Raw genomic sequence first — 67555 nt, 5'->3', positions numbered from 1 at the left:
CCGCCGTGTCCACCCCCTGGCCCGGCAGGAGCCTGGTGCCAGCCCTTGTCCCCCGGACAGCCGGTGAGCGCAGCGGGCGCTATCTGTACCTGCAGCAGAAAGGGCCCGTCGCACCCAGGGCAGGTGTCGGCGCCTGGGAAGGGGCCAAGCAGAAACCCGAGCCCGCCACCCCCCATCCGCAGCCAGGCTGGCCGTCCCCAGAGACGGCACCCTGATCCTCAGCCCCTCCCGGGGCGATCCGTCCCAGATCCGGGCGGGGGCCAGCCCCGGGGGGGCCTGCAGCCACTTCCGGGGTTGGGTGGAGGGTGGGAGAGGCGGTGGGAATGGAGGGCCTGGTAGGCCTTGTGCCCCGTCTGCGTGAGGGGCCACACACTCGGCATCTGAGCAGAGGGGCAACCTCGGATCCCTGCCCCCTGCCTGCTCAGACGCCGTGAGATCTGGGTCAGGACGGGGGCCGGGGGCAGCGGGGCACCCGGTGTGGGCTTACCGCTCTCACGCTGCCTCCCATGGGCACCCGGGCCAGACCGTCCCCAGGGGGTGACCCCACCCAGCTGCGGTCCCCCCGCCTGGGGCCCTGCACACACTGCCCCTGCACTGGCCACCCGCGTCCTCGCCTCTGAAACCCCCGCCCGGCTGGGGCCTGCCTGGGAAGCCCCTTCTGAGCCCACGGCTTGGGGCCTGCCCCCCAGCCCTCACTGCTCGTGATGAGGGCTCCCAGGCGTGGGGCGTGTGTTCTGAGCCCTCACGACTGAGTGAGGGGGATGGGTGTTGGGCCCCCAGAACAGAGTGAGGCGGGCATGGGGAGCCCCCCAGCCTGCCTGGCCTTCGGCTGGCCCCTCGTTCCCAGGAGCGGGCTCCCCGGTCCAGGCAGCGCACGGGGCCGGGCCCGTCCCTGGGAATGCTCTCGGTTCTCCCTGCGTCCTCAGGCTTGCCGCTGACTGCTGGGTCCTGCTGCCTTCCTGGACGCTTGGGCAGCGTGTAGGGGTCCTCGTCGCCCCCCGAGGCCCCCCAGCTAACAACCGGACGGCCTTGTCCTCCCCCCTAGGGTTCTCTCGTCGTGCCCTCCATCCGCAAACGTCGCCTCCAGCCCCAGCCACACGCCTGCTGGGGGCTCTCGGGACTCTGGCCTCCAGCTTGAACGCAGGTCTCCCCTGGGCTTAGCTGCCCCTCACCGGGGCAGCCCCATGGCCCTGAGTCCCAAGCTGTAGGTCCTGGGGGCTGTGGTCAGTCACTCTGCAGGCCCGGGGGAGACCCAGGTCCCAGAAAGAGCCTGGAAGAGAGACCGTGTGGTTCCGCCTGTGGCCCAGAGCTCCAGCATTCCCGAGAAGCCCGGCTCACTGGGATCCTGGCCTCGGACACCAGCCTGAGCGCATCAAAACCACTGTGCCACGGGCCCAGGGCGAGGGGGTGGGCGGAGCTCTGCAGGCTCCGGAGGGTGGAGGTCACGGCCAGATAGAGCTGCCTGGGACCTGCTGCAGGCCGCCCAGAGGGCAGCCCGTACCTTTCCCCGTGGCGGCCCCTGGGGTGCACCCCGGGGCACACGGCCATCGAGGGCAGATGCCCTCTGAGGGCGTGACCTTGGAGGTCCAGCCTCACCCCTGAGGTCCTTGGACGGGCCGACCGACCCCAGCATGGGGGGTGTCTTCAGAGGGGGCTGACCTCTGGGACCCAACTGGGGGCTCAGGCCTCCCCATGGAGCTTGAGGGTGGTCAGCACCCCCCCAGTGGGAGATGGGCGCCCCCAGGGGCGGGTCCAGCTGGGGCCCTGAGGCCCTTCCCTTGACCGTCCCGGCTCTGGAGGACGTGGTCACAGGGGCTGAGGTCGAGGCTGGAGTCCAGTCAGCCTCAGCCGGGCGGGCACAGGGGCATGGACAAGTGGGCCCTGGGCCGACAGCCCCAGCCAGCACCACCGCCCTCGCGCTCCACCGGGCCGGCCGCTGACCCTGACGCCTCCTGACTCTGGCCGCCCCTGACTGTGGACGGGCGTCTGTGTCTGGGTCGGGCACTGCGGGCGCTGTGCCGGGAGGAGGTGGCCGGTGCTGGCTCAGCGTTGCTGGCCTCCCAGGGCGGGCAGGGCGGCCCTCCCACCCCTCCCCATCCCCCCCGGGCCCAGGGCCCAGGCCCAGCCCGAGAGAACGCAGGCCTCCTGCCCCAGCCTGTCAGCCAGCCTTCTCCATCCGACCACAAACACTGCCACCAGGAAGCCCTCTGCAAAGATGCTCTTGGGGTCCCAGCTTTGTCTGGTGACCTCCAAGGCCCTCACGCACCATCAGTTCTGAGTGTGAGCAGGTGTGCAGTGGGTCCTGACCCAGGGACTCTGCTCCGTTGGGCGGTTCAGGGCGGAGGGGGTGCGGGGTCCGCAGGGAGGACTCAGGCAACCTCAAGCCAACCCCTCACCCACAGCGTGTCCAGTGGGCTCTGCCTTCGAGACATTCCAGAAGCTTTTCAGCCTCGGAGCCACCACCTGACCCAAGCCTCCTCGCCTCCCACTGGGACCCTGTTCCCCTCCTCCCTGGCCTGGAAGCCCCCTCCGCCCGGCACAACCTTCCTGTCTCACCCCAGTGAAAAAGTCCTGAACAGTTAAACCACCCCCGGCCCAGCCTCTGCCCAGCCTCAGGGTCCCCACTGTTTCGCAGGGTCCCGTGTTGGGCGGTCAGGGCCCAGGCAGAGGGCCGTGTGCTCAGGGTCCCCGCTCCCCGCCTGCAGCTCGGCCGCTGAGGAGGTGCAGGCGGGGCGGCCGTGGGCGGCCGAGAGCGGCCGTGGCTGCGAGGACTGCGGTCCTTACTGCCCTCCCTGCTCCGTGTCGTCTCCGCGTGGGCATGTGCAGCTCTCAGAGGGCTTTCGGCCAGGGCTGGGGTGCACACGCCCAGGGTCCCCCCAGCAGCCTCCGCTCTGGCCGCCCGCCCCACCCCCCAGCCTGGACCACTCCCCCCACAACACACTCCAGACTTTCCTCAAACACAACTTCATTTCCATTTGTGCCATTGATTGTCTGAGTGGACAAAGGCCTCTTTCAGCGACGTCAGAGGTTCAGCAAATAAATAAATGAATGAAGTCTCAGCGGAGGAAGAGGTGGTGGGAAGGGGCTGGGGGGCAAGCCGAGCGTCCTCCGCCCTGGGAGGGAGCCGGGGCTGGGGACAGGCCGGATGGCGGGCGAGCCGGGGACACGGCCACCCCGCTGCGTCAGGGGCCTTGGGGGCGTCTCACCCGGAAGGCTCCACAGGGCCAGGGGGCTGGCTCAGGCTGCAGACCGGGGTGTCCGGCGGTGACATGGGGTTCGCAGCCCCAGGCCTGGGTGATGGGGGTGGCAGGCCAGCCTGTGGTCTCCTGAGTGTCCCCCCACAACCCAGGTGCCAGCCTTGACTGTGTACCTTTCCCAGGGTCCCAGTTTGAACCAGGAGACAACCCGGAGGAGTGGCGCTGCTGGCGGATCTGAGATTCATGATCTGGGGGCTCCCACGTGCCATCAGCCCTAACCCTGGATTCCCCACCCTGTAAACCCAGAGCTCAGGGCATGCGTGACTGTAACCAGGATGCCGGCCGGAAGGGGGATTGTGCTCAGAAAGCTGCTCTGACTGAGAGCACGGCCCTGCACACCTCCACCCCCTGCCCAGAGCCTGATGCCCCCAGAATGGGGCCCAGGAGAAGGCTGGGCTCAGGGCCAGTCAGGAGACAGCAGCCCATGGGCAAGGCTCCCCGGGGAGTGTAGACGTCTCCATCAGGGCCCAGCCCTGGAAGGGACCCTGCCCCCCCACCCCCAGCACAGACAGAGCTGGAGCGGGAGGGCAGGTAGAGAGGGCTGGAGGAGTCCAGGAGGGCTGCCTGGAGGAGGGGGCAAGGAACAGCCCTTCAGGAGCACTGGGGCTGGCCTGCTGGGTTGGCTGCTGCCCCAGCGCAGGCCGGGTCCAGGCCCCAGGGCAGCGCTGACTCCTGGCCATTCTGGGGACAACAATGGCCAGCATTTAAATTCCAATTGAGTCAGCCTGAGCGGCCTGGGCGTGAGAACGGGCGCCCCCACCCCCAGCCAGGCCCCGCCCGCTGCATTCCTGCCTCCCCGGAGATGGCCGCGGCCGGGCGTCGCCAGGGGGCCCGAACGCTGTGCTCAATGGCCGGGGACAAGGGGCCATTGAGCGGTGACGGGCAGGATTGAGCCGTCAGCGCCCTCCACTCGGGACCCCTCCTCCGTCCCAGCCCCCTCTCAGCGCCACCGTCAGCTGCTAGCATGGGCCCTGCGCACGCCCTCCCGGGCCGGAGCGGACATGGGCCTCAGGCCCCGCGACTGACCCACTGACCGTAGGGCCACGTCTCCTCACTCGCCCCACCACAGTCAGAGAGCGGCATCTTAATCAGATCGTGTCACGCCCCTGCTCAGAGCCTGGGGGCCGCCCCCGGCCCCAAGATGGGGGTCGAAGGCCAGCTCCTCCTCCGGCCACCGGCCAGCTGACCTCGCCCCGCCAGCCCATCCCTTCCCCGCCCCCTTGCTGCCTGGAGGCGCCCGGTGGGCCTGCCCTGCCACCCGCCCACCAGCTGCCCTGTTCCTGCCCTGCGGTCTCGCCTGGGTGCGCCTCCCCTTGCCCGCCACCCCAGACCATCAGTCCTGCAGGTGCTCCGTGCCCGGTGCCCATCCTGAGCCGGCCCTCGGGGTATCCTCACACAGCTGAGGAATCCAGGTTTCCGTGCAAATGAGCCACTGGCCACGTGCCCAGGACCCCAGAGGGGGCACAGTGCCCTCATGCAGCCCTGCGGAGAGGAGGGCAAAGGAGGCGTGCCTGCCCACCCCCCTCCCGCCGGGGAGGTGTGAGGCCCTGAGACCATCCCCTCCTCGGATGTGGGGCCCCCCCGGCCCCCGCCACCCTGAGGAGCCGCAGAGGCGGGCCAGGGGGTGCCTGTCAATGTCCATGTCCAGCCGGACAGGGTCACCGGGCAGGGTGCTGGTCCTTTGAGGCCAGGCTCAGCCCTTCTTCTCTACAGGCTGTGCCGGGGGCCTCATCTCGGGCCCCTGGGGGGAGGATGTCAGGCAGGGGGCCAGGGAACCTGAGCCCGGGAGGGGTGGTCCCAGGAGGCGGAGGATCCCAGTGGGCACAAAGTGCTGGCAGCCCAGCCCCTGCTGGCGAGAGCTCGCGAGCCGGACAGGCTGGCGTGGGGCCTGTGGGTGGCGCGGGGCAGACACCTCCTTCTGTCCTCCTGGGAAGAGGAGCTACCCTGCTGTGGCCTGGGTTAGGCGGGCTGCCGGGGGTCCAGAGAGAGTGGAGGTGTCCTTGGGCGGAATGGACAGCCTGCCACGTCTGCTGTGTATCCCAGGTGGTCACAGGGGCCTCCCTCCCCAAGACAGACAGGTGTCAGGGCACCCAGGCGAGTAAGGTGGGATGGTGCGGGGCGTGGGGTCCGGGCTTTGTGGGAACCTCCAGGAGGTGTGGAGGGGAAGTCTCAGGCAGGCCTCCCCGCAGGCTCTGGCCACACTGACCACATGGGCCACCACCCTGCCCCAGGGCTCCGCAGAGCGGCCTGAACAAGCCATCCTCACCCTCCAGGCCTGATCCAGGGCCAAAGGGCCGAAGGCAGGAGAAGGAAGCCTGCTGCTAGGGACAGCTGCCCGAGGCACCACTGGCCTCTGCCTGCGCGAGGCATCCAGAATGCAGCCCACTCCCCACCAGAAGCCCCTCCAGGCTCCAGCCTCTACCCTGAGACCTTGGTCGGATCAGCCCCACCCCAGCTCGGGACCCTGATGCAGCTGACACCCTGCTGGAAGGAAGCCCCCCAGCTGCCTGCCCCCCTGGACCCCGGCTGCTGGGCCCCCGTCCGGCCTGGCACATCCCCCTGCCCGGCTCGGTTCTGTCGCCCGTGGACATCCACGGTCAGCACGTGTGGCCACCGTCCTCGCGTGGAAGGCCTCTGACCCCCAGCCTGCACCACCGCAGGACGTGTCCCGTGACCGTCCAGCCCTGGAGGCCGGCCTTGGTCTGTGTCCTCCTGAGACCCCCCAGGGCTGTAAGCAGCGCCGGGCGCACAGAGGCGGTGGGGGGCGGCTACAGAATGGGAGAAGGAGCGCTGACGTTGAGTCCGGCGCTGAGGCTGAGGGCAGGGCAGGACCCAGCACGGGAGGCTCTCGGCGTGGCTGGGGAGCCCAGGCCTGGCCCTTCGCTGCCCCCCATCCCGAGGACGCCCAGGTCAGGAGCCATCCCCTCCCTCTCGCCCAGCTGTCCTCGCCGGCCCCACAGGCCTGCCGGCGGCCCCTTCATGAGGACCCTCGCCAACTTCGCCTTTGACAGGAAGCACGGGGCTGGCTGGGCCAGAGGAGCGGGGGTGCAGCCCCCGGGGCCGCCTGCCCAGGGTGCCTGCTGGCCTCCATCTCTCGCTCCTCATCAGGCGGGCTGCACTGGGGAGGCGGCCAGGCCTCGAGGATGATGAGGACGTGCTGCTGGGGCAGCTCTGGGACTGCCCGCCCTGGGGGCCCGCCTCCCAATGGCCCTGCCCCAGGGGCCGGCCTCCCGATAGGCCCCGCCCTGGGGGCCGGCCTCCTGGTGGGCCTTGTCCTGGGTCCAGCCTGGTGGGCCCTGCCCTGGGGGCCAGTCTCCTGGTGGGCCTTGTCCTGGGGGCCAGCCTGGTGGGCCCTGTCCTGGGGGCCCAGCCTCCTGGTGCGCCCTGCCCTGGGGGGCCAGCCTCCTGATGGGCCTTGTCTTGGGGCCAGCCTGGTGGGCCCTGCCCTGGGGGCCCAGCCTCCTGGTGGGCCCTGTCCTGGGGGGCCAGCCTCCTGATGGGCCTTGTCTTGGGGCCAGCCTGGTGGGCCCTGCCCTGGGGGCCAGGCTGGTGGGCCCTGTCCTGGGGGCCCAGCCTCCTGGTGGGCCCTGTCCTGGGGGCCCACACAGCCCAAGGCCTGTCCCCGCTCTGCGGCCTCTGGGTTGAGCCAGGCTTCTCACTGCCCACCCCTCGCCCCTCCTGCCTCCCAAGCCCTGGGGCGACTCCACACTGCAGGCTGGTGTCTAGGCTGTGGGGCCAGAGAGGGGCTCCCTGGAGCTGAGCTGTCCTCTGGGCGCTTGCCCGGGGCTAAGAGGGCACAGCTGGCCCTGCAGGAGCCCTGAGCAGGTGAGGTGGGTTCCAGGGAGGTGAGGGGACTGGGCTCCGGGGAGAGGAAGGCCCTACCAGGTGGTGGTGGTCTCCAGGTGCATGAGGACCGGCCGACAGGAGGGTGATCAGGGACGGTGCTGGGCAAGCCCCCTGCTGGGTGGGGGTTCAGATGGGAGCCCGTGCTGGGCAGGACTACCTGCCTCCAGAGGAGGAGGGACGGAGGGGTCAGGGTGGGGCGGGGCGGGGTGGAGAGGCCCGTGTGTCCCTGTCAGGCGGCTCTGGGAGGGGACAGGAGCCAGCAGGGCTGGGCCCACCTGGGAGGCCCTGCCCCACTCCTGTCTCCCTGTGCCCAGGCCTGGGCCAGCTCCTTGAGCCCCAGATGACCCCGGGCACCCCTCAGCTCCTCTTCGCCTGGGGTGGGGTCCGGGCCACAGCTGGGGTTGACCAGCATGGCTCAGCCCCTGTTCTGAGGTCATGAGGTGGCTCTCCTGTCCCTTCCGGGGCCCACCTGCAGGGCGGGGCCCTGGTCTCAGCCCTGGGAGGGGAGGAGGCCACAGATGCCCAAGGGCCCAGTCTCACCAGCCACAGCCCACAGGAGCATCTTCTTTCTCTCCTTGCCCTGGCGGCCAGGCAGCTCAGGATCCAAGCAAGGGCAAAAAATCTGTCCCCGAAAGGCTCAGGATATGGAACAATGGACTGGTTCCAAATTGGGACGGGAGTACGTCAAGGTTGTATATTGTCACCATGCTTCTTTAACATCTATGCAGAGCACATCATGAGAAATGCCAGGCTGGATGAATCACAAGCTGGAATCGAGACTGCTGGGAGAGATGTCAATCACCTCAGATAGGCAGGTGACACCACACTTATGAAGAAAGCAAAGAGGAGCTAAAGAGCCTCTTGATGAAAGTGAAAGAGGAGAGTGAAAAAGTTGGCTTAAAACTCAACATTCAAAAAATTAAGATTATGGTATATCCAGTCCCATCACTTCATGGCAAGTAGATGGGGAAAAAATGGAAACAGAGTTTATTTTCTTGGGCTCCAAAACCACTGGGGACGGTGAGTGCGGCCTTGAAATTAAAAGACACTTGCTCCTTGGAAGAAAAGCTATGACCAACCAAGACAGCATATTAAAAAGCAGAGACGTTACTTTGCCAACAACGGTCCGTATGGTCAAAGCTTTGGTTTTTCCAGTGGTCATGTATGGATGTGAAAGTTGGACCATAAAGAAAGCTGAGTGCTGAAAAATTGGTGTTTTTGAACTGGGGTGTTGGGGAAGACTCTTGAGAGTCCCTTGGACTGCAAGGAGATCAAACCAGTCCATCCTAAAGGAAATCAACCCTGAATATCCATTGGAAGGACTGATGTTGACGCTGAAGCTCCAATACTTTGGCCACCTGATGCGAAGAGCTGACTCATTGGAAAAGACCCCAATGCTGGGGAAGATTGAAGGCAGGAGGAGAAGGGGACAACAGAGGATGAGGTGGTTGGATGGGATCACCGACTCAATGGACATGAGTTTGAGCAAGCTCTGGGAGTTGGTGATGGGCAGGGAAGTCTGGTGTGCCGCAGTCCATGGGGTCACAGAGTCAGACACGACTTAGCAACTGAACAACAACAAAGGGGCTTAGGAATGTTTGTTTTTTCTTGGCCTAAATAAATCCACTGTGAAAAAGGTGTGTTTTCTCAGCAGCTTGAAGCTCAAACCTGCACAGCAGACAACCTCGGGCCTGCTTCCGCAGATGCGATCTCCTTCTGTCTCAACCCCAGTGCCTGGATGGGGACCCCAGCCCCCGCCCCTCAGCCCCAGCAGAGCCTCCAGCCCTGGACCTGCAGTTGTAGCCCTCATCAGGGTGGCCCCTGGACCCGGGGTGGGGCAGCTCTGAGCCACTGTGTTCTTCCAGCTGGCCAGCCCAAACCCTGCCCTGCCCCCATACAAGGACCCAAGCCACCTGTCTGCAAGGATGAGGACCTGGGCTCTTGCCTGAGCCTGAGCTGCCTCCTAGGAGGAGGGGGGCTCTTTCTGCTCCTGAGGGCTTCCAGGGGAGGCCAGCCTTGGAGACCTGGGCAGAGCTGCCATGGTGAGTGCTGGGCTTGGTGATGCGTCCTGCTCTGCGCAGGGGACACACCTGGTGTCCCACTGGGCTCGCTGAGGTCCGCCCTGCCTGGGTGCTCCTGGAGGGTGGGGCCCTGGCTGGAGGCGGGTGGCTGGGGGCTTGGTGGGCCCTGGACCCTGGCAGGTGACCCCGGGAAGATGGTTTTGTTTAGGACACCATCAATGGGCCGCTGTGCTCTGCTAATCCTGCCCACCTGGCAAGACAGACGTGGCCTTGCTGGCCGGCCCCAGCCCAACTGGCAGCAGCTGGCAGCTGCACGCGGCCAGGGTCTGCTGCTCAGCCCGGGGGGCTCTGGGAGCCCCACCTGAGCAGAGAGGAAGGCCCGTATGTGGCCAGCTGTCCCCCAGGCTCCGCTCTGAGCAGTGAGGGAGGGCAGGTGGCCGGCTCCAGCCCCGCAGCTGCTCTGGCCCGGGAGCCCTCGCCTTTCTCGGGGCCAGAGGTCTCCCATCCAACCGCCCAATGCCAGGTTGGCAAGGGCTCAGGATACTCAGCCGGACTCTGTCCCCGGTCGCCTTGGGCTCTGCACCTCGAATAAGGGGACTCCCAGGAGACCAAGACAGAGGACGCCACCCCAGGGGGCAGCGCGAAAGACCTGGCGTGGAGGCAGGCTGGCGTTGGGGAGAGGGCCCGGCTGAGGCCTTTCCAGGCCCGGCCTTGGGGGGGGCGGGCTGCAGGCAGACTCGGCAGTGGGCTTCCGGTCCCCGGGTCGGGGGAGCTGTCTGGAGGACAGGGGCTGAGACCGCGCCGTGGCAGCAGAGACGGGGCTGCAGTTGACTAGCAAGGTCTGCCAGGGCACGGGCTGGCACACACTGGCCTGCGTGCCACAACCGTCCCCCGGGACAGCCCCTGACCCCTCAGCGCCAGCCCCGTGGGTCACAAACGTACATCCCAGAAACCTCGCAGCCTCTATCCCCAGGGGCTCGGCCCAGGTCTCTGAGTCAGCTGGCTGCTGGTGGGGGCCCACCTGTTTCTGGGGGAGCCCCCTCTATGGCGGAACTGCAGGGGGCACAGGGAGGGACCGGGGCCAGCCCGCCCCTGGCCTGCCCGGTCTCCTTGGCCCGTGGCTCTTCTCCCCTCGCCGTCCTCACTTCTCGAACAGGCCGCGCACCCTCAGGAGCCTGCGGAGCCAGGACCACCTCCCTCTGAGGAGGGGAAGGCGGGTCTGGGTGGGGGCGGAGGGCACCTCGAAGGCGGAGGACCTTTGGCAGCCTGTGGCAAAGCAGCAGGTGGTCACGGGCCTGGCCCCCTGCTGCTGAGGGTCATCTGGGGGTGGGAGGGCCTGAACCGAGAGGCTCCAGGGGTGGGCCGGCCCCCGTCGAGTCTCCACCTGCCTAACAAGCTGGATTTCTGGCACTACCAGTTCTGTGAGCTCAAAGCAGAGAGCAGCCTGCAATCCCTGGAGCAATTGACGAGAAGTGTCTGGGCTGAGTGGTGTGTGTGAGTGTGCATGTCTGTGTGTGTGTGCAGGTAAGCACATCTTAGGGGAAGGAGGGACACCCTGAGCCCCCAAGTCCGCGAGGCCGGGTGTCCAGGGGCCTCCCAGGAGTGGGCGCTGCTGAGTCACAGGGAGCCGGGGGGAGGGCTCCTGCCGCCCGCCTGTGACCCCTGGGGGGGCTGCCCAGTTCTGGGGGCTGGACTAAGGGTGTCCTGGCAGTGAGGGTGGACGGGCCAGGGCTGGACAGGGTTAGGGCAAGGACGAAGGCGTGGGGACCAGGGGATGTCTGAGGCTTTCCACCAGCTGTCGGTTTTGAAGACTCATTGCTCTCTGCAGCCTCAGTAGCGGCTTCCCAGGTGGCTGAGTGGGTAAAGAATCTGTCTGCAATGCAGGAGACTCAGAAGCCACAGGAGAAGGCAATGGCCCCCCACTCCAGTACTCTTGCCTGGAAAATCCCATGGATGGAGGAGCCTGGTAGGCTGCAGTCCATGGGGTCGCTAAGAGTCAGACACGACTGTGTGTCTTCACTTTCAGTTTTCACTTTCATGCATTGGAGAAGGAAATGACAACCCACTCCAGTGTTCTTGCCTGGAGAATCACAGGGACAGGGGAGCCTGGTGGGCTGCCGTCTATGGGGTCGCACAGAGTTGGACACGACTGAAGCGACTCAACAGCAGCAGCAGCAGCAGCAGCAGCAGCAGACACAGGTTCAATCCCTGGGTCAGGAAGATCCCCTGGAGGAGGAAGTAGCAACCCACTCCAGTGTTCTTGCCTGGAGAATGCCATGGACAGAGGAGCCTGCTGGGCTACAGTCCATAAGGCCGCACAGAGTCAGACACAACTGAAGCGACCAGCACGCACGCATGCATGCACGCACACGTGCAGCGTCAGTGTAGTCCTCCCAGGTGGCTGCAGTGCCGGAGCTGCAGGAGGTGTGGGTTCAACCCCTGGGTCAGGAAGGTCCCCTGGACACGGAAATGGCAACCAGCTCCAGTATTCCTGCCTAGACAATCTCATGGGGCTACAGTCTGCCAGGGCTGCAAAAAGCTGGACAGGACTGGACGACTGCAAGCACATGCCCCACCCTCGGTGGCTTGGACGCAGCTACGGGGCCACCAAGTACCTGGCAGGGGGGCTGCTTCACCCCAGCACGGAGTGTGGACAGCCCCTCTCCTAGCCAGCCCTGGTGAGGCCTGTCCCCCAGCTGCACCTGGCCACGGGCACAGAATGTGGCCCGCGGATGGCAGGGGCGTGAGCTGGGGCTCGGGACTCTTCACGCCCCGGGGCTGGGCGCCTGGCCCTCAGCCAGGATGAGCAGGGCCCCCACCAGGATGATAAACCCTAAGCACCAAGGCCAGCCGAAGGCCTAAGCCCTGGGGGCTTCTCTGAGGGCAAGCATCGCAGGAGGCAACCTGTACAAGTCAGGGCAGGGCGCCTGGGAGCAGCAGGACGTCACGGCCACAGCACGCGGGGAGGCCTCCTTGACGAGCTGTGTGCCCCTCTGCAGCGGGCAGACAGCGTCTCTCCACCTGAGCTTCCTCTTCTCAGCCCCGCAGGTCCATGGGGCCGGGGTTGGCCCACCTTTGGGGGTTAGTCTGGGAACTGGGCTGGCTCAGAGTCTGCAAGGCCAAAGGTGGCCCTGGGCCAGGTGATGGGGGCGCCTGTGGGGATGGGGACACCCAGATCCCTGCGTGGAGGCTGTCGGCTGGAGCGGCAGGGCACACACGTACGAGCACACACACACACGTGCAGACACAGGTGTGCGAGCCTGGGCCAGGGTGTGCTGGGATCTGAAGCCCCTGCCCTCGCGGGGCGTGCACTCAGGCATGGTGGGGACCCCGCCCAGCCTTGTTCTGACCCAGTTTCCCGGGCCCTTCCCGGGCCCGGCCCGGCCCTCGCTGCTCGGCGGGCGGGCGGGCGGCGTCTGCAGCAGGAGCTCACAGGGATAGTCGGCTGGATGGGGGGCTGGGGCCCACAGAAGCTCGATGAGCCTCTGCTGGCTTCCCGTGCTGAGGGCTCGGGCCCAGGTGCCCCCGGGAGCCAGGAGGCCGGTGGACACACGCACGCATGTGCGTGCAGACGTACGAGAGAATCCGCGTGCCTGGCTCCCCTCGGGCCACCGGGCCCACCTGCGTGCTGTCGCAGTCACTCACTGTACTACCCATCCTGGGGGTGGCCCACATGGTCCAGAGACCCAGCCCCACGGCCCTCCACTGCTGACCGGGCAGGGCGCTCCTTGGGCACGCTCGCGGGGAGGCTAGTCAGGGCCTCCTTGGAGACCGGGCCCTGCGGGGCTGTGGGTCAGGGCTGTGCTGGACAGCCTGGGAGGCGTCTGGAGCGGGGTGTGGGAGGGTTGGACTGGGAGGCAGGACTGGAGGCTGGTGGGATGGGCAGCGAGCGCTGGCCAGATAAGGCTCTTTGATCTGAGCTGAGACAACCCAGACCCTCATCCTGAGATAACCTTGGCCTGGGGCACTCCACCCCCACCCAGTCTGGCTTGAGGCTGACCCTGGCCCAGGGAGGGGCGGGGTGACAGGTCCTCAGGGCAGGTGTGGCTGGAAACTGGGGCAGGGTTGGCCCAGGCTGAGCCCTGGGGGTGCTCCCTGGAGCAGTGTGGCAGTAGGAGCGGAGCCTGGGGTGACCGGGCCCCAGAGCTTTGGGGAGTCTCACCAGGCCAGGAGGCCGCCCCCATCCACTTTCACCCTGAGCCTGGGGGTCCCGGGAGGCCACTCCCTGGCGGTGGGCTGTTGGGTGGTCCGGTCTCAGCTGGGCGCAGAGCAGCGTGGGCACAGGTATGGGCGCGGCCCTGCGGTTGGGGGTGGGGGTCGTTTATCTCACTCAGCCGCCCTCTGCCTGGGCGGGTTGGCCGTCAGCATCCCCCAGGTCTATCTGGACCACGCCCTCAGCGCCTGCAGGCCAGCCTGGGCGGACAATAAAGTTGTCAGCGGACTTGGGCTCTGGGGCAGGCAGGCAGGGGCGGGGGGCTTCAGGAGGCCCCTCGAAGATGTCTCTATTAGGGGCCCTCTGAGCGCTGGGAGGGGCCAGCACGGGCAGAGGTGGCCCTCAGACACAACACAGGCGGGAGGCACACCCGCCAGCAGCACCCGCCACCCTGGCCCCTGGATTCGGCCCCGGAGGGCTGGGTCAGGCAGAGGAGCCCCCGGAGGCTGGGGCCTGGGGTGGGGGGCGAGGAGGAGGCCAGGGCATCCTCCCTCCTAGCCCTGAAAGATCCCCCTCTGGGAGGACCGCCTGGCCTGGCTCTGAGCGAGCGCTCAGCAGATGGTGTGGGGCAGACCCAGGGGAGGTGCTCCACGCCGCTGTGCCTCAGCGTACCTTTCTGTAACATGGGGCAGTGCTGGCTGCTCAGGCAGCTCAGCTCTTCAGCTCAAATACGTGCCTCCCAGAGCCCATGTGCGCGACGGCTCCTGGGGCTCCAGGCGTCCAGGGAATGGGGCCCGGGGGTGCTCAAGGCCTTGGGGGACCCAGAGAAGCCCCAGTTCCCTGGGAGGGGGTATGTGAGACTGCAGCAGGCTTCCCACAGGAGCATGTTCCTGGGCAAGACCCCTCACAAACTACCTTCCCTCTCCTTCAAGCCCCAACACCTGGGCTTGGGAAGGGGTCCCGGGGACCACCACTCCCATCCCTCCTTCCCAGTGGCCACGGGGGAGATGGGAGGCCGTGGGGTCTGGGGTTGGCAGAGTCCAGCCAAAGCCTTCTCTCCCAGAACCCCCAGGGCCACACTGCGCAGGGAACACGCGCCTCCCCCAAGGCCAGAAGACCTCCCCGCAGTGGGCAGCTGCACCTGACCGCTGTGTCCCCAGGGAGGCTCTGCCGGCTGCAGCTCCACGCCCCGGGGTCCTTCCCCGGGGCTCCACGTCCTGGGGTGCCCCCGCTGCGGCCCTTCGCCCCCGGGGTACCCCCGTCACACAGGACTGACACTGTAGCTGGTGTGAGCAGTTGGCCCCTGCGGGCTCTTTGCCAGGGGCCACATCACCCCCAAATTCAGTCCATCTGTTCCCAGGTCCACAGGTTGTGGGGTGCCCCAGTCTGCCTCCTGGGGGGGCACATCCTGGCCCCAGCCTGGACCAGACAGTGTCCACAGCCTCCAGCCACAGACGCTGAGGCCACCGCCGCCTATGGGATCCTGTGGCCGCTCTGAACTCCTGGGTTCCGGCTGGCAGCAGGTGGAGGCTGGTCCGTGGGTGACCCGTGCAGGGACCGGCAGGGCCAAGAGCAAGGAATCGAGGTTCCCCCGCCCCAGGAGGGCGTGTGGCTGAGGCTCCCGGAGCAGGTGACAGCCCCTCCCGGGAGGGCCAACAGGACCCAGGGGAAGGGGCATTGCTCGCAGGGCAAAGGCTGCCTGGCCAAGGGAGGAGGGTGTGACGTGCTGTGGGGCTGGCCTGGCGGCCGGGGATGGATTCCTAATTCAGCCGGAGCCTGTGGAGTCAGCCTTGTTTATTCTTGGCAGGAAGGCTGGTCCTGGGGGGTGGGGGCAGGGGGAGTAAAGCCTTTTCAAAAAATAATAATAATAAAAACGCTCATTTAGAAGGCTCCCAAGACGTGCTGAACTCCAAAAGGGTCCTGGAAAAAATGCTGAGAAGGTTTAAGTGTAAATGGACCCAAAACACCATAATTAAATTTCCCTTAAATTTACCAGAGTTTGGGGTCAAAGAAAAAATAAAACTTAGGGAAAATACACTTGAGGTTTCAGGCAAATGCCAAGTGCTTAGGAAAATAGATTTCTGAGCTGCTCAGCGGCTACCGGCCTGGCCCCCGCCAGCCCCGGGAGCTGTGGAGGCCTTAACCCCTCCCTGGCCAGCAGCGGGTCCGTCTCCACTGCCCTCCTTCCCCAGGCCACCCCCCTGGGGGCCACCACCACAGGCGGGCTGGCCCTCTCTGGCCAGACTCTCCCCCAGCCAGCACCTCCTGCCCTTGGGCGCTTTGAGGCAGCCCTCTGTGCCAGGCTCCAGTAGGGGTTGGGGGATACACCTCCCCGGCCCCCTCCCCGTAGCTGGGACGGCACCCAGGAGACCCCACGCCACACCCCTCCCACTGTCACCCTCCTGTCTACAGACAGCACTGCCCTTTTATTGCTCATCTGGGAGCAACCACATTTTCCAAACCTGAAGTCAGGATGTGAGGTCTAGCATTCAGCGTGAACCAAGGGCAGGAATGGCTGCACTGGCGCTGTCAGCGCACATCCGAGAAGACAGCCTCCGACAGCACATGATTCACGGTGTTGCCCTTTTTGCTCAGCCTGCCAGGAAGCTCGGAGCTAAAATTAAGGACCTTGTACAACAGTTAGTGTTGGCCACCGGACCTTGGAATTTCTCCTCTTTTCCATGTTCTTTAAAATCTCTGCTATAACGAGCAAGTCAAGTGTGCTTTTTTATTTTCTGAGGATGAATTTAAAAGGCAGAAATCACCCACGATGTACAACAGGGCTTCCCTGCGGCTCAGCTGGTAAAGAATCTGGCTGCAGTGCAGGAGGCTGCATTTGATCCCTGGGTCGGGAAGATCCCCTGGACACGGGAATGGCTGTCCACTCCAGTGTTCCTGCCTGGAGGAGTCCATGGCCAGAGGAGCCTGGCGAGCTATAGTCCATGGGTCACAAAGAGTCAGACACGACCTCTCTCAGGTCCACTTGTTTTTCCTTGGGGGGAGGGACCTAGTTCAGCCCAGCCCAGCAGGGCGTCCCAGGGGCCCCTGTTCATCCCTAGTTGACCTGCTCTGAGCCCTGGGGCCCAGCTCCTGGGCCCTGACAGCAGGCAGGGGTGGCAGTGACTTCCAAAGACGGTGAATGTGTGCTGGGAGAAGGGGGGAGCTCGGAGACGGAGCTGCCCCTGCAAGGGGTCCCCAGAGCCTCCTGGAAGAGAAGCTGGGCACTGGGCATCTGAAGGCCTCGGTCTCCCCCAGCCCAGCCCCGAGTCCACGGCAGCCCCTCCCTGGGCCCGAGTCCCTGAGGGGGCTAAGTGGAAGGCTCTGGCTGGGACTCCCCTGCCCTGGGCCCCTGGCTTAGCTCTGGCCTTGATGGGTGCCTATTGGGCACTGTGGTGGCCACAGTGGGCAGGAGAGCTGTGGATGTAGGCAGGGCAGGGATTGAAACTCCCCTGAGCTGAGTGCACCTTGGCGCCGTGAACCCAGTGTCAGCCCAGGCCGGGCTGGGGGGTAAGGAGGGGTTGGGGGGGGCTGGGTGCTAACAGCCCGCTGGGATCCGCACCCAGGGCCCACGGCGGCCCGCGCACCCCGCACAAGCCCCAGCATGCAGGGCCGCCCAGCTCTGACTCACCCACCGGGCTGGGCCAGGCCCGGCTGCCCTCTGCCTACACACCCGCCTTCCGTCCCCGTGCTGTGGTCCTTGGGAGGTGGGGTCGGTGTTTGGGGGTGGGGAGAGGGCTCCAGTGGGCCTGAGGAGGAGGAAGCCCGGCCGAGCTGCAGGGGGTCTCGGGGGAGATGCCCTGTCAACAGGCTGTGATGAAACCCCGGCTACCAGGGGCACTTCAGGAGCCACCTCCATTGGCCATCCCGGGGAACTGGCATGGGGGCACGCCCGCCGTCTGAAGAAGGTCCCGTGGGACAGCTTGCTCCAGCTGAATGTGCTGACTTGGAAACAATAATTGTGGACAAATAAAATTATTTTGTCAAGAATAATAAAAATGCCTTTGAGCGGTGCCCTCCCCTGGTGACAAGGGTGGGGCCAAGTGGGCAGCGACTCCTCCGGGGCTGGCAAGAGCAGCATCAGACCCTCTGGAAGCAATTTGGCAGAGTCCTCTGCCAAGAGCTATGAAAATGCTCCTGAACTCTGACCTAGATGCCACCTGATGGTGACGTTGGAGACAGGCTGCAGTGGAGGGACCACTTCAAACCGTGGGCAGCACCAAAGGTACCAGCCACCACGGGGGGAGGGTGTGTGGTGAAGGGCAGGAGGGGGCCTCCAAAAGGGAGATCCGCTCCTGGAGCCTGGGAATGCGACCTTATTTGGAAAAAGAGACTTTTACAGTCATTAAATTAAGCTCATGAGATCAAGAGATCAGCCTGGATTATCTGGGTGGCCCTACATCCAGAGACAAGTGTCCTTATACAATGGAAGAAAAACCATGTGGCTATGGAGCGGAGACTGGGGTGGATGCAGCCGCAAGCCCAGGACAGCCAGAAACCACCAGCAGCAGGAAGAGGCGGGAAGGACCCTCCCCTGGATTCTGAGATGGGGCTGGGGAGTGCGGGGCTGGGGACAGCCCCACTGACACCTTGATTTCAGACTGTTGGCCCCTAGAACTGGGAGAGACTAAATTTCAGCCAACTGGTTTGTGGGAATTTGTGCAGCAGCCCTGGGAAGCGGATCCAGGGTATCGAGCACCCAGAGGCCAACCAGGGCCCTTCGCTGGAGGAAGTGGGCGCTCAGGGTCCACTCTGGCGGGCACAGTGGGAGTGCCCTCTGCCCTCGCCTGCTAGCAGTGCCCACAGGCCAGAACTACATGGAAGCGGACGGCGCCCCTGGCCAGTCTGGGGGACGCGGGCTTGACCAGAGCAGGCAAGCAAGGCAGCACACAGCAGAGGCGCTGACCTGCCGGGTGGGCACAGAGCAGCCGGCCCTTCTGTCAGCAAGTCCACGCTTGCTCTGCTCGCCGCGCGGCAGCCCAGTGAACCAGAGCCGGTGGCTGAGAAGGTGGCACACTAATGTCTCACAACAGCAGCCTCACTGGGGTCTGGATGCCAGCTTCTTCCACAGATCAGGGATGGGGGGAGGTGAGGAAGCAAAGGGAAAAGTCCACGAATGCTGCAAATACCTCCTAGAATGGCAAGCCTTAGGCAGGATGATGTGTTGATTTCTTCCTCCCTGCCATCTGGAGGAAGGTGGACAGGGTTCTCAACCAAGGCACTTTTTAACAGGCAGAGGAGCAGGATTCTCCAAGACAGGCCATTCTGTATGACTGTAATTTAAAAAAATAAAAGGGATGGCAAGCAAGTCAAACAAATAGTTCCCACATAGAGTCAGACTTGACTTTTGCCTGCAACACTTCAGGGTCCCAGGGTCTAGCTGGCCCCAAAGGCTGGGGTGTCTCCAGGCTGCACCTGGAACAGCAGGATGGCCGGAGCAGCAGGTCAGAGGCACTCTCCTCGACCAATCTGCTGATGGGCACATGGAGCCTGAGAAGCCAGAGGTGCTTGGCTGTGGGGCCCAGCTCCTGCAGGTCCCCCTCTCCCCTCTCCAGGCATCTCAGGCTTTGCCACCAGCTCCCCACCGCGGCCTTCCTCAGAGCCCCAGAGTCGGGGTCCTGCACCTGGGCCGCCCAGCCCCGCCCTCCATTCTCACAGAGAGCACCTTGTCTCACAGCCAGCACCCTGTCTCCAAACTCCTCCCTGGGGTGGCGTGTGCTTGGGGAACCGTTCTGGCCGGGAACTCAGGCAGCTGAGCTCTGCGAGCATTCAGCAGGCGCTTCATAAATGCAGCAGCAGGCCCCCAGCTCGCGGGAGTGCAGGCCCCTAGCATCCCAACCCCAGGCGGCAGGCCGAACTGGCCTTGGTTGCAGGCTTTCTGGGCTGCTCACGCCCCGGGGTCTAGCCTGTGCGGCTCCGTCTCGGTGAAGCCTCCCTGACAAGTCTCACCCGCAGAGACCACCCCTCTCTACGCCCCCTCCCCATCCAGCCTTCCCCGGGCCTGAGCCCCTGGTCGGCGGCCCGGTGGCCACCGGGACAGCGCGCTGTGCAGAGAAACCCGCACTCGGCCTCTCTGTGCGGGGGGGGCCCGACGGTGAGACTGGAGGCCTCGCGGAGGAGCCAGGTCCCACGCCCTCCGAGACCGCCGGGCGCCCCCGCCCCGCCCCCTCTAATCCCCTCGGCGGGCAGGGGCTGGGCCGGCCGCGGCCCCGCCCCCGGACCGCCCCCGGGGAGGGGCGCTTCCCCGCGCCCCGCGAGCCGGGGCGGGCGTGGCCGGGGCGGGGCGGGGCGGGAGCGGGCCGGCCCCCACTGGCTGCCGCGCGCCCGGCCGCCCCGGCTCAGTGCGCGGTGGCGGCGGCGGCGCGGGCAGCTGACGCCGGCAGCTGACGCCGCGCGGTCCAGCTCGGCCGGGCCCACCAAGCACTGCCGAGCGGACGGCCGGAGGGACGAGGCGCAGGCGCTGGGCCGGCGCGCGGCGGGCGCGATCGGGAGCCGCGCTCAGCGAGTCGGGCGCCCGGGGCCGCCAGGTCGGTGCGTGGGGAACCCGGCGGGCGCGAGGGGTCCGGAGCGCGCGGCGGGCTCGGATCCCGAGCGGTGTCTGCGGTGGGGCCCGGCCGGGGCGCGGGCTTCCCGCTCTGGAAAGTTTGCCGCCGCCGCCGTCGCCGCCCTGGGAGGGCTCTGCAGCAGCCAGGGAGGGAAGGGGGAGGAGGGACCGCGGTGGGGAGGCGGCGGCCGGCGCCAGGCGGCCCGGGAGCTCTGGGCGGCGGCGGCGGGCGGGCGGGGCAGCCGGGGATCGGAGGGGCCGGGGCGCGGGAGCCCGGCCACCGCCGCCTCCGCCCCTGCGCGCCCCGGCCCGCCCGCGTAACGAGTTGCTTGCTTCCTCCCGCAGACTCCGCAGCGGCGCCCTCCTCCCGCCGGTGCTAGAGCCGGGCCATGGGGGGCAGCATGCTGGCGTGCGCCGCCTGAGGACGCCGCACCCCCCGCCCCCGCGATGGGCGCCCCGGCTCGCGCCCTCGCGTTTTGCGTGGCAGTGGCGGTCATGACCGGCGCCGTCCTCGGGTCCCCGGGCCTGGAGCCCCGCGTTGCACGGAGAGCGGCAGGTACGCGGGGACCCGGCGGGCGGCGGCGGCAGGGCCGGGGAATGGGCGCCGAGGTGGGTGTGGGGCGCTGGATGTCTTGAGTGGGCCCCAGGGCACGCTCTGCGCTGGCATCGCGGGGCCGGCGTCCGGGTTTCTGCCGCCCGCCCTCCCCGGGGATCGGGGCCAGAGCTGGCGCGGCAGTTTGTGGGGCGTCTGGAGCCGCAGGGCTGCCACCCAAGTACGAGGCTGTGGCGGCGAGCTGGGCACCGCGGTGGCATCCGCGCTCCCCGCCCCCCGCCGCTCCCCAGCCGGGCGCAGCCTGCCCCCCGGGCGCCGTCGGGAGAGCTTGGAGGCCGCGTCTCCACGATTCCCATTGTTCTGCGGGGTCCACACTGACGGAAAGCTCCTGCTGTAGGTGCCGCTTCCTCAGCCCCCTCGGGCCCCAGTTCACGGCCAGCTGCAGCCAAAGGCGACTCTGGACTGTGAAGGGAGGGTATGAAAGTGCGTCAGCCCGCGGCTGGGCCCCAGCCCCTCAGCGGCCTTGCACGTCCGGGGGACGCCTTCTAGTGCCTCCGTTCTCTCCATCCCAGCTCTCGCGCCCCGCGAGTTAAGATGACTGCCCCCCTGGGGCGCCAGGCCGGGCTGGGAAGTGGTCAGCGCGAATGCCCGAGCGGCGGGGGGCTGTCGTCGCCCTTTGGCGACCAAGGTTCGGCGGGACGTCGAGGGTCGGCAAGAAGGGCCGGTGGAGTACGGGCAGCGGAGGGTCTGAAGCGCGTCTTGGCCCCGGTCCCCGCCCCGCACACGCGCCGGGCCCCCCGAGGTGCAAGCGCGCACCGCCCCCCCCCCGTCCGAGCGCTCCGGGTGCCCACGCCCGGCACGCGCTCTGCCAGGCTCCCGGTGGCGGCCTGGCAGAGAGGGGAGGCCCGGGGGGCGGCCGTAGGGAGCCCGCCTCCCTGGAGACCGACGACTTTGGGGCGCTGGAGAGGGTCGGGGCGTGCGAGGGGCTGCGCGCACCCCGGTCCCCGGCCGGGCGGCCGCGCGGAGGGAGGCCTTCGCCCGGTGAGCTCACGCCCCACCCGGGCGGGACCCGAACAGCCGCTCCTTTGTACCGCGGCGCGGCCACAGACGCGCATTGATGGCGGCCCGGCCTCGCGGGGAGGTGTGAGCCGGGCGGCTGCGGGCGCGCGGTGCCAGGGAGGCGGCGGCCGCGGGCTGCACGCAGGCAGATGGCGGCCCGCCCCTCCCCGAGACCCCTGCGCCCCTTCCTGCGGCGGCGGCGGCGGCCTCCCGGAACAATGTCATTTTTTTATGAATGAAAGTGGGCCCGGCGCTTGAATGTGCGTGTCATTCAGCGGCGTGACAGAGGCCGTCGGGAGGTCAGCGCGCGCTTTTAGCGCCTGCTAGGGCGGCCCCCGCTTCCAGGGGCGCCGAATAGGCGGCCGCGGGGGGTAGGGGGTCCCGAATTAGCATTCGCATTCAGATAAAGATATTACTCCCTACGGCTGGGGAATGTCAACTAGCCCCGGGGGAGGGGCGGGGGGCGGGGCCCGGGCCTCCTGGACCCCCTGCGGCGCAGGGGGGTTGAGGGGGACGGGCAGAGGGTCCCCCCACCCCCGCCCCGCTTTAAGGGACTGCCGGCGTCCCCCACCAGATTGCGGGCCTGGGGTGGAAAGACCGAGTACCGGGGCCCTGCCTCCGCAGGATAGTTGGTGAAACAGGTAGAGAGTTGAAAGATCAATAAACTTAATCCGGTTCCTGAAGGAGCTGCAGAGGCCTCGTGAAATTTACAAAGGTCCCAGCCTGGCTCTCTCCCAGGACCATAAGTATGGCGCTGGAGCCGACAAAGGTCAAGGACAGCGGAGGAGGTTCCGCAGCAGGACTGCCCGGCCACCCCGGGAGCCCCTCTCCACGTGGAGCCACTTAGGGAGGGGTCCCTGGGGGTGCAGGGCACGTCTCAGGAAGGCCCTGGTGGCAGCCTCCCCTGCCTGCTCCCTGGCAGGGCTGGACTTTGAGCCCCACGGGCCTCTGGGTGATTCATTAACCTGGGCTGAGCCTGAGGCTGGACTTCTGGCCTCTGAGCCTCTGCGTGGAGCTGCAGAGCGTCCCCGCCCTACCCCCCCAGGCCCTCAAGTCCCAGATGGCACACCCCATTTTACAGTTGGGTCCAGAGAGGAGCCGGGGTCTCGTTGAGGAGGTGGGGACATAGTGCCCAGGCAGCGGTTTGGGGGAGGGGGTGGCCTGGCTGGCCCGAGTGATTTACAAGTGAATGAAGGCTTGTGGTGGGGAGCCTCTCTGGGGGGGTGGGTCCTTCACCCCAGGCTCTGTTGGGCCCCGAGGGGCTGCTTGCCTGCCCCAGGTCCGGGTGCTTGCCCACAGCCTCAGTTTCCTTGCCCGTCCAGGAGTCCTGGTGGCCGCTTGTAGGAGGATTAGGCTGGATAATCCTGTAAACCCTCATTAGCCTCCGAATTAGTTAGGCCTCGGAATCCCACCCCTTTCTTTTTCTAACTTTGTTACCAAACCTTTCAGATTCTTTGGTGGGGGGGAGGCCCTGACTTCAGGGTCCCACCCTTTTACTAACTTTGTTACCAAACCTTTCAGATTCTTTCCGGTGGGCGGGGGAAGGCCCTGACTTCAGGGTCCCACCCTTTCTTTTTCTGACTTTGTTACCAAACCTTTCAGATTCTTTTGGGGGGGGGGGCCCTGACTTCAGGGTCCCTGTGGGGTGCCCTCTGGGCTGTTTAAAGCATGTACCTGGTGGTGGAGAGCTTTGCGCGCCCAGGACCTGACGGCTCTTCTCTTCCAGCGGCTCCGGGGGCTCCTCTCAGTCAGGTCTGAATTCAGTCCTTGTTCTCCTGGTCTCCCCCAACCCGGGCACACCCCATGCGTTGAGGGGGCCTCAGCTGTAGTGAATGAGTGAACTGTAGGACGTGAGTTTGAGCAAATTCCAGGAGATGGTGAAGGACAGAGGAGCCTGGCGTGCTGCAATCTTTGGGGTCGTAAAGAGTCGGACAGGACTGAGCGACGGAACAACGGTAGTGACTCCAAACCTGAAGTGACCCCGAACCAGGAGCAGGTTCCCCCAGCAGAGGCTGCAGCCGTCCGCACAGACGGGCTCCAGCTCTGGCCGGGTGGACAGCAATCCTGGGGTGTAGCCCCAGGGCAGAACGGGTCTCAAGTCCCCTACTTGGGTGGCCTCCCTGTTCTGACAGTGGGGGAAACTGAGTCATGGGTGGTGAGTGGCAGGGTCACGGGGATTCTGGGCCTGGGAGATGGGGCCAGAGGAGGGCCTGGCGTGGCTCCTCCAGGGCATGGTACCCCTTGGCGCCCCTCACTGAGCTTAGGCTTTGGGGGTGCCTGCGGGAGCAGGTGCTGTGGACCCTCGGGGACAGACACTGGCACGTAGCACCCGGGCACCCACCAGGCACAAAGGACGTTTGTTGCCTGCCAGATGTGGCCCCTGTGGCTGTGCGGGTGTGGGAAGGCCCCCTGGTGTGGATCAAGGAAGGCTTTTCCTGAGGTCCCTGGGGACAGGGGCTGAGTAGTCCCCAGCACGTGCCCCCCACCGAGGCAGAGCGCCTGCTGCGTCCTGTCCGTCACTCTGTATCTCCCTACCTGACCACCCTCTTGGCCCTTCCTGGTCTCCCCGGGGCCCCCTGTGGCGCAAGGTGGGCCTGGTGGGCTGGACCTGCAGGAAGGAGTGATGCCACCATCGTCCCTGCCCAGGTCCGCAGCCATGTGGTGGGGCAGGATGGTGGGCAGGTCATTGGCCCTCGGCTGGGTCCAGGCCCCGACTCCCCCTGCCCCCCGACCAGCAATGGCTGCAGGCGAGTCCGGCCTGGGGTCCATTCTGAGTCCTCCCAGCCCCTGCTGGACCGGGTTGAAGCGGATACTTGTGCGGGTGGCTTGACCTGCCGTCACCTCCCAGACCAACCCGGAACCAACCGCTGTTGCCCTTGGGCCGAGGCCTGAGGCTGAGGCGGCCACAGCTAGCCTGTTCTTGGCCTTCTGGGGGACCTCAGCCAGCTCCCAGCCCTGGGTGGTCCCCACACGACGCCGTGCCTGGGACTGGGGGTTGCCCTTTAGGCCGGGAGCCCCTGACTGGGGCCCAGGGGATGCAGATGCCACAGGCGATTGAGGGACCCCCCCCTGGTGGGCCCTGAGCCGGTGGGCCTCTGAGGTGGGCAGGCTGAGTGGGGCCTGTCTGAGGAGTTGGCGTGGCCAGAGTGGGCAGCTGGGCCTCGAATCTAGGCCACGCGTCGGCAGAATGACAAGTGAGGGTGCGGCGAACCCAGCTGGGTCTGCGCGGTGGGACCACCCAGCCCTGTCCCGGGCCCGAAGCCCAGGCTGCCAGGCATTGTCCGCCCTGGCAGTGAGACCTGGGCGGGCGGTCAGCCCCTGGGTCTTGGGCCTTGTTGGCCCCATGGGATCTGGGTGGGCTCTGGGCAGGGGGAGGGCCCGGGGGCTGAGCGGACATCCGCAAGGACCCCCCAGCCCAGCTTCTTGGCACCTGCTGGGGAGGTGGGCCGGGGCTGCCTGCCTGGCCTGGGGCCCCTATGTTGGCCCCTCCGCCGGCCGAGCCTGGAGCCCTCCTCCTCCTCCCCTCCGCGTCCCCGTCTGTACCGTGGGGTCCTCAGTCCCTTCACCCCACCAGCCAGACCCGGTTCCACACTTGCGTCATTTCTGACCCCTTTTCTGGTGCTCACTGCTGAGCCTAGTTTAGGTCCCAGGTGCTCCCTTCTGGGTTGGCGTGTAGACTGGCCAGGCCCTCTAGGGCCTCCACCCCAGGCCAGCCTCTCCCGTCTCAGCGCCCAGACGTTCTGGGAAGTTTGGGGTGCTCCCTTCTATGCTGGGCAGTACCTGTTCTCAGGTCCTGGGGTGAGGGGCACCCCCTCCTGGGATCGGTCGCCTTCCCCTGCCCCGTGTCATCCCCACCTGACGTCCCCAGGAGATCGGCCATGCACGCACGCCCACCTCCCGCCATGCTGAGCCCATTTCCAAGTGGTTGGAAAAAAAGCAGGAGGAATACTTCACGACACTCTGGAGTGTCCCGTGTCCGCGCAGCGTTTGACTGGCGTGGCCCCCCACCCGTCTCCTTGCGGGTCGCCAACATAGGAGGGTTGGCCCTGGCACCGCTGACGGTCATCCCCGCCCTGGCCCGCCCTGCAGGACGGCTGGCAGGACTGCTTCCCCGGCCTCTGCCTCCAGGCCCCAGATGGCCTGGTGCGTCTCGTGCTGCATGGGGACACCCGCCTCACACCCCCATCTTGCCTGCAGAGGCCCCAGGCCCCGAGCCCAGCCCACAGGAGCGGGCCTTTGGCAGCGGGGACACCGTGGAGCTGAGCTGCCGCTCGCCGGCGGGGGTGCCCACGGAACCCACCATCTGGGTGAAGGACGGCGTGGGCCTGGCGCCCTCGGACCGCATCCTGGTGGGGCCACAGCGGCTACAGGTGCTCAACGCCTCCCACGAGGACGCCGGGGCCTACAGCTGCCGCCAGCGCCTTTCCCAGCGGCTGCTGTGCCTCTTCAGCGTGCGCGTGACAGGTACTGGCGAGGGCGCGGCGCTCCGGCCGGGGCGGCACGGGGAGCCCCGGCGCCGTGAGGGTCCTGCTTGGCTGCAGGGCGCTCCCTGCATCGCCCTCTTGCCTGCGTTACAGACGCTCCGTCCTCGGGGGATGACGAAGATGGGGACGACGAGGCTGAGGACACAGGTGAGACCAGGCTCCAGGTGCGTGGGGCTGCCCGGCTGGAGACCTGCCTTCCCACTGGGGCCCCGCCCGCCCCATGAGACCGAGGCCTGGGGACCACTTCCATGGGGTTCCTTCTGTGTGGGGCAATGGGTGCCCACCCCTGGGCTCTGGGGGCAGGTGAGGGGTGGGGTGTGCTGCAGGGCCGGGGGCCGGGGCTCCAGGAGCGCCCGGGGGACTGGTGTGGCCAGGGCTGGGGGAGCCAGGCTGTGGTCAGTTCTGCGTGTGCGTGAACTAGGGCAGGGGGCAGCAGATGGGTTCAGGGAAATGGGAGGCACCTGGGATCGCCTAGGCAGAAGGGGTGGCCGTAGGCATCGGGGTGTCGGGGTGTCGGGGTGTCTGGGTGCCAGGGTGGCCGTGGGTGTCAGCGTGGCCGTGGGTGTCGGGGTGTCTGGGTGCCAGCGTGGCCGTGGATGCCAGTGTGGCCGTGGGTGTCTGGGTGCCAGCGTGGCCGTGGGTGTCTGGGTGCCAGCGTGGCCGTGGGTGTTGGGGTGCCAGCATGGCCGTGGATGCCAGTGTGGCCGTGGGTGTTGGGGTGCCAGCGTGGCCGTGGGTGTCGGGGTGCCAGCGTGGACGTGGGTGTCGGGGTGTCTGGGTGCCAGCGTGGCCGTGGGTGTCGGGCGCAGGTGTATGTACTGGGAAGGGGCTGCTGTAGTGGTTCCTGGCGGCAGCTTGTGGGTGACAGTGCCCAGGTACCTGGGCCTAGAACAGCAAGTGGCAGGGGGCTTTGCCCGGTGTGGAGGGGCCGGTCTGGGGAGGCGGGCTGTCTGCTTTTGGAGGAGCTGAGTTTGTAATGCCATGAGATGCGGGCTGGGGGTGTGGGGACCCGGTGGGTGCCCTGTCTGTCTTCTCCCTCCGCCCTGGTGGGTCCCGCCCACTCTAGGGTGGTCTTCCCCTGTGGCTGCGGCACAGGGAGCCGGGCAGCTGGTGGGGCTGCCAGCATCCCCAGCCCAGCCCCAAAGGAGAAAACCAGCTGGGCTGTGAGGGTGGGGGTAGACCGTCTCGGAAGGCAGGGTGGGGAGCAGGGCTTTCCGACGTCCTATCACCCATGGGGCAGAGCGTGGCCTGGGGTCCCGCAGAAGCCCACGGGCTCCTGGCCGGCCTCAAGGCTCCGGGTTCTCTGGGTGGCTAGGGGCGGTGCCCATCCATCGAGCTGGGCATCCTCACCTGGTGTGCCCTGGTCCCTGTGCCAGTTGGTGGGCCCACCCCTGATGGGCCCGCCTGGGTGGGTGGTGATCCTGAGACGCCTCTGCGTCCTGGGTCACAGTGCGGCGCCCTGGACCCCCTGACTGGAGCTGGTGTTTGAGGAAGGTGAGGGGACCTGGCTTTGGGCGTGCCCGGAGGTGGCATTCAGGCTATTGGAAGCTCGTCCAGCCCTGGGAGGGGGTCTTCGAAAGGCTGACATCCCCTCCGCAGGCGGGAAGCAGGCTGGAGAGGGACAGGCAAGCCTCTACCCACCCCACCCTGTCACAGCCTTCCCTCCCTCCCCGGACAGCAGGGGCCCCTTACTGGACGCGGCCCGAGCGGATGGACAAGAAGCTGCTAGCGGTGCCGGCCGCCAACACGGTTCGCTTCCGCTGCCCGGCTGCCGGCAACCCCACGCCATCCATCACCTGGCTGAAGAACGGCAAGGAGTTCCGGGGCGAGCACCGCATCGGAGGAATCAAGGTGGGCCCGCGGCGGGTGGGGGTCGGGGCGGGGCCAGGCGGCGCTCAGACCAGCTAACCCACCGTCCGCTCACCCGAGTCCACCCGCAGCTGCGGCACCAGCAGTGGAGCCTGGTCATGGAGAGCGTGGTGCCCTCGGACCGCGGCAACTACACGTGCGTCGTGGAGAACAAGTTTGGCAGAATCCAGCAGACCTACACCCTGGACGTGCTGGGTGAGGCCCGGGGCGTGGGGGCGGGGGCCGGGGCGGGGGCCGGGCGGCGCTCAGACCAGCAGCCTCTGAAGCCCTCCCCGCCCCGCAGAGCGCTCTCCGCACCGGCCCATCCTCCAGGCGGGGCTGCCCGCCAACCAGACCGCCGTGCTGGGCAGCGACGTGGAGTTCCACTGCAAGGTGTACAGCGATGCCCAGCCCCACATACAATGGCTCAAGCACGTGGAGGTGAACGGCAGCAAGGTGGGGCCCGACGGCACGCCCTACGTCACCGTGCTCAAGGTGGGCGCCACCGCCGGCCGGCCGGGCGGGGAGGGCATACCAGGCGGGAGGCCTGTCGGGCTGGGCCTTGGGGGAGACGCAGCGGGGTCGGCCTGGGGGCGGGGTCTGTCCGCGTTGGCCTGCAGACCCAGAGCGGGGCTCTGCCAGCCCCGGCGCCTCCCTGGGCCCTCAGGGCAGGGCTGTGTTCCCACAGCTCCGGGGTTGGGGGCCACCCGAGCTGGGGCGATTGCGACATTTGCTGCCCAAAGAGAAACATCTGTTAAGACACACGATGGGGCTGAGGGGCGGGATCGGGGGTACAGACTCGGGGCGGGGCAGTACCCGGAGCTCTGAGGCCTGGCAGCGTTGGGGCGGGGACCCCAGAGGTGGGTGGCCTGAGCACCCCGAGGAGGACCTCTCTGAGGGTTAGCGGGCGGCGGGGGTGCGTGACGGGCAGCTGTGTCCAGTGTGAGCACAGCGCCCGCCGTGAGGTGTCTCCATGCCTCCTCCAGGCAGCCCTCCTGGCTGGTGCCGCCTGGTCTGCCCACCCGTTCCTCGGGGTTGGGCGAGGGCCAGCTCCTTGGCAGTCACGCCTGTGTGTCCGGCGGGGCCCCCGCGCCTGAGCCGGGTCTCTTGTCCCCGCAGTCGTGGATCAGTGAGAGTGCGGAGGCCGACGCGCGCCTCCGCCTGGCCAATGTGTCCGAGCAAGACGGGGGCGAGTACCTCTGTCGAGCCTCCAATTTCATAGGCGTGGCTGAGAAGGCCTTTTGGCTGCGTGTTCACGGGCCCCCAGCAGGTAACAGCTCTGTCCCACGCCTGCCTGGCACGCCGAGCTCCAGCTCTGATGCCCTGGCCCTGTGCCCACCCGCACGCCCCGCCACTCCCGCCCCACGACCCTGGCTCACACTCTGCTCCTGGCGTGGCCGCCTCTGCACCTTGACCCCCCCGGCCTCCGTTGTGACCGCCTGCTCGGATCCCCCACGGCCTGCGCTGACCCGCCTGCAGCTTGTGTGTGCCCCCGGATGCCCTTGCCCTGGGGCCGAGCCTGAGCGCCCGCCTTCAGCTGCTCTAGCATGCGCGCCGTCTCTGTCTGTCCATCTCTCCGTCCCCTGCTCTCTCTGGCCCCGGCTCCCACGGCTGCTCACTTCTGCCTGGCCTTGTTGCCTCCCTCCCTGCCCCCCTGGCTCCCCCGCCTGCCCTTTTCCCCCGGTGCACGCTCACCCTGCCTGCTGCGCTGACAGCCAACGTGTCTGGCTCACCTGGGACAGAGGACTCGCCGGTGGAGGGACTGGCTTCGGGCTCGGTGTGGACGCGCGGGGCAGAGGCCACTGGGCCGCGGTGGCGGCGGTCGCGGTGGTGGCGGCGGCGTTTTCCTTGCAGCCTGGCCGGAGCGGTGCCGAGTGGACTCTGGCTGCGGTGCCCGTGGGCTGCTCTTGGTGCTCTCCTATCGCGCTGTGTTCTCTCTTTGTAGACGGCGGGCGCTAACACCACCGACAAGGAGCTAGAGGTTCTCTCCTTGCGCAATGTCACCTTTGAGGACGCGGGGGAGTACACGTGTCTGGCGGGCAATTCTATCGGGTTTTCCCATCACTCTGCGTGGCTGGTGGTGCTGCCAGGTATCGGCTTCTGCCGCTCTCGCTCTGTCCTCTTGGGGCTTGGGACGCGCCAGTGCCGCCGGGGAGGCCAGGGGACTGCAGAGCCCTCCAGCCAGGTTCCGCACCCGGCCTGCGGGCAAAGTTCGCTCGGCCCTGTCTCGGGCCGGACGGGCCTCCCCCCGATAGTGCCCCAGCCCAGCGGGGTCCCTGGCAGCTGATGCGGTGGTGCTGGCGTCTCCCGGGTGGCGGGTGAGGGTGCTGCTGGCTCTGCTGGGCTCTCTTCTTTCCTGGGTCTGTCTGTGCTCCCTGTGGCCTGCGCACTTCTGGCTGCTGAAGACTCAACGAGGCCTTGGCACTCCCCCCAACCCCCCCGGGGGCGGGGTCTGTACCCGGTCCTGGGCCCTCCCGCCATGCCCGCGGCTCCGGCTTGGGGCAGCGCGCGGGCTCCCGCGACGCTGGGCTAGGCCGCCGACACCTGTGTCTTTACAGCCGAGGAGGAGCTGGTGGAAGCCGGTGAGGCTGGCGGTGTGTTCGCGGGCGTCCTCAGCTACGGGCTGGGCTTCCTCCTCTTCATCCTGGCTGTGGCCGCCGTTACGCTCTACCGCCTTCGGAGTCCCCCCAAGAAGGGCCTGGGCTCGCCCGCGGTGCACAAGGTCTCCCGCTTCCCGCTCAAGCGACAGGTAACAGAAAGTAGATACCAGGTTCCGAGCCCGCCCGTGCCCTTGCCCGGCCCGCTGCCCCGGCCCCTGAGTGTGTCCCGTCTGTAAAGTCTGAGGACATCAGGGTGTGAGCTGAGCCCTCCCCGGTTTGCACAGTCACCCCATAGAGCCGGGTTACTCCGGGGCAAAATATGTTAAAAACCTCCATTTAGCACCACAGGGGCAGAAGTCAGGTCCCTCTCGGGCATGTGGTCCGCGGGAGCCGCACTCCGGGCCCTAGCTGCCCGGCCTCGTGGCACCAACCTGCCTCTGCCGACCCAGCAGGTGTCCTTGGAGTCCAGCTCATCCATGAGCTCCAACACACCACTGGTGCGCATCGCCCGGCTGTCCTCGGGCGAGGGCCCCACCCTGGCCAACGTCTCTGAGCTCGAGCTGCCCGCCGACCCCAAGTGGGAGCTGTCCCGGGCTCGGTCAGTCGTGTGCGCAGGCCTGGGGCCCTGACCCAGTGGCGGGTGCGGGGGCACAGAGGGTGGGGGTCCCATAGTGGGGAGGGGTTCCCACTCGGGCCTGACTGAATTCATATGGGAGTCAGGCAGGCCTCTGATGAATATGGGGCTGGACGCCCCCTCTGAGACGGGTGAGGGGGACCCACTCTTGGAAAAGTGCCCTCACAGTCAAGAGGTCAGCGGGTAGTGTCCTTTACCCATTAGCAGGGCTGCCCGGGCGAGTGTGGAGGGCTTCCTGGAGGTGGCAGCACCGACCTCATGCTGCCTGGAAGAGGGCCTCAAGCAGGCAGGTGTGCTCACGGCCTCTCTGCTTCTGCCACCAGGCTGACCCTGGGCAAGCCTCTCGGGGAGGGCTGCTTCGGCCAGGTGGTCATGGCAGAGGCCATTGGCATCGACAAGGACCGAGCTGCCAAGCCCGTCACGGTGGCCGTGAAGATGCTGAAAGGTGATGGTTGGGTGGGGATGTGGCGAGGGGGCCTGTGCCAGGCTGGACGGCCCTCCCTGACTCAGCTGCCCATCCCCGCACAGATGACGCCACGGATAAGGACTTGTCGGACCTGGTGTCCGAGATGGAGATGATGAAGATGATCGGAAAACATAAGAACATTATCAACTTGCTAGGCGCCTGCACGCAGGGCGGTGAGAGGCGGGATGGGGGCGGGGCCTGCGGTGGGCGGGGCCTGCACAGGGCGGTGTGGGCCGTGGGCGGGGCCGCGCGCAGATGCGGTGGGGGTGGGGCGGTGGGAGGCCCGCAGGGCGCCCCTCTGAGCCGCCCGTGCCCCCAGGGCCCCTGTACGTGCTGGTGGAGTACGCGGCCAAGGGCAACCTACGGGAATACCTGCGGGCGCGGCGGCCCCCAGGCACTGACTACTCCTTCGACACCTGCCGGCTGCCCGAGGAGCAGCTCACCTTCAAAGACCTGGTGTCCTGCGCCTACCAGGTGGCGCGGGGCATGGAGTACCTGGCCTCGCAGAAGGTGAGCGGGGCCGGGGGCTGGGGAGACAGGCGCGGTGGTTGGAGAGGCCGTAGGACTGGCTCAAACCCGTGCCCCCGACCCCCAGTGCATCCACAGGGACCTGGCGGCCCGCAACGTGCTGGTGACCGAGGACAACGTGATGAAAATCGCCGACTTCGGCCTGGCCCGCGACGTGCACAACCTCGACTACTACAAGAAGACAACGAACGTGAGCTCAGCCCGGGGAGGCGGGGGCCCTGGGGCCAGGAGGGCGCCCGGCAGCCAACACGCCCCTTCCTGCCCCCAGGGCCGCCTGCCCGTGAAGTGGATGGCACCCGAGGCCTTGTTTGACCGCGTCTACACCCACCAAAGTGATGTGTATGTGGCCCCAGACTTGGCAGGGGCGTGGGCGAGGGGTGGAGCACAGGCCTCTGGGGGCAGGTGCCGGGAAGGTCTTGGGGGCGGCCCCCTGGCGCGAGCCCTGCGCCCCAGTGGGGTCTGTTCCAGGGCTGACACGGCTGTGCCCCCCACTACCCACAGGTGGTCCTTCGGGGTCCTGCTCTGGGAAATCTTCACGCTGGGGGGCTCGCCGTACCCTGGCATCCCCGTGGAGGAGCTCTTCAAGCTGCTGAAGGAAGGCCACCGCATGGACAAGCCGGCCAACTGCACGCATGACCTGTGAGTGCGCGCCCGCCGCTGCGGAGGGGGAGGCCAGTCCCGAGGGCAGGGCGCTGGGAACGCAGGGCGGGGCCGACTTGCATGTCCCCCAGGTACATGATCATGCGTGAGTGCTGGCACGCGGCGCCCTCGCAGAGGCCCACCTTCAAGCAGCTGGTGGAGGACCTGGACCGCGCGCTCACTGTGACTTCCACCGACGTGAGTGTGGGCCCGCCCCGCCCTGCTCCGCGAGGGCTCCCGTGTGGAGCCAGAGCCCACTGACCACAGCCTGCCTGCCGCCCGCAGGAGTACCTGGACCTGTCTGTGCCCTTCGAGCAGTACTCGCCGGGCGGCCAGGACACCCCCAGCTCCGGCTCCTCGGGGGACGACTCCGTGTTCGCTCACGACCTGCTGCCCCCGGCCCCACCCGGTAGCGGAGGCTCGCGGACGTGAAGGGCCGCGCGGCCAGCCAGCCGAGCCCCCATCAATGTGAGAACAGACCCCAGCCCACCGTGCTGCCGCTGGCGTGCCATGATCCCTTGGTCCCGCCGGCCCGGGCCCACGACCTGGAACGGGTGGATGGATGGACAGACAGCGTCACCTGTGTGTGTGTGTGTGTGTGGGTGTGTGTGTGTGTGTGTGTGTGTGGGTGTGGGTGTGGGTGTGGGTGTGGGTGTGGGTGTGCGTGCACCCACGCATGTGTGCTCTGGGGTCCCTGGGGTGCTCGCCCTGCTGTGCGGTGACCTCTTGGCCACCTGGACTGGCAGCACCAGGGACCAAACGTAGAATGTAAGGGGCTTCTCCCATGGGGCCCTCCCTGGGCCCCCTGCCCCGCCCGCGGCCCCCCACAGGGAGCACCAGGGGCTGGCCAGGCTCCGTGTCCAGAGTGGGCTGAGGCCCCTACAAGCGCCCAAGCTGAGCCTACAGGGAAGCCCCCGCGTGGCGCACCTCCCCCCCCGCAAGTGGCACCTTCTGCCTGGGGTGTTAGCAGCCCCCACCTCTAGGCCTCCCCACTCCCCACCCTGTCCCCCAGAGACTGAAATTACGGGTACCTGAAGGCGGGAGCCTTTAACTTCTATCTGAAAGGTTTATTCCAGAAATGAGTGTACATTTATATAAATAGATGCTGGGTATATGATACACACATACATATATATAAAATATCTATATGGGAGAAGGCAGGCCGGTACAGCTGAGGCTCGGGACCCTGAGGGGGCGGGGGCAGGGGCGGGGGCAGGAGCAGGGGGGCGGGCCCCCTCCGCTGGGGGAGGCCCCGGGGACTCACTGTTGAGACAAATGCGGAGACCACGGAGCCGGGAGGGGCTTTCCTGTCCTTGGGCCTGTATGTTTGTGAAGTTATTTATCGACCCCCAGAGCCGTGTCCTGTCGCTCCCCAGGGCCCTAGGGTTTAGCCGCATGGCAGAGGTTTAAGTTTTAACTTATTAACAGTGAAAAGGTTTATGCTTCGTTTAGGGGATTGCTGAGGGTGCCTCCAAGCCTGCACCCCAAGGCTGGAGCCAACCCCCAGGCACCCTAAAGGGTCATTAATAGTTTGAGATGATTCCATGAGGATATTTTATTTCCTTTGGCCTTCTTTTGCAGGAGAAGTAGATTTCTATAGGATTTTTCTCTAGGAGATTTATTTTTTTAGACTTCAAAGCAAGCTGGTATTTTCATACAATTTCTTCTAATTGCAATGTGTTCCAGGCAGGGAGGCAATTTCAGGGGGGCCACCCCTGCATGCAGGTTCAGATGTTATTAGATGTTACAAGTTTATATATATCTATATATATAATTTATTGAGTTTTTACAAGATGTATTTGCTGTAGATTTAACACTTCTTACGCAATGCTTTTAGACTTTAATAGCTCGGACTGCTACCTTTCAAAGCTTGGGAGAGAAAGCCACAGATTCAGTTTCGTTACTTTTTGTACTGTTAACTGCCCTGAGTTTGGGCGGCTGTTCTCTGCTTGTCAGCAGGCTCAGAGTGGTCTCTGTTCTCAGGGACCCCAGCCTTGTGGGGGCCAAACCGGCAGACGTGCTTTACAAAAAATAAACAGACACCTGGTTCAGATCTGTGCTTTCTTGTCTTGTCTTTCTTGTCGTGGGGTCCCAGGCAACTCCCAGGTCCTCCCTGCCCTCCTGGGACAGGTCCCATCATCTGTCCCCTGAGGAGGGTGGGCTCCCTGGTTGCAGCAGGGTTGGGGGCCTCCAGACTGGACTGGCTGCCTGGGTCTCACTCTCCCGGCTTTCCAGCCCAGATCTCTGGCACAGAGGCCTGCTACTGGCAGAATCTCGAGATCACTGGTGGTTTTCACTGCCTTGGTCTGGGCTCTCCAGGGGTAAGGGGTGCAGACGATGTGTTAGTGGGAAGGGGCCGTGAGAAGAGGCTGGGCCTGGCCATCCTGTCTGTCCCCAGCTCATGGAGTTCAGGGACTCGCTGTTCCAAGGCCTCCGCCCCCACCCTGTCCCCTGTGTCTGCTGACCCAGTCAGCTGGGGAAAAGGAGGCTTCTAGGTGGCTGCCCCTGCCACACCGTGCCCCCCCACCCCGCCCCGGGGCATGGAACCCCATGTAAACAAAGCCCTGGGCTCTGACAATCTGCAGTCCAGGCCACACTCCTGCTCCTGGCTGGCTTCCCTCCCCATCCCAGGCCTGGCACCCCTTTGGGCCCCACCATCGCCCCCTGCACAACTTCTGGCAGGCACTGTATGCCAATACTCTGGCTGGTCAGTCAGGGAGCTGAGGCCCAGTAACAGGACCGGGGCCCGCCTACTGCAGAGTTCAGAGCCTGAGGGAGGCAAGACAGCAGAGCACGCAGCAAGGGTGGGGATGAGTCTGGGAAAGCTTCCTGGAGGAGGCAACGGTGGTGCCCGGCAGGGAGGCTAGGGTGGGTTCAGGGACAGGTGGCCGTGCAGACTCCCGTCCTGCCTGGAACTGAGCACCGGCCAGGGCTGGCTGGTACTACCCAACGTGCCCCTGCTGTGAGACCTGGTGGCCCTCTGTCCCTTATGTCCCACCATTTTGAAGGACAAGCCGGCCCCTGGGCACTGAACTTTTATTCTGGTTTCAAAGAAACTTGCTTCCTTTATCGGTGTGCTCAGCTTACCTTTCAAGTGAGGGGTTTCTGGGCCCTCTCTGGAGACCAGTAGAGGCTGCTAGGGGCTTGCCTCTGGATAACCGTGCCGCCCAGAGCCTGACTACTCGGGAAAGCGCCTCCGGCCCCTCCCAAGCCTCTCCAGCCTGCCAGAGACCCCGTGTTTGTGTCCAGTGTGCGGGGGACACGCGGCGATAGCGGCGGAGAGGGCAAGGAGGCCAGGGAGAGCCAGAGCGCAGAGGGCGCGGGCGAGGCCACAGCCGGGAGGCGGTCCCGGCCGGGACGGGCGCAGCGCGGGCGAGGCACGCCCTCTAGCGCCGGCCGGGCAGCGTCCCCGCCGCGCCCCGGGCTCCTCTTTGGCCTGGCCCGGGGCTGGGGGCTCGGTGCGCTGTCTGAACAGCCAGGGGCCCGGCGACCGGAGGGCCCGGGGCCCGGCTCGGGGGCGGCCTCCTGGGACACAGGATGGAAACCCAGGGCTGGCCTCTGACCAGAGAAACGGGCCCCGGCGGGTAGGCTGGGGCGCCAGGCAGCGGGGCCAGACAGTGGCCAGCCCACCCCTCCGCGCGCCCGCACCTGCACGCCCTTCACGCCCCGGGCCCCGCCCCGCCCCGCCCCGCCGCCGCCACGCCCCTCCCCGCCGCCACCACGGCCCCTCCCCTCCCACCGCTGCCCCGCCCCCGCGCACCTGGCCCCGCCCTCCCATCGCTGCCCCGCCCCTCACCAGCCTGGCCCCACCTCCACCCACGGCCCGCCCCCTCGCCCACCTGGCCCCGCCTCCACCCGCGGCAGGCAGGTGGGGGTCCCGCCCAGGCCCGGGGCGGGCCGCAGTGGGCCTAAGGTGCAAGCCATAAACACCCTGCCCGCCCTCGGAGGCTCTAGAGCCCCGTCTCCAATCCTGGACTCTTGGCCTGGCCTCGCCCTCTGCCTTCCCCTCACGACCTGGGATGCATCACCGGGCTGGTGTGTCTGCACCTCCGTCCTGGCTCCCTTGCCTTCGGAATCCTGTTCCCACCCTGTGGAGCCCGCCTGCCCACCTCGCCAGGCTGGACACCAACCTCGCAGTGTCCTCTTCCCCAGGCAGGTGAGTGAGCGCGCTTGGCTGCAGCTGTCTACTCGGCCACTGTCTTGGAGGAGCTGCGGCATCATACATGTAAAAACATGTGCCCCCACCGGGGACGAAGGTCCCCAGCTACCAAGAGCAGGCTGTAAATCAGGACCCCATCTGGCTGTCCCTCCCCAGGTCTTGTCTGAAACAGCCCTGCCCTCCTCCGCTGCATGTGGCTTGTGGAGGGGGACAGCCATGGGCACGCTGGTGGCTCCTGCGGGCCAGACTTCCCTGGCTGGGCATGAGGCACTGCCTGGGGCACATGGCTGGTGGCCCTCACATCCCGCTCCCCACCAGCCACTCCAGCTCGCTGTCCCCATGACAGCCATCCCAGGAGGCTGCACCCAGCACAGGTGGCTCCCAGCATTTCTCCCAGCCAGTCCATGGGCTGGAATTCTCCCTGAAGAGCTTCCTGGGATGGGCGCCACTTCCTCCTGAGAAGGCCAGGTGCCCTCCCGTCCATCACCTGTTCTCACTGTGACTCTTGTCACCAGGGCCGGAGCTTCCTCAGCATCACCTGGATGTGTGGACTTTGTTTACAATCGATTAAGTCTTCGCTGTTATGGACACTCACTCTGACCTCAGTTTGGCCAGAAGCGCCCCTCCAGGTTGCTGCAGAGTCCCGACTGCAGCCTGGCCCGTAAGCCACCCCTGCCCCGCCCTCGGCCAGCTGTGCCCCCTGGGGCCCCTTCATGTGGCCTTCTGAACTGCACGTGAGAAGCCTCTCGTCCTGGGGCACCAGCTCGTGCCTGCAGTTCATGCAGCCCTTGCCCCTGGGCACCTCCCAGCAGAGTGGACACATTCAGTGCAAGGCGTAACGGGTCTGGGTGCCTGCTGGGGGCGAGATCCTCCCCCCCGGTCACGGGCCGCACGTGAGCGCAGAACCCATGGGGCGGAAACAGGTGCCGAGGCCCAGCTCAGGGGCAAAGGGTGTCGGGGCTCAGCAAGGGCGGAAGGAACCCCCCATGGGGCTGCAGCCAGTGCAGGGGGGAGGCCGCCTGCGGCAGGCTGGACTTCCCCGCTGGGAAGGAGGGCGACAGGACAGGGCCTGTCCTGCTCCTTGAACTGTCTGCCCGGCAGCCCTCCCGGCTGGGCGTCAGTTGTCTGCCCAGGCAGGGCACACCCCTGGAGCCGAGATGTGGGCCTGGGGGGCGGCAGGCCTGGCTGGTTCTCTTGGCTCTGCCCAGGTGTCGGGGGGGCCGCAGGGCCTTGGGACCCCTCAGACAGGGGCAGGCCCTGGCAGGTGCTTCCCCCGACCCAGGGGCCCTCAGTCTCTCAGGATTTCCCTCTCCTAGTGATCCCTTGGCCAGGGTCCCAGCCCTGCCCACTGGGGACCACCCCCCAGGCCTGCTGTGGAGAGGAGAGGGTGCCACAGCAACCTGGTCAGACAGAGCATCCCGTGACAGTCCAGTCATACAAGACGGCACTTTATTCAGCCTTCTCCTCACACGAAATCGCGGGTCTAGTCTCCAGCAGTCTCGAGGACAGGCGACTCCAGAGGCCGGGCTGGAGCGCAGCGGGAGCCAGACACTCAGACAGCCCTGCCACTTCCCACCCCAACTGTGGACGGGCCACATGATTCAGAAATTGTGCTCTGAGCTGTTACCCAAACATGAGTTTGGTATTTTAATAAAAAACGCTATTTCTAAAAAAGGTGTTGACACGCAGCCCGAGGAGGAGGCCCTCAGGGGAGCTGGTCCTGCTGCTGTGACAGCCACTGTCTGGAGGTGACGCTGCACAAATTACGCAGTGCCTTCGCTTTCAAATCTGGAATTGGATACTCCAAAGCGACTCTGGAAGCTACGTCAGTCTCCTGAATCCTTAATAACGGGGGGTGTTCAGGTGACACAAAGCAGGGAGAACGCCGCTGCGCTTCCAGCGGGCACAGCGTCACAGCCCCGGGGACTTGAGCACGCTCCTGAGAAAGCTCAGGAAGGCGGGGGCAGGCCCCGGACGCCCAGCCGACAGACAGCCACCCCGCTGCTGCGTCACACCCCGTGCTCACTCCCAGCACCGTTCACCGGTTACAGCCGCACCCAGGCACTCTGCTCAGCTGCAATAAATAAAGTTTAGGACAGTAAAAACAAGCGACTCGAAAGGGAAGCCTGCAGCAGACAGGCCCGGGTACAGATGCCGGAGAGGGGTCCCGCCGTGCCGGGGTGGGGGCAGTGGGGAGGAGGTGCTGCCGCGGGGTCGGGGGCTTGAGAACATGAGGGGGCTGTGCTGGGTGCCTGGTGAAGGCGGCAAGGTGAGGACGGGGCCGGGAAAGACTAGCCTCTCCTCAAGCACGCCGGCCACCGTGAGCGCCACAAGCAAGCACACTACTGCAGCGGAAACCCAGGCCACTCCAAACGTGAGACAACTCGTAAACACCGAGGGAGCACCTACAACACGCCCCTGAAATAACCGAAATAAAACCCTTTAGCACCCACCGCCCCCACAAGGGTGTCACTGGAGGACTCAGAGGTACTCCGCTTGTCCAAAGCCCGTCAGCGGCTGAGCACAAGGTCTCAGGTCACCTGGAAGCTGCGCCCCTTCGCTCGTCCTGCCGGCCCCACCAGCCTCAGGTCTCCCAGGGCCCACGTCGGTTCACCACGGAGCGCTCTGGCTGGCCCTGCCCAAGCCAGACGGTGCTGGGCCACGGCCACCCAGCTCCCGGACCTGCCACATGCCCGTGGCCAGGGGCCTCAGGCAGACACAAGCCCCTCGAGCGCCCCCACAGCCTCTGGGGTGAGACACGCGGTGAAATCCATCTGAACACCCGGGGTGCGGCGTGAGGTGATGACATCCCAGCTTAGAAGCATGACCGATTCCTGCACAGGGGAGGCTTTATCTCCAAGGGCTTCACCAGCACCTCTCCTGGCGTAACTGATGCTCACTGTGCTCAGCTGGGCAGACTGTTGCGTGAGGAAGCTCAGCGCTAGCTAGCTGAAGGATCAGGTGAGAATCCAAGGTCACTCAGGAAAGGACGTGGATGCCCACGTGAGAGTGTCAGACGAGGTTCCCAGGAACTGTGGAGACGGTGGGCGTGGTCTGCTCACTGGTTCACACTGACGCTCAGGAGTCCAAGTCCGAGACACGTGAAGCTGCTTCTCCAGGCCGAGGCGGCTGTGTCTGCTGGGGGCATCCCTGCACGGGTCCTCTCCTCCGCGGCAGACGCTACCAGGGGGCAAGCAGGGAGGCCCGAGCCACCTCAGGAGCCGGGGGGCTGTGCAGGGCCACAATTCCTGCTGGCCGGCCACCCTTGCCCGCCACGGCTGAGACCCCATGGCGCTGGGCCCCTGCTGACCCAGAGAAGCCTCCCTGGACGGGCGCGGGGGCTCCGGGCTGACTCAATCTTCATGGAATGATGAATGTTAAAAATTACTTGATTATGAAGTTTCTGATTTATTCCAGATAAAATATTAGGTCCGTCACTAAGAATCACTTCAAAGCAATCAGCATCACGTCGGGACCACTGCGGCAGGAAGGGGCGCGTGGAGGCCCGTGTGCCGGGGGGCTGGGCCGGCTCTAGTTCTGCGCCTCGGCCGCTTCCTTCTCCGCTTTCTCCTTGGCCTTCTCCTTCTCCTCCACCTTCTCCTCCTTCTCCAGCGTGGCCACGATCTCGGCCACCTGGCTGGTGGAGATGTGGACGTCTTCTTTGTCCACCAGCTCGATGACCTGTGCACATGGGAGGGGGCGCGGGGCTCAGGCCGCTCTGGCCCTCACAGCAGAGGCTCCCCTCAGAGCACAGCCGGCGGGACGTGGCGACTGGCCAGGCAGGCCCTCGGCACTGTCCCCCTGGGGGCTGGGGTCCTCCACCCGCGCTGGCCTTCTGAGGACCTGACCCCTGACCCCAAGGAGCCGACAGACTCCAGAGCCCAGGCCACACACGGCCGAGAGAGGGGCTCTGGGGGCAGGAGGCCCGAGGTCGCAGCCCTGGGCAGGGCACCAGCTGGGCCTCCTGGGACCCAGGGCCGCAGGCAGGTGGGCTGCACAGCTCAGAGGCTGCAGGCCAGGCTCCGTGGGGCAGAGCGCCCGGAGTACCCAGGAGGGCTGCGGGCAGGCCCTGCACCACCATGGCCAGGACGCTGGGCAGCTGATGTTCCGGGTGAGAGTCCCCACTGGGCTGGAGACACAGGGGCCCCAGAGACGCCGGAGCCCACAGGCTCCTGACGAAGGTGGAGCCCAGCACTGGGGGCCGGGTGCCTCTCAGGACTCAGGGGCCCGCGACCCACCTTGACGAGGTCGTCGATGTCGACCTTCCCGTCCTTGTTGTCGTCCAGGGCCGAGGCCAGGCTCAGCAGCTTGCTCTCAGGAATGTGCTTAATCTGCTTCATGGCGCTGATGAGCTCGGAGACGCTGATCACTGTCTCTCTGGGAACACAGCCTGCACATGGCACCTCACCCCCGCGGGCCCGCAGCCCAGACCTGACTCAGCAGCCCTCCACCCGGGGCCCCCTGCCCCATCAGCTGGGTACCCCAGGCCAGTGAGGACAGAGGGGCAGAGGCCACCACTCCAGAGCAGATAGAGGGGCAGAGGCCACCACTCCAGAGCAGATAGAGGGGCAGAGGCCACCACTCCAGCGCGGACACGGGCAGAGGCCACCACTCTGAGTGGTTGCCGGTTGCACACAGCCGCCTGGCATGTCCAGCCTTTCTGGGGCGATGAGGACAGGGGGCTCCTCAGGCCCGTCTGTGCCCGGGGCAGGGTGGGAGGGGCCACACTGCCCTCTGACACATGAGGCAGGTGAGCCACAGGGCACAGCAGGTTGACCTGAGGGGACACTGGCCCCTGCAAGGGGGTCATGACTGCAGGAGCTCAGGAAGAGGAAGGAGGCAGGAGCGCGCGCGATGGTCTGAGGACACAGGCGCCCAGCGGGGCTGAAGCTGCAGGCAGGAAGGCAGGGAGAGGCTGGGGGCACTGTGACCCACGGAGGCTCTGGAAGGACCCGCGATGGCAGCCTGAGAGAAGGGTGGGAGGGGCGGATGCAGAGAGAGCAGGCAAGCTGCCAGAGGCCTTCCCCACGTGGCAACAGCACCAGCCTGTGTGCGTGCAGTGTCTGCGCGTGTGCAGGGTGTGCATGTGCACGCACGGAGTGTGCTAGGAAGGCCTGACTCAGAGCCGCTTCAGTGACAGTGTCGTGGAGAAGCTGCACCTGCTAGATCAGAGGGAAGGGGTGGCTGGCAGGTACGCAGGTTGAGAATGGCGCCGAGTCAGAGGCCCTGGGACGGAGTCCAAGGGCCCACTCACCCAGCAGGCGCGCCCTCGGCGGCGGGGCCCAGCTTGCCCGCCTTCTGGTCGGCCTCCAGCTGCGCCAGCAGGCTGTCCATCTGCCCGATCATTTGCTGCACACGCTTGGTCAGCCTTTTGCTGGCTTTAGACTCTTCCACATACATTTCTTCACCAGTCTTTGAAAGTTCCTTCTTGATCTCCTGTAAATCCTAATAAAATTATTTAGTTGTAAACAGACCATCTTAGGGCAAAACCTTAAGTTTACTTTTTGTAAAGTAAGTGGGTCAGTCCAGACTGCATCATGGAAGTGGGAAGGTCTGGGCTGTGGTGGCACAGGCCCATAGCTTCAGCCACAAAGCTGCTCACTTATGCCTGTCCACCATGCAGGTCTGTTCTCATCTTTGAAAACTCAAACATGGTTTTCGTATCAAAGGAAATTCGGACTCTCTTCTGAACCCTGACTGTTTTCCTAATGGATCAAAGAATCAAGGAATGGGACTGTCTGCTTTCCCTAAAAGCAAGTGTTACCGGGAACAATGGGAGGTGACATGGGAATTAGAGGACCTGCACAATGAGAGGGCTGCCACGAGGAGGAGGAGGAAATGGCAAATTATTTTTACCAATCTCAAAAAGGAAAAAAGAGCTAGTATGTAAGAAAGCCTATTTTGGGAAGTCAGGAACAAGCGTAAGGTTTCATACATCAAGTGACCAGGCTGCTCATCTGATGCCTTCACGTGCTCAGAAACCGAGAAGACGCCTGCTCGTCGCCTACAAGGGCGAGTGGCCAGCATTCCAGGGGACGTGGCCCACGGGAATGCTGGAGGAGCTGCCGAGTAGGATTTCCTGAAACTCAGCTTTCCCTCCGAAGACCTGTGGGCCAGCGGGCCTGGCCTGCTGGAAGCGTGGCCGGGTGCTGAGCGCGCCCCACCTGGCTGTAGTCCTGGACGTCCCCCTTTAGGAGCTCCAGCTCCTCCTTCTCCTTTGTCAGGGACTTCTTCTGCTCCTTCAGTTTTGAGCACGCGTTACTGAGCACGTCAATTTCCTCTTGAGTTATTTCTTCTTCCTGGAAACAAAACCAACCAGCAAGCCAAAAAAACCTATGTGAAACAGAGTAACTGGCTTCCCCGGAAGGGCTGGCCACCTTCCTGTCCGAGCCGTGTGTCCTCGCAGGTGGTGGCAGCACGCCCCGGTGCGCCCCCCCATGCCTGAGGGCGCCTGTGCAGGCTTGCCTGGCAGACACCCACAGAGCCACCACTAGCCGACCGGGAAGCAGCATGGCCCCAAAGGCTTCCTCGTGTCAGGAGCCCCCCGCCCCGGGACTTCTGTCACGACAGACTCATTGCTGGGATTCTGACAAACGGTGTCACACGGCTCAAGCTCCGTCACTCTGAGATGCACCGTGATGGCATGTTCCTTCAACCGCCACGTACAGTTCCATCCGCCAGTACAAGGAGCCTGCTCACCCACCATCACGGCTATTCTTCGCTGTTGTTCGGTCGCTCAGGCGTGTCCGACTCTCTGCGACCCCACAGACTGCAGCACGCCAGGCCTCCCTGTCCATCACCAACGCCCAGAGCTTACTCAAACTCATATCCATTGAGTAGGTGATGCCATCCAACCATCTCATCCTCTGTCGTCCCCTTCTCCTCCTGCCTTCAATCTTTCCCAGCATCAGGGTCTTTTGTAATGAGTCTAGAAAACATGGCTGGTCCCTTGAATTTCCACATACGTTAGAATAAGCTTGTCAATGTCAACAACAAAGGATGCTGGGATTGTGGTGGTCCTGAATCCACAGATCAGATCAGTGAAGTCGCTCAGTCGTGTTCGACTCGTTGTGATCCCATGAATCGCAGCACGCCAGGCCTCCCTGTCCATCATCAACGCCCGGAGTTCACTCAAACTCACATCCATCGAGTTGGTAATGCCATCTAGCCATCTCATCCTCAGTCGTCCCCTTCTCCTCCTGCCCCCAATCCCTCCCAGCATCAGAGTCTTTTCCAATGAGTCAACTGTTCACATGAGGTGGCCAAAGTACTGGAGTTTCAGCTTTAGTATCATTCCTTCCAAAGAACACCCAGGAATGATCTTTAGAACGGACTGGTTGGATCTCCTTGCAGCCCAAGGAACTCTCAAGAGTCTTCTTCAACACCACAGTTCAAAAGCATCAATTCTTCGGCGCTCAGCTTTTCTCACAGTCCAACTCACATTCATACATGACCACTGGAAAAACCATAGCCTCAACTAGACGGACCTTTGTTGGCAAAGTAATGTCTCTGCTTTTGAATATGCTATCTAGGTTGGTCATAACTTTTCTTCCAAGGAGTAAGCGTCTTTTAATTTCACGGCTGCAATCACCATCTACAGTGATTTTGGAGCCCCCCCAAAATAAAGTCAGCCACTGTTTCTGCTGTTTCCCCATCTATTTCCCATGAAGTGATGGGACCGGATGCCACGATCTTCGTTTTCTGAATGTTGAGCTTTAAACCAACTTTTTCACTCTCCTCTTTCACTTTCATCAAGAGGCTTTTTAGTTCCTCTTCACTTTCTGCCATAGGGTGGTGTCATCTGCATATCTGAGGTTATTGATATTTCTCCCGGCAATCTTGATTCCAGCTTGTGTTTCTTCCAGTCCAGCGTTTCGCATGATGTACTCTGCATAGAAGTTAAATAAGCAGGGTGACAATATACAGCCTTGACGGACTCCTTTTCCTATTTGGAACCAGTCTGTTGTTCCATGTCCAGTTCTAACTGTTGCTTCCTGACCTGCATATAGGTTTCTCAGGAGGCAGGTCAGGTGGTCTGGTATTTCCATCTCTTTCAGAATTTTCCACAGTTTATTGTGATCCACACAGTCAAAGGCTTTGGCATAGTCAATAAAGCAGAAATAGATGTTTTTCTGGAACTCTCTTGCTTTTTCGATGATCCAGCGGATGTTGGCAATTTGATATCTGGTTCCTCTGCCTTTTCTAAAACCAGCTTGAACATCTGGAAGTTCATGGTTCACGTATTGCTGAAGCCTGGCTTGGAGAATGTTGAGCATTAGCTGGGGAGAATTAACGTCTTACCAACACCAAGTCTTCATGTCCAGGAGTGCAGTGAAGCTTGCCCCTTACTGCTTTAATTTGCCTCAACAACAGTTCATAGCATCCTGTACAGGTCTTTGTGCTTATTTCCAAATTTATCCCAAATAGTTCACTTTTGGGGTATGATCTACCTGTGACATGTTTCTGAAAATTTCAACTTGGTTGTTCATCTCCAGCACTAAGTACTATGCACTCTCAGGTGGTCACGTCATCTGTGAACAGTCCACTTCCATGTGACTCCATCTTCTCGTCTAACCATCCTGGCCAGACCCTGCGGCCGATGCGGAGCAGGTGGGGTGCAGACACCCCCAGCCGTCGGGTGTCCTCTGATCAGGGGCGCCCCTCGCGGCCCTGCAGTCAGAAGGTTCACCCCACGTCAGCTGAGAACAGGGCTCAGTTCAGCCCAGTGCTTTCCGCACCTTTCCTGAGATGACCGTTCACAGTCTCGCTCTTGTCTGTTAACGTGCTCGTGACACTAATGTTTCTGTATTCCTCAGACAGACCCCACCGGGTCAGGGTGCATTTTCTGACTATTTGGTCAAATCCATCCTTATCCACGAGCACCCAGCACTCATCCTGACCGCACTGGCCCCTCGCTGCCGCGCGCAGGCCTTCTTCACTGGCGCGGGATTCTCTCTGCGCAGAGCTCAGGCCCCAGAGCGTGTGGGCTTCAGCAGCGGCGGCTTGCGGGCTGAGCCTGTGGGGCCCTCCCGGACCCGCGATGGAACCGCGCCCCCCGCATGGGCAGGCGGGCTCTTGACCACTGACCGCCAGGGCTGCCGGTCATGATGCACCGTCCTTCTCACAGCAAGCACCCCTCACGTCCTGGAGTCTGCGGAGCAGTCTGCTCAGCACAGACCCCTTCTGCGGCTGCCTCTGATGCCCCTGGTGTGGCCTCAGGAGGTGCTCATCTCAGGGTCCTCCTTCTCTTCAGCTTCCTGCCAAGAGTGTGTGCGGCACAGGAAGGACTTCTTCCCTCCGTGTGCGCAGCAGCACCATGTGCTACGTTGCCCCGAAGCCTCTCCCTGTGGTGAGGTTTTCGGCGACAGTTCCCTGAAGCTACTTGGGTTCCCTATCCCTGCAGACGGCCGACACCCCAAGACCCCTGCACCGCAGACAGGAAGCGGCACTGCCCTGCTCTCTGAGGCATCTTTCTCAGGAATTGAGGTTCTTTGTTTGAAGTTTTGTGTGCTTCCTGCTAAGTCATCCTTGGCAACCCTTAGTTCACAAGCTCTCCTGAGAGTTGAAACATCCTTCTCTGTCTCAGTCCTTAATCCAGTGGCAACAGGATGCCTCTCTCTCCACAAAGACAGCCAGTCATCCTGGCCTGAGTGCGGACTGAGGAGCCCTTCCTCCAGGCTGCGCTCTGTGGCCCCGACCAGACCCCACCTCTGTTTCGCTTCCCGCCTCAACCCCAAACTGTCTTCAAAAAGACCCTGGTTCCTCTGGCCCTGACCGTTCCCAGGTCTCCTTTCAAGCTGAGGCCCGCCCAGGCTCCCGGGAGCCTCTTTCCTTGAGCCTCACGCCGGCGGCGTGGAGTGCTGATCTTCGCCTGTCTTCCAGGCCGTGGCCCGGTGAAGCAGAGCCCACTGGGTCTATCCCGGGCTACGCCAGCCCCCGTGCATCACTGCTCCCCGAAAGCTGCGCCTGCAGACACAGCTCACTGCAGCAGGACCCCCCAAACTGACACTTCATGCTTTCTCTTCTCACAGGAACAGCTTTTCTCCATCCCGTGCCCCATCACAGGCCCTTCCTACCCACCAGCCTGGAGGGCTAGCGTCCCCCAGCTCCTCCAAGGCCCTGCAGTGGGGCTTTCCCCTCCACTTCCGATGACCCCATGCTCCCCCTCAGGGCTCCATCCTCACACCGTACCCCCTGGGCCCTCGGCACAGCTCACCAAGCCCAGCCCCACCCAGGTGTCGACAGGCGTGACCTCACAGGGTCCCCCACCCCACAACTCGCTGGGAACGCCCGACGCAACCTGCGCCCTGCTTCCTCTCCTACTCCAGCTACTGATGACGCTGCTCCCGCCCATGAGCACACCCCCCACCCAGCTTCTTCAGACGCTGCCCCGCCCGCCACGGCCCTGTACCAAGGCCTGCCCGGCGGCAGGGGCGTCCCCGAGTGTGGGTCATGCCAGGATGGCGAGGCTGCCAGAAGTGAGCACCCCAGAATGCAGCGTGTCGGCAGGTGACAGCAGGTGGGCCTCCGCAAGGACCTCACCAGCCTCCCTGCTGGGCGTTCTGCCCGAGGAGCACGGGCTGAGCCAAGGCCGGGCCGCCTCCCCTCTGGGCTCGCTCTCCATGCCCCGCGACCGTCCACCGTCACCCTCCGCAGCCAGGCTGCAGCCATCCAGGCCCGCATCCTCGGGAGCCCCTGGAGCCGCTGGCATACGGCAGCTGCACACTGCTCCCTCTGGCGAGCGCTGTTACCTTCAAGCCTTCCAGGACGGGCGCGCTGTCCTTCAGGACCTCGGAAGGCAGGGTCACAGCAGGCTCTTCCAGCTGCAGCTCAGCCACCGGCCTCCCCGGGGCGCCTTCGGCCACTACCTCAGGCTCCGCTTCCTTCTGAAACGCAAGGCCGCTGCCGGCTCAGCACCCCCAACAGGACCGCAGTCTTCTGGGGCGTCCACACTGGCAGACACACCGCAGGCCAGAGAGCTGTCTCCGTGAGGGTGGTCTGCGGAGCCTGACCGGCCGGCAGCAGACCCACCCCCATGAGGCTCCCCTGCAGGATGCTCCAAGCCAGCGCCGAGGGGGGTGAGGCACACTCACGCCGCTCCTCCTCCAGGCCCCAGTGTCCACAGGGCCTCGGGCCCAGACGGCAGCGCCCGCTTTGCCCCCGCCCGCCCCGCTCACCGCTGCCTGGGCCGCGGCCGCCTGGCCCTTCCGCTGCAGCTCCTTCTCGCGGAGCTCCTGCTGGATGGCCGCCTCCTCCTGCAGCGTGGCCTCCAGCTTCGCCTTGTTGTCCACCTGCTCACCCTCCAGCTCGGCTGCCTTCACCTGGGCTTCCTTCGCCTTCAGGGAGGGGAGCCCGTGAGCATGCCGACGCGGGGCAGGCGTCCCCGCCAGCGCAGCCCCGGCGCCCAGCCAGTGCCTCTGGGCGCCATCCCTTCCAGGCCTGATTCCCAAGGAGGAGGACGCCAAGGGTCACCTTCCCACATCCCGCAGGGCCCTCAGGGGAGGAAGGACAGACGAGAGTGAGCTGGGGGCGTCTCCCTGAGCAGTAAGGGGCCTGACAGCGAGCGGCAGAGGGCCCGGCCACACGCACCACGATCTCTGGGAGGGTCTGCAGGGTCGACTTGAGCTGGTCGGCGGGCGACAGGGTCTCGGGAAGGTACATGGCCCGGGACAGGATGAGCAGCGATGTCGGGATCTCCTGGTGCAGGTGCAGCTCCAGCCACTGTGAGCGGGAGGCGAGGCCCAGGCTCACCTCCAGCCCGGCCGCCCGCAGGGCCTGGCCGAACCCTCCCCTGCTCTGGTTTGCGTCGGGGAGGGGAGGGGGGCGCAGGCTGGCAGCAACCACCGCAGCAGCACCTGAGTGAACCCCGTCGCCCGAGCAAGCCCTTCCAGAAACACCTCAAGCCCTACAAGGGGTCTGTTGGCCACCATGCTCACACCCGCTGCCCACCTCAGGCCCATGAGTGGCAGACGCCCTGCAGCGAAGCCATGGAAACTGGGAAACACTGAGCAGGACAAGGCGCTGGGGCTGCTGAGAGCAGGGCCTGCACAGGTCGGGCTGGCCTGGGTCTCACTTGCCCACACCCCCGGCCTCAGCAGAGGGACGTGTGGGAATCTCCCAGGAAGCTGGCCTGTCCCTCAGGCATCCTCACAAGACCAGGCGGAGCGGCAGGAAAGACTCCAGTGGTGACCCAGAGCCCGCGAGGGTGGCCCAGGGCCCTGCCCAACGCACCTGCTTCAGCTGGCCCCGCAGACGGTCTTCTGTGACGCCCAGGGCCCGCATGCCTCGCGCCCGACATGCCGCCTGCAGCTCCTTGACGTTCAGGCTGTCCACGCCCTCCTCAGCGATCAGCTGTCAAAGGAAGAAGCTGGTGACCTCTGGAGGGCTCACCCTCCTCAGGGAGGGTCTATGCTGTCCCCATGCACACACTGGTCTAAGCGTGTGATTAGAACCTCCCTAACACACTCTGCCAAACATGAGACAAACATCCCCGCCCCCACCCAAGGTGCTAGTTCTGAGTTTGCAGGGACCAGACAGTCTGACAGAGGGCGGGACCTCAGGGTCAAGGGCCAGGACCCACTGCGGGACACAAAGATGCCCACCAGGCCCAGGGCCCACTCTGCCTGAACCCCGCAGTCCTCCCATTCCCCCACACGGCCAGCGTCCTGTGTTCCCAGGACGGGAGAGGAAGGACTGGACTGGGGTGACTGCACTCAAGACGGCTCCTGACTCTCCCTGTGCAGCCTGAGGCCACAGCGAAGCACACAGGAGTGCCCGAGCAGGAAGCACACAGGACTGCCCGAGGCAGATGGCACAGCCCTGGGGTCTCGAGGAGCCTGTGCAGGGATGAGGGATGGGAGAGAAGGATGATGGGCAACAGTGCCCCCGTCAACCTGAGGACAGCTGCAGCACCACGTGCAGCCGTGTGGGTCCCCGTCACACCTGACGGGTGGTTTCAGCGCACGGCCGGGAGGTGATGCTGAGCCGCGCCCACGAGGACCTCACGTGGCCCCTTTAGACACAGCCGCCCCCAGGCACAAGTGTGCTCTACCCTCTGTCGTCCGCACGCTGCGGAAGCTTCCAGGAGACCCTGAAGACCCACGCAGCCCGTGTCGGTGAGCATGACGCACCCACAACGGTCCTGCTCCCACCGCTCGCCCAGGGAGGGACGTCTGGCCTGTCCCCAGCGCTGAGTGATGATGAAACGCGGCGTGAGGACTTGCCCTGCCCGTCCTCCAGCAGTGCCCGCGGCCCCTCTGCGCGCACCCCTTGCGCACAGCTGCGTCCTTTTCCAGGGGCTGCTCTGACGGCAGGATGCATCCAGGTCACCACGAGGTGACCTGCAGGGGCCTCACCCCATCCTCCCCCGCAGGCTGAGCTTGTCCCAGCGCCACCGCTGGGCACGGAGTCCATCCCTGCTTCCACGGCCGCACCTCGCCTCACAAGGGTGACTCGCCAGCGGGAGCGAAGCTTGCTGCTTGCCAGACACGGTCGCTTCCTGATGCTCCACCACAGCCTGGCTTTCCTTCATCTGAGAACATCCTGATTTCCCCCTCATCCCAGTTTTTTCTGAATTTTTAATTTAATTTTTATTTTTGCTGAGTACAGGACTGAGTTGACAGTTCTTTCTTTTTTCCCAGCACACAAAGAAACACTTTCCAGTTCCTCCTGGCTTCCAGGCTTCTGATGAGAAATGCACTTCCACTCAACTGTCCTGCAGTCTCTCTCAGCACTTTCAGAATTACTTGTCTTTTCAGTGTTTGTCCGATCCTGTCTTCGCGTGGGTTTCTGTGGGTGCGTCCTGCCTGGGATTCACTTGGTTTCTTAAGTCTGTAGATCCAAGTCTTTTACCGTATCTGGGAAACGGCCAATGGTCAGCATGCCCCGCTGTATCTGCCCACTCAGTGCTGGCGCCCACCAACTGCCTTTTTTCACTGAGGTCCTTCCTCCTGGTTCTTAGCACGAGGAGCGATTTTCAAAGGAGACTGGACACTCCAGGTTGGGGGCTACGAGGTCCTGGCACTCTCGCCTTCTGTCCTAGCAGGCTCTCTCTACAGCACTCTGGCGGTGGTGTGACACCCTGCGTTCACGGGCGTGTAACAGACAGTCTGGCATCTACCAATCCAAACTAACAGCCACAGTTGTCTACATTGCCCCTGTGGACTTTCCTGGGTGTACAAAAGTCATATTTCAAACTCTCCAACCACAGACCCCGACCTCTGTTTCCTTCCTGCCCAATCAGAGACGCCTCCAGCTGACCACTCCTGCCGCACCAGGGGTACAGGCCAAGCCGCAGCTCCGCCTCCGCTCATCTCCTGGCCCCCGTTTCTGCGAACTGTGAGCACGTGCTCCTCCAACAGCCCTGAGCGCTCTGTGACGTCAGTCATACCTGTGAATTGCATTCTGGGCATGTTCTGGAACAGGTGGGGTGTGGCCTCCACTGAGGCCGGGGCAGAGGCTCTTCCGACTGCTGGACCGGGTGGGTGGACTCTGGGCCCGTTTGCATGCTCGCTGGCTGGGAGGGGCAGGAGAGCCTCCTGCCTGGCCCCTCTTGACGCCACTCTAGCAGGGAGGACGGGGTAAGGGAACGAGCCAGCCCTCACGGACCTCACTGACAGAGCTCCGCTGGCACGGCCCCCACCACCCAGCGTGTGGGGGACGAGTTTCCCGTGGCGTCTGGCTGCAGCAGAGCAGGCGCTCTGTCTTACCAGGTGACCCCTTTCCCTTGGTCAGAGGGTGGGCTTTCAAGGTATGTCCTCACCAGTGATTTCTGGCTTCTTCAGCCCCAAGGCTGGATCTCTGAGGCACAAGACCTCCCAAGTCATTCCTGGGGTCTCAGGGGCTTCTCCCTGCTTTCCAGACTTCTTATGCATGTTTTCACCTCATGTCAGGAGGAAAGTATGCCCCGTCCACTCCTCAACAGCAAAGATCTGGCCGCCCCACACCTCCCAGGAATCCCAGCACTGAGGTCAGGCCGCCTGTTCAACGTCACGCAACAGCGAGTGGCAGGGCCCAACCAAGGCTGCCTGCCTTCAGGCCACCTGTCCCCAGGTGGGGCAGCCACATGGCAGGCTTTCCACAGAGCGGAAACACCACGTCTCTTCATGCATACAAAATGCGGTACTGATCTGCTTCTGGAGAACAAGACGGAAATTCCCGTTTTACCTGAAAACGGGAATCTCAGAGGATGGATTTAAGAATAATCAGCTCAAGAGGAAGAGAGGATAGGTAACCAGATGTACTGCGGGAAGCACCAGAACCAGGAAACAGGAGCACAAAAACACTGCCTCGGACGTTACTGCAAGACTGCTAAATGCAAACAATATCTGAGGCACTGCAGAGAAAGACGGCCGTCTTCAGAGGACAGCAACAGGCCTGGCGGCTGACACGCACTAAACAGCATCTTTAAACGTGAAAAAGACCTGTGAGCCCTGGGTCCCCTGCCCAGCGACACCCTGCAGGAGGGAGGCTAATACAGAGGGGACTCGTCCAGTGGAGGAAACAGGCAAGAAGGCCCGGGGTCAGGAGGAGAAACACGCGGTGGAGCACAGACATTAGCTCAGGCGCAGAAACGCAGGCAATGCTCGCAAGGGAGAGGGCAAGTGCGGCGGGGACTCTGCGGGGCCCCAGCACGCGTGTGGCCCGAAAAGCATCTACTCTGCCAGAGTCCTGTACTCAGGAGAACCGGCTGTAAACTCTAGAGAAACAGCTCAAGTAACAAGTAAATAACAAGCTAACAGAGAGAGGACACAAGAATAAATACCTAATTAACGCAAAAGAAGGCAAGGAAAGAGATTAAGTGGAACATAAGAAACAGGCAGAAGAAACAGGAAGAGGAAGGACTAAGCACAGCAGCTATGAGACAGGAGGCCGTCCACGCAGGTCAGAGCAGCAGCAAGCACACACGGCAGCTGCAAGGACAGGGAGCCGCAAAGGAAACCAGCAGCAAGCTGGCCCCGCTCTCAGACACCAGGTGCCACAGACTGAAGGCCGAAGGAGCACCTGAGAGGATGCGGGGCTCCTCGAGACCTCTCCCCGTGAAACACATACTCGAGGTGCGCTGCAGGCCAGGGGGCAACCAGGTGGTGGTCAGGACCTGCTTTTGACTTCCTGCCCTTTCGTCGGGAGGCCCCAGTTCTAGGTCACTATTTCTATAGGATCTATCAAAGACCTGGGGCAAAATCTACGTTAAAAAGTAATGATTAGAGTGCTCTTTAGGGAAGCACAACATTAGTTAAAGTAATGGTTAATAAATCACGACATACCTGAATAATGAAACATTAGGCTGCCGTGAAACCCACCTTCTCAGTGCCTACCTCCTGTCACGGAGATGGACTGTCACGGCGGCTAAGCCCCGTGCGGCCCCAGCACTCGCCCCGGAGCCCGGCCGCACGCTCACCTTGTCATCCGCCTTGATAGAGCGCAGCCGCATGGTGAGCTGGAAGCGCAGGAAGTTGTTGGTGCCGATGGACTGCAGCTCCAGCAGCTTGCACAGCGCCACCAGCTGTGGGCGCGTGAGGTTGTCCAGGGTCAGCTCGTCCTCAAACAACTTGGAAAAACGCATGATTTCCTCGTTGCTGGGCCTCTCGCCCGTCTCTCGGATCTGCGGGAGCCATCGTAAGGGTCACTACCAGCAGGCTGTGTGCCCCCCCCACCCCCGGCAGCCCCACAACTCTCGGGCACACGCCTCAAGTCAGGACAAAGCAGAAAGGCAGCTCAACGCTCAGGGACCCCCACAGGGAGCGGCCCCTGGGACCGCCGTTATGTGGCACACGGGTCCGGTCCCTGGACCTCGCATGCTGTGCCAGCAGGGCAGAGATGGCCGGCAGGAAGAAGCCGGGGTCTCTCCATGTGGGGCAGGAGGCCCGCCTCCCCCCTGACTGTGGACATGGCCATGGGGCAGTCTGTCCCCTCCTCCCGTCACAACTGTGGGTCCTCGGTTCCTCCCCCAGGGCCGAGGCAGTCAGGAGACCCAGATGAGGCTGGTGGACGGCAGTGCACATCCTTAGGACAGCGGTGTGGCCTCCACGGGCACGGGGCGGGACCAGTTACATCCCTCCAGCCCCGGCCCTGAAGCCTCACCATGCACAGTGAAAGAGGGGGAAGGGCGGCAAGGAGCGCCTCCGGAGAAGGCAGGGGCCCCAGCCTCTAACCAGCTCCGGGGGCCACAGGCCCAGCCACGGGGACGCAGCACCACAGCACCTTCTGGAAGAACACGGAGAAGTCTTTGGTGGCACTCCCCTTGGCAGCCTTGTTCTTCAGGGCCATCTCCTCGATGGTGTCCTGCAGGAACTTGGCCAGCTCCAGCTTGACCCGCAGCTCCTTTTTCAGCCTCTCCTCCTGTGAGGTCAGAGAGGGCACTGCACCCCAGCCTCCAGCCGCTGCCTCCTGGACGGTGCAGCCCCAGCAGCAAGTGCACGTGCCCCAGCCCAGCCTCCCACACGCCCCCTGACAGCACTTCCTCCACTGATGAGCTGTGTTCCAAAACCTTCTAGCTCATGACTTAGCCAATTCTGTGTGACACACTCGCCCCCTGCAACCCCCAACCACAGATGGGACCACAAATTCCATAAAGAGCCAGCCAGTAAAGCTTTTCAGACCCTGTGGGCTGAGCCACGGGAAGCATGAAGGCCATCAGACAGTACACACACAGCGGGGCACGCGTGTCCCCAACAGGCCTCACTGCCCGGGCGGGCAGGGCCGGCGTGGGCCTTGGCTGGCCAACCTCACCCTAGAGCCGCGTCATGCCCCATGAACGGGTCTCCTCTGTGGCTTGGGGAACACTGCTCTAGGGAAGCTGTGACCTATGACACTCTTGAACAATGCAGCTTCATAACTACTTCAAGCTGGGGCTGGAACAGGCCGGTCACCTTGCTGGACTGGGTCTCGAACGTGGACGGCAGCATGTTGGGGAAGAGCTTCACAGCGACGGGCAGCAGGAACTCCATGAAGGGCACCACCACAAAGACCAGGAAGGGCACCAGGCGGAAGAGGTCAGCGCAGATGCGGAGGAACTGGACGGGCAGAGGGCCGAGGGTGACCGGGGAGCACGCCTTTCCACAACGGCCAGGGCAGCGGTGGCGGGCCCTCCCAGGGAGCGGACAGGGCTCCGCAGGCACCCCAGGGGCCAAACCGTGGGGTTTCAGAAAACCTGGGTGTGGGGCTCCCCGGCAGGCCAGTGGTTAGGACCCCTCACCCCCACTGCAGAGGGCACGGGTCAGAGCCCTGGCTGGGGCTCTATCACCCACGCTGTGTAGGGTACGGCCGAAAGAGTTTAAAAAAGGACAAGAAAAGCTGGGTGGGAGCTAACCCTGTGTGAGAAGTGGGGCCCGTTACCAGCAGCTGCTGCAAGTGGGCCAGCCCAGGGCTTCCGCAGTTGCCCCCTGGCCCGGCAGAGAGCTGGACAAAACCATGCCCTGAGGACTGGCCATCAGCGAGGCCCCAAGGGGGCCTGCAGCCACACCTCCGGATTCCACACGCTGATAAAAATCAACTGTTTCTCTACATGCTCAATAAACAAATGGAAAATGAAGTTTTTTAAATTCCATTTACCTACAATAAACAAAACATGGAAGCAATCCAGAAGTCCACGGATGGGTGAACGAGTTGTGGTCTATGCACAGGATGGAAGGTTATTCAGCCTTAACAAGGAAGGAGAGTCTGACCCCTGTCACAAGGGTGAGCCTTGAGGACAGTGTGCTCAGTGGAACCAGCCGGTCACAAAGGACAGACCCTCTGCAAGCCCACTGATATGAGGTCTCCCTCCTCTGACTTCCAGAGGAGTCAGATCGAGACACGGGAAGTAGAATGGTGGGGCCAGAAGCAGGGGCCAAGAGACGGGAAATGTTATTTAAAGGAGGCTGTTTCAGCTGAGGAAGAGATTAAAACCGTTCTCGTGGTACCGACTTCACCACAATGTGAATGGACTTAATGTCACAGACTGCTTCTTAAAAATGGTTGAAAATAAATTTTAGGGTGCATATTTTCCTACACAGGCAAATTCCATTTAAATATCATGAAAAAACATGGAACCACACACAGCTGCGGAGGAGAGAGGGAAGGGCCCCGTCTGACTCCCCACACGCCCCGGAGGGGCCCCACCGTCTATTCTCCGACACAGGGGGTCCTCACGCCCTGCTGCCCCAGCCCCGGGCAGCTATGCCTCCAGAGCCGGGTCCCTCTTTGGGGGCGGTGCGGACGCGCCCATTACCTGCCTGCGCTCGCGGCGGGTCAGGCTGCGGCCGTGGAGGATGCGCCAGAGCGTGCGCGCCGCGATCTTGGTGTCGATCCAGAGCAGGCGGAAGCCGTGGTAGTAGTGCTTCAGCTCGTCCAGGACGCGCTGCCCCAGGGGCTTCCGCACCGCCGCCTGTGCGGGCGGGCTGTACACGGGGCCGCCTTCCTCCAGCTTCTTGTTCTTGTCCTTGAGGGACCGGAGGGACTTCTCCACCACGGAGTCATCGCCCAGCGGGCGCGAGCAGTGCCAGCAGCGCACAGGGAGGAGCCTCGGCGCCGCCAGCACCGCGCACGCGCGCTCGGGCCTCAGCGTCCAGCAGCCCAGCGGGTCGCCGCGGAAGGAAAGGTACACGGGGTGGACGGGGGCGCAGCCGCCCAACGGAAGAGGCCTTGAGGAAGAAGAACAGAAGTCCCGGTGAGGCGCCAGCCGCCTGCCGAGGCGGCCCAGCGGGCCAGTCACACCTCCCAGCCAACTGTCCCAGCTGGACAGACAGACTCCCGGCCCCTTCCAGGCAGGGAGCCACGCCCACCGTCAGAGGTGAAGGGGCCGCTCACAGAGGTCTTGTGGGAGGCCAGGGGGGCTGGCCGGTGCCCACAGCCTCAACGGAGCAGGTCAGACACAACCAACCAGCAAAGGCTCAACCCCCAGGGCAGACAGACCCAGCCTCTGGGTGGGGCCCCCGGGCCAGTGCTTTCCCCTAAGAGGCGAGTACTACCAAGACCTTCCGGCTCCTGAGCAAGTTCTGAAATTTAGGGAGAATGTTCCAGTCAAGAGTGAGCCGGACCCGGGCATCAGCGGACCAAAGGCCTTTGTGCAGGACAAAGGCGCAGAGTAGAGCCTGCAGCCCAGGCCCGCCCCTCCTCCCGCACCGCCCCCTCCGCCAGGCCCAGGCCTGTGCCCGCTGGACACCCCACAGGGCAGGCTCTGCCCCGCGCTTCCTCGGGTTCCTGACGCTGCAGGGCCACCCTGTGCTTGCCCTCTCAAATCCTCACATGCGGACCACCTCCCACTGGACCGCTGGCTCCAGGAGGCCCAGCGAGGAACGAGTGAGCTGCCTGCACACCTCGGCACCGTCTCCACTGGCACCACATCAGGTCCGCAGGGCACCTGAGCCTGCAGCAGCAAGAGAAAACCAGCGTGCTCCCCAACGCGACGCAGCTGTGCTCGCGGGGTCTGCCTGCAGAGGGCCACTCGAGGAGGGCTGCTGGCTGCAGCCTGAGTTTCTGGAGCCTGCACCGGGCACTCTCCAGCTCTCAGTGCCCATCCAGACCTAGCACGGCCCTAGGTCTCGGCACAACCAAGAGGCCCTCCTCCAGTGGCAGAAGGCCTCTCGGAATCCATCGCCGAGACAAAATTTACGTGCAGTTCTCCTTCTGAGTTTCATGCCTTCGTATCTCACCTGTCCCTTAGAGACCTCTCCCTCTCACGCACAAGTCCACCCTGGGGTGGCCAGAGGCCCAGCGACAGGGCCGTTTATTGCCGGCACACCCTCACTTCTTCCCACCTGTCCAGCCATCTCTGCACACCTGGTGTGCTGCCAGCAGCGGGGACTCGAGGTCTATGCAGCCCGGCCCAGGTCAAACTCCAGTTTCGCTGCTGACTGCCACGTGACCTGAGACAGGCAGCCTCCCCGCTTCGCGAGCATCCCTTGGGGATGAACCCTGGACAGCTCCTCGGGCCCGCTTGGGGCGGAGACACCGCCAGTCGGGGTGGAGGAAGCTCTGCCCTCGCACGCAGGGGCACTGCACGGGCGTGCTGGCTCTGGCCAGCTGGGCAGGGGCGGCCGTGGCCTCTCTTCTGTTCCAGGCCCTTGCTTCTGCCTTAAAGGGCCAGGCCAGCCCTGCCCTGTCCCAAGTCCCAGCGGCTGGAGAACGGCCTCGCCCAGAGCCCAGCGGGGCCCCACCCGCAAACTCTGCCCTCCCAGCGGGCGGTGACAACGCCCACCCAGGAAGGTGCCTCTCCTCCTGTCTTCACCAGGCTTAACTACCCACTTTTCCAACCCCTCTACCTAGGAGGCAAGTGGCTTCCACGAGGTGTGACGTCAGTGACAAGGCGCAGCCAGGAGGCGAGGACAGAGACCCCGGAAGGCAGGCGCAGCAGAGCAGCCCGGGGTGCGTTGGGCGAGGGCTGTGAGGGCCCAGGAACCCGGCTGCCTTCAGGCACAGTCGAGAGGTTCTCAACCGTCTAATCAGGGAGATCTAGCTGTCTTCAAAAAGTACAAATTATATAATAAGTCTCCAACAAAACGAAACTAACCTGGGCACCGCTGCCTCTTGGTGGGCAGAGGGCGGCCCCGCTCTCCCCAGCTGCCAGGGCCCAGGCGTCCATGTCCTGGAAGCGCCGGCCCCTCAGCTGTGCGGAGTCAGGACCCCACCACCCACCCCAGGCCCTGCAGCCTTTCTTTTCCTTCTCTCTTTTGGGATAAACCACCTTCAGAGAGAGAGTGACTGTGTGTGTACACACCATGCCAAGTGAGAGCAACGTCTCAACAGGAAGCACATGTTGCTGGAGGAGGCCCGGCCTGTCTGCCCTGAGGACGCGGACGCGCATCCACCTCAGCCCAGCACCCTGCCAACACCTTCCGGGAGAGAAGGGAAGCAGGGCCAGCAGAGCGTCCAAGGCGCCCGCTGCAGGGACCCGAGCAGCTCTCCACATAGCCACGGCTCGACCTCGTGCACACCTGCCAACCCAGGGGTCAGCGTGCCTAAACAGCGGCCCGAGGTCGGGCCAGGGGGGTGCCGACCTCTGTGGCCCCTCAGCTCCTCAGGGCAAACAGGAAAGGGAAGGCAGGATGCAGAGTGCATCAGGCAACAGGCACCGTGGCCCAGGAGCTGCCCCCAAAGCGCAGGCGCCCAGGGACCCAAGGGGACCCCACCATCGCCCGCAGGACAACGTGCTCGTCGGCTGGGACCCGGGCACCGCTGCCCACAACACCCGCTGGAGGCTTGGAGGCCCCAGGACAGCCTTGTGAGGGCACTTTAACTTTCTAAACGCTGTGAATTTATACAACGCTAGAGTCACTATAACGCATGTCACGGTAACGCGTGAGTGACTACGGTTCTCTAGTCACAGACCTGGCTACCGAGACTGGAAAATCTACACCAGAAGCAAGCGCATCGGGAAGGAGAAGCCAAGAGACACGACGGTGCACTTGGCGGTTAACCACCAGGTGAGCCGGAAACAAACTCACAGAGCTGAGCAAGGGGCCGCACACATGCCGCCAACAATCACGGGGAAAGCGGACACGGGGAGCTCCTGCACCTCCAGACGGGGCGCTCTGCCTGCGCAAGGAACACCCCCCGCCCCGAGAGACGTCGTCTAAATGAGGAAAACAGCTTACCGCGAGAAGACTACAAAGTCAACATCCCAAGTGACGTTGCAAGCTTAATGCCATTCCAGGTACAATCCCCAAAAGACCATTTCAGAGCTGAACTCATTCAGAAGGTCGTCTGGAAGGCAGCGGGGGAACAGAGGCACCACCTGGGGCGGACCCTCCCTGCCCAAAGGCGGTGGGCGCACCAGCCCCACGAGCACTGGGGTCGCCGACCCGGGACACCGCCCCACCACCAGGCTGGTCCAGACCGGCGAGGCCAGTCCACACGCAGCGATAGCCTGTTTGGCAGTCACAACCTTAAACCCAACGACTTCACACCAAAACCCGACAGCTGACCCCGCGGGACCAGAGCCTGTACAGCAATCCCCCAGCCACCTCCCTGGGCCCCCAGCCCCAGGAACGCCAGCCGCAGACTACAGAGGCCACTGGGGACGCTGACAGCTGGCAGGGCGCACTGTAGCGAGAGCAGAGAGGGTCTAGGCTCGTATGCTAATGCCTCCACATCATAAAGAGATTTCATGGCAACAAAGTCTGGGGACTGTCAGGAGAGAAGCCTAATCAAATCAAAGCCCGAAGCTGGCTGGGAGCACCCCGGCAGAAGAAGGGGCTGGCAGGGGCTGCTGTGGGGAGGGGCTTTTGAAAACACTTCGTCGCGTCCCCGTCACACACTGCACACGCACCCCTGCCCCTCCACGAAGGAGCTGCTCTCAGGCAGAGAGGCTGGGCCAGCTCTTCATTCTAGCACTTGATGTTAGAACCAAACACTGAAAATACGCGTACACACACACTTTTGCTTTAACAGCCAAGCGTGAACAACTTGTGCGGTCTTTGTTTTAGGGAATTAAATCCGTCACAGGAAGCACCCTCCCGGAGTTTCAGAGCCAAGAGGAGGCAACAAACCAACGAAAGAGCCCAAAGCAGCCAGCTCCAGGGACAAGGGGTCACCAGGGGCTGGACACTGTCTCACAAGAGGGATCGTGGGCGTCCACTCCAGGCACCAGGGCAGGTGCACGTGGCAGGTGCACACAGGCGAGGGTCAGGAGAGCAAGCCTGGGGTGCGGGCAGGGGTGGCAGCAGACGGGGAGTGCAGCAGCCCCACAGGAAGAAATGGGGAAGCCCTCCCGCCTCTCAGCAGTACCACAGACCTCCCGCCTCACTCCAGATCCGTCCCCAGCACCGGCAGGGAGAGCCCCGGGATCAGTCCACAGGGTCCTCTGGGAAGGACCGAGCGTGGCGCAGGGGAGGGTCTGTGTGCGTTCACAGAGAAGCCCCTGGAAACAGCAGCTGCGTGAGGATGGAGGAGACTCAGCGCTCTGCAGACAGCAGACACCACTGCAGGTTTAGAGCACAGATACAAGGGCCTTTCTGTGGCCCAGGGCTAAGGCTCCATGCTCCCAACGCAGGGGCCCAGGTTCAATCCTCGTCAGTGAACTAAATCCCACATGCCGCAACTAAGACTCAGCACAGCCTAATAAATTACTTAAAAAAGACCAGAATAACACACCAAAAAGGCTAGTAATACCTGTAACAGGTACTGGGATCATGAGTGTTTATTTCCCAAATATTCACTAAAGAATGTGGCTACATATGCCAAGATGCAAAGATACAAATTTAAGGGAACAGCGTAGGATATGCCACCTACACAAGCCGGGAGCCACAACACCTGAGCACTTTCCAGCCCCCGCGTTTAAACAGGCAGAAAGTGACGTTCATTTACTCACACGTAGCTCATCAGCCCCACGGCGCCGGCACCACTGAGGCGGGCCGGATCCCCAGCAGGACCTGTGACAGAACAAAACACAAAGTCAGTCTCAAACAGTGGCTTTATGCAGGTGTCTCTCCCATCTGTGGAGCCAGCTTCTGGAAGCCCACTCTGCGTGCTGCGAGGTGAGGGCTCTGCCCCGGGCGGAGTGCAGTGTCTTGGGAGCGTCCCTGGCTGAACGCACCTTAACTGGGGGACCAGACTCTAGTGGCCGTGGGCCCAGGGAGCCTGGGCCTTCAGGTCTCCCCAGGTGGGACCACCCCGACTCACTCCAGCTGCCTCTGGTGGAAGAGGCAGGGCACACGTGACCCCCAACAGGCAGACAGCTGCACAGAGCAAGCAAGGTCACGTCAGGTCAGCTAAGTTCAGCTGCTCGTCGTGTCCGACTCTTTGCAACCCCATGGACCGCAGCACGCCAGGCCTCGCTGTCCATCACCAACTCCCGGAGTTTACTCAAACTCATGTCCATCAATCCAGTGATACGATCCAACCATCTCATCCTCTGTCGTCCCCTTCTCCTCCTGCCCTCAATCTTTCCCAGCATCAGGGTCTTTTCCAACGTGTTAGCTCTTCACATCAAAGTATTGGAGTTTCAGCTTCAGCATCAGTCCTTCCAGTGAATATTCAGGACTGATTTCCTTCAGGATTGACTGGTTTGATCTCCTTGCAGTCCAAGGGACTCTCAAGAGTCTTCTCCAACACTACAGTTCAAAAGCATCCATTCTTCAGCACTCAGCTTTCTTTATAGTCCAACTCTCACATCCATACATGACTACTGGAAAAACCATAGCTTTGACTAGATGGCACGGGCCCCATCCAAATGACCCAACACTCTCCATGCCCATGTGAAGGGTGGGGGTTATGAGAATGACCAGGAAAACCAAAACCAAGAGACGACCGTTTCTTGGATAAACCATGTTGATGAGCACACAGCACATTTTTAGGGTTCTGATATACTTCTGATGCTTTCTCTAACTCTAGCTCCCAAGCCCTCACTCCAGCCGAGGTGGACCCGTCTACCTTGTCTCCCAAACAGAAGCCTCCCCACAACCTTGCAACAACCAGACCAGCTGCCACAGCACCCAGAGTGCCCTGGCAGCCCCTTCCCCTGCTCTCCCCACTCAGAAGCCTTCACAGTAATCTCAGAGTGGGCTCCAGGCTCTGCAGGAGGTGGCCAGGCCCCTCGGTCCTCCCGAGGGCCCTTCTGTGCTCCCTTTCCCAACACCCACCCCCCACCTCTGGCCCTAGCTGCGTCTCCTACGACTCAGCTCTAACTCTCCAGAGGGAGTGCAGACCCACGGGGAAGGGCTCCGTCCCACGAGACTGTCACCACTTCGAATGCCAGTTGCAAGTGGGGTCTGCAGGCTGCCCACACTTCTGCCAACTACAAATCTGGGAGTTCCCATGACCCCTTCAGTTTCGATAATTTGCTAGAATGTCCCCCAGAACCCAGGCAAGTACTCAAGCCAATAGTGCGGTTTATTATCAAGGATACAGATGAACAACCAGATGGAAAGGGACACAGTGCGAGATCTGGGAGAGTCCTTGGGTACAGGAGCTCTTGTCCTCACTGCCTGGTAGGCACCCCCAGTCCAAAAGCTCTCCAAGCCTCCCGTTCCCGAGTCCCTGTCTTCAAGGCCTAGGGATTATCAATTACACCCTCGGTCACTGGCAACTGAACTCCATCTCCAGAGCCCTCCCCTCCCTGTAGGTCTGGAAGGTCCCACCCTCTAATCACAGGTTCGTAGCTAGCACAAACTCTGGTGTGTGGGAAATGCTCATGATGAATAGCGAAAGATCTGCTTATCATCCAAGAAATTCCGAGGGTTTTAGGGGCTCCGCCAGGAACCCAGGATGGGGAAAAGAAACCAAACTCCTCTCTTCCTATCCCACACCTTTAGTCACCTGGCTTCCAGGAACCACGTTCTCTGGGTTCTCCCTGCTAAACTCCAGCAGGATCCTCCCCAGGCACTCCATACCTGAACACACGTGGGTACACGAGGCCCTCTGGTCCAACGGGCACCTCACATGCAACAGCGCTAAGAACTCCTGGCTCCCCAGCCTGCTCCCTTGTTTCAATAATGGCGGGAGGCCAGGGCTTCTGTCTCATATCCAGTCCTTGGCAAATCAGGTCAGCCCACCTCTGCAAGTCCCGGCCGACTCCCAAGTCCATGCCATACACAGTAGCTTCCTCCCAAAGAGCACAGTGTGCAAAAGGGCAGGCAGTAACTCTACAGGAGACACCACCTCAGCGTGCTGATCAGGTCAGCGGGCCATGTAAGTCCTGCTGCAGGAGGCAGCTTGGATGGAAGGGATGAGGACACACTTCACCTCCGGGGTCTTCCTCCCAAACCCCAAACCTCAGTCCAGCCATGAGAAAAGCACCAGACAGCGGGGTCGCACAATGTGCCTGACCAGACCTCCTCAAAACTGTCAAGGAAAGTCTGGGGAACCATTACAACCAAGAGACCAAAAAGAAATTGTGACTGAATGTAATAGGGTGTCCTGGATGGGGTCCTGGGACAAAAATAAAGGACATCGGAAGAAACTATGTGCAGAATAAGGGAACCCTGAATACCTTATGCATTGTGTAATACTGTGCGTTTACTAATCACGGCAAGACTCAAACTGATGTAAGGTGTTAATAATCGGGGAAATGTGCTCCAGAAACAGGCTGCCCCGAGCTCAGCTGGGAGCATCATTTCAAGGGTTCTGGGACTGGCTCCCTACAAGCCCAGGCCTGGGTCCTAACCACCTCTCAGCCCCTTCATGTCTTAGTTACTACGGGAAACACCTGTGTTCCCGGAATGATTCAAGCACTAAGCAAATTCAGCTAATTTTTAAACTGTAAATCATGCTACAGAAATGTGTGCGGCCAAAGTATCTTTACCACCATCCTTAAGCAGAAAGAAAAGAGAGCGAGCGAGCCCTGACAGAGAGGTGAGGATTACAAGCTGGACTAGGCAGCCAGACAGACTCTGGGTTCACAGAGGAGTGCTCGCGGCGGCTCCACGCCCTTCTCCTGACTCCAAAGGTCTAAGCAGCTAATCAGCCATCAGTGTCAAAAATGACAAGAACCATGTTTTCTAGGGTGCCTTTACGAAGGGCAAATACCTTGAAACAGGTAATTTTACTCGAGAATCTCAATCTCGTTGGACAAAATAATAAGCAACCAACTGAGAAAGCGTAATATAAACAGGGACACGGAGAGCGGGTCAGTGCAGGCGCCCTCCATGTGGGCTCCCGAGAGCCCTGCCTCAGGTGCGGTCTCCGGGTCCCAGCTAGCGTCTCTGAAGCTCCAGGAACGAGACCTGCCTGAGGCCACAGGGAAAGGGCCTGGGGCCCTGCACGACGCCCGTATGGAACGCCATCAGGGTATCAGTCCCGTGGACGTCCCGCAGGACGGGTACCAGTGCCCGCCGTGCGCCCCCCGCCATCTCTGCAGCCCCGAACGCGGCCCGAGGGCAAGACTGTCTTCGCGAGTGGGCGCCAGGTCCGCCCGGCTCGACCACGAGGGGGGAGCGCCGACACCGCCCCAGGCTGTCAGCGCGCTCTCTCCAAAACTTTCCCGACGCAGCGGCCGGTGGCCGGGCGACTAAGGTCACGGCGCGACTGAGTCACGGGCCCGCTCCCGCCCGCACCCACGGCCCGGGCGCTGCCCACACCCTGGCCGGGCAGGGCGGCCGGGCGAGGCCGCGCGAGGCAACCCCCTCGGTGGGACCCCGGCTCTGGGCTGGGTCCGAGCGCCGCGACCCGCCCCGTCTGAGGGGGCGGCCGACCCCGCGGCCTTCCGCGACCCGCCCATCCCGGCCCCCGGCCCCAGCCCCGCGCCGTCGGCCGAGCGCTGGCCGCTTACCCCTCGGCGCGGCGGCGCGCGGCGGCGGGAGGCGAGCGGGCCCGCGGCCGCGACAACTCCTCAGTAAGATGGACGCCATGTGCCCAGCGCGCCGGCCGCCCGGCCTCCTGCTGCTGCGGCGGCGGCTCGTCGCCGGCCCGCGGCGCCTCGGCCCGCCTGCGGACGGTTGACGGCGGCGGTTGGTGGCAGGCGGCGGGCGCTCAGCTCAAGGACCCGGCGCCGGCAGCAGCCATGTCCCGGCCCCGACGTGCGGCGGCGCGGGGCGGGGCGGCCGGGTCGCCGCTCCCATTGGGCCCCGCGGGCGCGCGGCGCCGGCCGGCTCAGGGGCGGGCCCACGCGGCCGCGGACTGCTGGTCCCGGCGTGCCCCGCGGCCGGACGCCGACTGCCCGTCCCGGCGTGCCCCGCGGCCGGACGCCGACTGCCCGTCCCGGCATGCCCCGCGGCCGGCTGCCCCTGCGGCGCGCTGCATTCTGGGCTGGCCGCCCGGCCTCGCGGGCTGGCTGACCGCGGCGCACGCGCGCTGCGTCGTTCCGCGTCTGCGCCCCAGCGGCGGCGGCGCAGGGTGGGGAGGTGGCCGTGCGGCTGGAGAGGACTCGGCAGGGTCGCCTGGCCCCTCCCTCCCGGGCTTCTGGGGCCGGGCCCCGCCGGGGGACGAGGGGCGTCGGCGGGCGGGCCTGTCCGGCTGAGCCCCCTGCTCGGGCTCGGCCCAGCCGGGGCTACCGCACGCCACACCGAGAGCCCCGACGTCGGGGCGGCGTCCCTGGTACGCGGGTCCTCCCCGCTGGCCGCTCACGCGTCTGCACCCGGGCGGCAGAGGCTGCGCACCCCCGACCTTTGTGCCCCGCCTCCCCCTCCCCACAGATGCGGTCAGCTGGTTGTCGGGGGGTCGATGAGGTGATGCAAGAAAAGCAGGCTGGGGGCCGTGGGGGTCGGGGGCTCCCGGGGCCCAGGGGTGGCCTCCCCAGCAGGTCACTGCCACCGGCCCGCACCTCAGCCCTTCTCGGGGGGCCCCACCCTGCTCCCCGCCCCGCCCCCAGCCTTTGCCCCTCTCAGGCCCTCCTCCGCCTGGAAGATCTTTTCAGTCCTCGCCCGCTCTGCCTGCCTATCTTGTTCGCAGAGGTAACCCCGGGGCACCACTTGGAGAGGTCCAGCACCTTGCAAGAGTGCGCGCCTATTCTCCGCCGTGCGGGAGTGTGGGACTCCTGACCGAAGCCGGCGCCCCAGTCTTCAGCAGCCGCTGGCATGCCCGTCTCCCCAGGAGGCTCCCCCAACACAGCCCTCACTGTCAGAAGGAAATAGCTTGCCAGAGCTGCCAGGTGCTGGGCCAGGTTGGCCGCAGTCCCCACCTCAGGCGGGAGGAGGGTGACGCTTGTCAGTGCAGGGCACCTTGAAGATGTCAGGAAGTGCCTGTATTGGCCCTGGGCGGTGAGTGCTATGGCCTTAAAATACAGGGTTAATCTCAGCTCACAGATCCTTGAAACCCAGGCCCCACCCCCACCCCTCACCCCCTTGCCAACAATCCATAAAGCCGGGTTCCTACCCACGCCTCGGGATGGGGAGAGGAAAAGAGGACCACAAGGGAGGACAGTCCTGCCCCTTCCCCGCCAACCGAGGGCTAGGTCTGAGCCAGGGCCAGCAGACCCTCAGAGCTGGACAGGACTGGCCTTTTAACGCCCAAAGGGTCGGAGAGCTGGCATTGGCCCTGAGCTTCTGAGGGCTCTGCCCCAAAGCTGTCTCCCGTCTGTTGAGAGGCAGAGGGGGGAAGAGTCAAAGCTGCTCCTTGGTGATGCTTCAGGGCCCCACCTGGCCTGAGACGGGGCGGAGCAGGAGGCAGCGGCCAGCCAACGGGCACAAGGGTAGTTTGCAGGACTTCCAACAGCAATGCTGCTTCCCTGCACGTGGGATGACACCCTTGGCCCAGCCAGGTGGAGTGGAAAGGAGGAAACCAAAACGAGGGTCGTCATAGAGGGGTGGGGACGCCGGGTCTGGGGCCTCTGGGCACCATCTCTGATGCTGTCTGCAAACTGGGCAGGGTACAGTGTTAGAGAAACTCGTTTTCTAACCATCAATAGCTTTATTGGGTTTTCTGATTACTATAGGAAAAGTGTATGCTCCCTGTAGCCATTTCAAGTCTATAAAAACAAGTACAAACTAATAAATCTGGCATCCTAGTGGCTGCTGGAAACACCCTTAATGCCAGATGAAGTCTGCCTTCCTGCCCCGCCTCTCTTCACGCTACAGTCTCAAGAATGCAGAAGCGTGGGGCAGTGAATTTTAAAATGAGCTCTTTCTGCCTTTCTGTTTTTTCTCTTTGGGGGGCTCCCTCTTCCCTGTTCTCTGTGCGCCCGACACACTCTACGTAAACTTGCATAGTCGCTGCACATTTATACAAGTGTCATTTGCGTAAATTTACACCTTTTTACACGAGTGACAGTTGAGAGAAACAAGGTGGGACGTCCGGGAAGCACACCTGCTCCACTCAGGGAGGTTAGAGGATCAGGTTAGGAATCGGGTTAAGGAGTCAGGTTAGAGATCACGGGAGGTTAGGGATCAAAAAAGGGATCGGATCAGAGGTTCAGA

At 63.9% G+C, this 67555-nt stretch overlaps 2 protein-coding genes across 7 annotated transcripts; one reads left to right on the top strand and one right to left on the bottom strand.

Moving 5' to 3' along the window:
• Window positions 1–20265: 20265 nt before the first annotated feature.
• On the top strand, window positions 20266–34651 carry FGFR3 (fibroblast growth factor receptor 3). 6 transcript variants are annotated; one of them, XM_068975100.1, is made up of 18 exons: window positions 20266–20374; window positions 25628–25894; window positions 26008–26061; window positions 26223–26231; window positions 27593–27765; window positions 27855–27978; window positions 28067–28257; window positions 29708–29852; window positions 30321–30511; window positions 30815–30960; window positions 31320–31441; window positions 31525–31635; window positions 31782–31972; window positions 32058–32180; window positions 32259–32329; window positions 32492–32629; window positions 32722–32827; window positions 32915–34651. In XM_068975100.1, exons 1-18 carry the CDS (start codon window positions 20266–20268, stop codon window positions 33059–33061), a joined length of 2418 nt encoding a protein of 805 aa, XP_068831201.1. In that variant the 3' UTR covers window positions 33062–34651. The 6 variants fall into 6 exon arrangements, with proteins under 6 accessions (XP_068831201.1, XP_068831202.1, XP_068831200.1 ...); XM_068975101.1 differs by having other exon boundaries at window positions 30812–30960; XM_068975099.1 differs by lacking the exon at window positions 29708–29852 and adding an exon at window positions 28882–29032.
• Window positions 34652–38247: 3596 nt separating this feature from the next.
• On the bottom strand, window positions 38248–65053 carry LETM1 (leucine zipper and EF-hand containing transmembrane protein 1). The gene is made up of 14 exons (XM_068975014.1): window positions 64975–65053; window positions 61078–61138; window positions 55999–56410; window positions 54659–54802; window positions 53991–54128; window positions 53188–53391; window positions 49020–49139; window positions 48378–48509; window positions 47966–48124; window positions 47540–47674; window positions 42953–43087; window positions 42043–42233; window positions 41027–41165; window positions 38248–40469 (listed from the first exon to the last, which is right to left on the bottom strand). The coding sequence occupies exons 1-14, from the start codon at window positions 65051–65053 to the stop codon at window positions 40320–40322; spliced, it is 2199 nt and encodes a 732-aa protein (XP_068831115.1). The 3' UTR covers window positions 38248–40319.
• Between the last annotated feature and the right edge of the window lie 2502 nt (window positions 65054–67555).

The sequence above is a fragment of the Capricornis sumatraensis genome, chromosome 7 (genome assembly GCF_032405125.1).
Source record: "Capricornis sumatraensis isolate serow.1 chromosome 7, serow.2, whole genome shotgun sequence".
NCBI lineage: Eukaryota > Metazoa > Chordata > Mammalia > Artiodactyla > Bovidae > Capricornis > Capricornis sumatraensis.
The sequence above is the reverse complement of the archived record's forward strand: the minus strand, read 5'-3'. Positions and strand labels throughout refer to the sequence as shown.

Bases quoted from the DNA above. Each gene is read 5' to 3' on its own strand.
- FGFR3 (XM_068975099.1), top strand. From the start codon at position 20,266: ATGGGCGCCCCGGCTCGCGCCCTCGCGTTTTGCGTGGCAGTGGCGGTC. The intron at 31,442-31,524 runs GTGATGGTTGGG...ATCCCCGCACAG, and splicing joins GGCCGTGAAGATGCTGAAAG to ATGACGCCACGGATAAGGAC. The intron at 32,330-32,491 runs GTATGTGGCCCC...CACTACCCACAG, and splicing joins TACACCCACCAAAGTGATGT to GTGGTCCTTCGGGGTCCTGC.
- LETM1 (XM_068975014.1), bottom strand. From the start codon at position 65,053: ATGGCGTCCATCTTACTGAGGAGTTGTCGCGGCCGCGGGCCCGCTCGC. The intron at 48,510-49,019 runs GTGCGTTGGGCA...TCCCGCTCACAG, and splicing joins TGCGGGGCCAGCTGAAGCAG to TGGCTGGAGCTGCACCTGCA. The intron at 43,088-47,539 runs GTAACAGCGCTC...TTTTGTTTCCAG, and splicing joins CCGTCCTGGAAGGCTTGAAG to GAAGAAGAAATAACTCAAGA.